At 40.7% G+C, this 72,089-nt stretch overlaps 1 protein-coding gene across 2 annotated transcripts; it reads right to left on the bottom strand.

Moving 5' to 3' along the window:
• Nucleotides 1–29,765: 29,765 nt before the first annotated feature.
• Nucleotides 29,766–43,662, bottom strand: ARRDC4 (arrestin domain containing 4). 2 transcript variants are annotated; one of them, XM_063089568.1, is made up of 8 exons: nt 43,210–43,662; nt 38,187–38,253; nt 37,802–37,949; nt 35,723–35,825; nt 34,465–34,721; nt 33,769–33,931; nt 33,051–33,205; nt 29,766–32,654 (listed from the first exon to the last, which is right to left on the bottom strand). In XM_063089568.1, exons 1-8 carry the CDS (start codon nt 43,514–43,516, stop codon nt 32,598–32,600), a joined length of 1,257 nt encoding a protein of 418 aa, XP_062945638.1. In that variant the 5' UTR covers nt 43,517–43,662; the 3' UTR covers nt 29,766–32,597. The 2 variants fall into 2 exon arrangements, with proteins under 2 accessions (XP_062945638.1, XP_062945637.1); XM_063089567.1 differs by having other exon boundaries at nt 35,723–35,867.
• Nucleotides 43,663–72,089: the final 28,427 nt, after the last annotated feature.

The following is a 72,089-nucleotide window of genomic DNA, read 5'->3' on the forward strand; positions in this document are numbered from 1 at the left end:
CCCGCGGCGGGAGCGTCGCTGCGCTCCCAACGCCACACTCTGCCGAGTGCGCCACGGGCTCGGCCGTAACGGTGGCCCATTCTAGAGGGAATTTTTCCCCACTATTATCTTTGTACATAGTTTTTTTTCCCCCATATTGTTTGAATTATTTTAAAGATATGTATTAGTTTAAATACAGACGAATAATTTTTCTTTAGAATTTTTGTAAAGAGTTGGAAGAAATAGTCCACGATATAAGCTGTGAGGTGGAAATGTAGATGGCTTTGCTTCTTTGAATTTTCTATATTTTAAATTTTTATTTTTTTAAATACTGAAGAAAATAAGTGATTTAATTCAAAGTGAGACTGACTCTCTTTCAGGAAGCAAGCTAAATAGCCATTTCTCTATGGGTTTAATGTACCTTTTGATTTCCGTATTGGTGGTATTTGATCCCTTGCCTGTAAATTTCTTCCAAAGTTCATTGTTTTTCATTCCTGTTTTTTCTCAAAGTGCATTGTGACCCGCCAACAAGAGGAAGGCTGTTTTAAAGAGAGTGGAATGCAGATAATTACAGTGAAACAAAATGGTAAGGAAAATATGCCTATGGGAAAAATGGTGTTATTTTTAAATAATTGTATTTGGAAGAAATGATGTTGGGTCTTTATAAACTTCATTATGGAATTTTGCACAACACTCAGCCATCAACTCTCTCTGTCTCTTCTAATCCTACTGAGAAAAATCGTAAGGTACTTTTCTTACATATTTATATAAAGAACTTATTTATATAAATACATTTTTTATCACCACATACAAATGGCTGGATGGATTCTCACTACTTTTGGAGAGCATTTGGGGCATATATGTACTTAAAATATAGGCTATTTAGTGAGCCAGAAATTACATTAGGAGGCGTGGGAATTATTTCAGAGTAGCTGAAACTGAAGAAAATAATTTATTAAATTTGGAGGCTGAGTTTTGAGACAATCTAACTTAAAATACAGCCTTTGGAACATAAAATTTCTTTTGGGTTTTTTAATGAGCCCCTCAACAGGGCAGGCAGTCATCTCCCAGGCTGGCTGACACTAAAGCACAGCAAGAAGCCTACATGACTGCTGAGCTTGGCCAGGTTGACCCAGGATGAAGGGAACGCCCAGTGGTTTCATATACATGCCTGGATTGGAAGTCACAGAGGCAAACCCTATGGAGAGCAGGCACTGATTGGTGACCCAGCTGTGTGGTGGCTGGCTCATCACTTTGGTGATTCACCTAAGCAATGATTGACCTGCATGCACTGGGAAGGCTGGCCAGAAACAGTGATAGTAACACCTAATGTATTGGGGGGTCAACATCGGGGTGCCATCCCCTGTGCTATGCCATTTACAGGCCTGGACCCCTCCAATACTGACAATTGACCAGTGAGGTCAATTTAATTATCTGGTTATACCAATGAGAAAGTAGAGGATTTGAATAATGGAGCCCTTTGCCAAGGTGGCACCTGGTGAATTGCAGAGGCAGCTGGAAAACCCAGGCCTAGCTGAGGACTTAAAAGTTCCTTAACTCATCTATAACTCAGTTTCCTTGTCTATAAAATGTGAGAAATAATAGTATCATTGCTGTAGGGCTGTGATGAGGGTTAAAGAGTTGATAAATAGAAACCCCTAGATGATGCCTGGCATATCCATGAGCCCAGAAAATGTTAGCGACTCTTACCGTGATGGTGATATCTCATGGAACCTTGTATACACAACTCCTCATACACTCTGCACAGCAATGAGAAGAGAAAGGATGCATAAAACTAAGCAAATTCAATTGATTTTTCAAATTCTATGCTGATTTTAAAAATTATGTAAGATCCCAAATCCAAGATTCCATGACAGGAAAACACCTGACACTTCCTGACATGCCTCTAATACCAACGTCCAAACAATAGATGGCGCAGCTCTGTGAAGGACTGTGGGCAGCAAGCAGGAAATGGCAACTTTGCCACGATGACATGAGACTTCCTCAAGGACTGGAAATGGTAGCATGCTTGGTGACTGATTTAATCCCTGGGACAGCTCACTTCTCTAAAGTAGTCAAGGGCTGTTTGTTGGTCTTCTGTTGAATGTCACTAAGGAATTAAATGACAAAGAGGAACATTCCCACTAAGCAGGGAGGTTTAGGCCGTGTATATATGGCACCGACTGATTGATCTACACTGATGAGTCAATAACCTTTTGGTTCATGTAGATGATTTATGTGACTGTTGTCGTTGTTTTGCCTGCATGAAAGAAGAGTGCTTCAGATAAATGCTATAGCCTCCTCCTTGTGTTGGTGTCCTCATTTTTTTACCAAATTGACCAAACTCTGGAGTTTTTCTTGTATCCCATTGAGCTGACTAACATGACTGTGGACACATCCCTTTTTACACATTCATTTCTCACTGGAATCCATTTGGGGAAGAAAAAAAAAGCTGGCCTCCTTTTGACTAAGTGGTAAGGATAGAGACTGAAAGATCAGGTCAATATTCCTGGGGAGGCAGGAAAAGTTATAGGGGATTCCAGAGTATTTTCAGGAACATAAAGAAAAACCAGTTGAAAAGAAGGGCTCTGAGTAATGCCACCACGGCAGTTCCTGAGACATCTCATGACTTTTCACTCTAAGCATCAGGGCCAGTGCGCAGGCATCTAAAAACGAGAGGAGGGTGGACATATGGAGAAAGAGAAGAGAAAAATTCCTAGTCTAGTTTTACCAGAAGGATGCTTCAGGCAACTGAAAATCACCCCACTGAGGAGTTCTTTGATTTCTTCTTATTTACAGAGATGTTGGTATGTCTGTGAAACCTGGTTAATCCTCTCCCTAGGGTTAATCCCAGACTGTACCCTGGGTTTACAATGAGCTTTCCTCCTACTTGTGCTGAATGTGGACGATACCTCTTGGCTAATTAGCAGCAAGCCTTATAAGTGAACCATTGTCTCCCACACTTTAGTTGAGCCAAGGTTTATGGGTGAGTAATGGAGGCGTCTGGATTCTGTACAATTACAGGTTATTGAATGTCATATATCATGCCACTTGGAAAGTTTCTTCCCCAGGGCAATGGGGACACAAACTCACTTGATCCCTTGTTCTAGAAATATCCAGAAGCTTGCATCAATTCCTGCAGTCTAAAGCCCCTTGTGTCCAGGTGAGCCTGATTAGATTTTTTACCTTTGTCACTCAAAATGTTCCCATAGTACTCTTGTTAGTCTCCTTACCTGTCATGATTCAGTCTCAGCAGTATCCTAAATTGTGAATCTGACCACACCTCCCTCTGCTCTGACTTGTCTGTCAATCTCCCCAGCCCTGTACTTCTCCACCACATGTGCTGTGTTCTCCTAAGACCAAGCCACTTGCAGTCCTCCACACGACATGCTCCTCCAGGTTTCCATGCCTTTATATACAATCCTGCCTCTGCCTGGGATGCTCCTCTCACCTGTTGTCACCAGGCAGGTTCTTACTCATCTTTCAGGTGGGAATTCAGGTGTGATACATTCCAGGAAGCTTTTCTTAAATTCCTGGGATAATCCCAGGCACTCTGGTCATTAGCACTGATCTCCAGATTATGTACCCATCTTCTGGATGAAACTGTGAAATCCTCTTGCGCAGGGACCGTGACTAATTCATTTCTGAGTAACCAGCATCTAACACAGTGCCTGGCACTTAGTAGACACTCACTGAATGTTTGTTGGGCTGACGTGGTTTCTGATTCTCCTGGCAATACAACCCACTCAGATCCTTGTCAACAAGTCTGTCCCTTCAGCTTGCACAGCCCTGGACCTTACAATGGGGTCGAGTGGGGCAGGGCCTGGAACTGAGTCTTGAGATGATTGACAACTCCTTCCTGGAGCATGGCACCAGCCCGACTAAGGGAGAGAAATCTCTTGCCCTGTGAGAGGCAAGCGAAATATTTGAACTTTATTTCTTCTGACCACCTGGTCATTGACAGATGGGTTTCTGCTGCTTCATTCACATGCTCTGTGGTCTCCTGTGTGTCTGGCCATCCAGGGCACTTGATGGGAGCTGCTGCTGCACACACCCAGCTCAGGACACATGGGGCCTTTCAGAAGCTCCGCCACAGTAAACAGCCTCCCAGTGTGGGCTGTGGCTCATCTCTCAGAGGCTGTGCCTGAGGGAGGGAGGTTGATAGGGGCCCTGTGTCCCTCTGGCTCTTCCCCAGCCCCCCTTTCTCCTTCTGCCCTGTGCTTCCCAGCTGGTGAAAAGTGAGGGGATGGCTGAGCATCAGGAGCTGCCCAGAGCAGTGGGTGTGCAGAGCTCGTTAGGAAGGGCACAGAGGATGGCTTCTGGGTTTCTGGGTTTCTGGGATGGTTCTGGCCCTCCTGACTCCCACACATAAGAGTGCACATGCACGCATGTACACATGCCACAGATCACACACACACACGCACCACACGTACTATACACACCACACACGCCATACACGCACACACCACACACACCCTACAGCACACACACACCACACACAGCACACACACACCAAATGCCACACCACATGCACCCTATACCACACGCCCTACACCACACACCATGCATACCCTACATCACACCCACACCAGACACCACACCACACCACACACATCCTATATCACACACACACACACACACACACACACACACACACACACATACACTTTTTAAAGTTTTTGGCAAATCCACTCCTATGTGGTGGGTGTGTCTTTGGGGACAAACGACGGGGGTATTAATACTCTCCCACGACTAGTCCTGTACACTGAAGAATTATTTTCATCTTCTCTGGCTCCTTCGCTGTAGGAATGAAATGCAGACTGTCATAGGTCAAGGAGAACAGGGCATGAGATTAATTCCTCATTAATCTCTTGTGCCAGGAGGTATATGTGGTTATAAAATCTCAAAGTTTCTTTTGTCTTTGAGTAAAAGATAAAAGCAGGGGTGGAGGAGGAAGGTGGGCAGGAGCAATGGACGTTTTCAGCAGAAGGAAAGCCAGATTTATCATTTTGTTGAGTTCCAGAAGCAGAGTCCAATTGATGTTCTTATGCTCTGAAATAGGGGAGTTGGTTGGAATAAACTACTATATCCCTGGTTTGGATCATGTGTTCTAAGACTTTTTTCAGCTCATGCTGGGTATTCCAGGGAAAAGCTAAAGGAAAGTGCTCCTTTGTTTTTCCTGCATTCAGGTAGAGGACTGGACCCCGCACAACTTTCAAAATCCACAGCCTGGGACATGAGTGAAACTTTGGAACTGGGTCCAGCCAGGCCAACACCTGGCTCAGAGGCCCTCACTCTGTGCATGGTTTGTCTGTAGACCGTGGTCACTATGTGATTTTCCTTTCAAAACAAGAGTGCAAATTGGAGTCAACCTGGAAAATGCTCATGGGCTCTTCCATTTGTGCCTCCATGGAGGAAGAACTTCATTTTTATCACCCAAACGTTCTGTTTAGAATAGCCAGTGTATTAGTTTGTAGGACTACTGTAACAAAGTGCCACAAATTGAGTGGCCTAATCAACAGAAGTGTGTAGTACTGTTTCACAGTTCTGGAGGCTGGAGGTCCTAGATTCAGGGCCAGCAGGGCTGGTTTCTCCTGAGGCCGCTCTCCTTGGCTGGCAGACGCCTTCTTCTCTTTTCCCTGTGTCCTCACATGGTCTTCCCTCTGTGTGTCTGTGTCTAAATCACCTTTTCCTGTAAGGACACAAGTCATACTGATGTAGGGCCTACCTTGATGATCTCATTCTAACTTTACCTCTTTAAAGGCCATACTGCCAAATATGGTGTACTGGAAGTTGGGACTTCAACCTAAGAATTTGGGGGAACAGGGACATAACTCAGCCTGTAACAGGTTGTACTTAAATTCTTCCTCTTACCATTTTGTTAAAGACTTTGTTTTTATCAAAAGAAAAGAGGCTTTAAATTAGAGAGCATTCTTTGCCATAAAATACCAAGAAGGCTCTTCCTGTTTAAATTACTCTTTCCTAAGGGAATTTCCCAGATTCCTCCATTGGGGTTTCATTAACAGCAATGAGTCTGCGTCTTTACCTTTCACACTGTGGTCCTGGGCTGAGTGTAATCGTGCTGTCTCATTGAGCTCAACAAAAAAAGGCGAAAGATTTACGTGATCTGAAGAGAAACCAGAGTATCATTGAGCTCAACAAAGACAGAGCAGTTGCCTATTAAATTCTATTATACTCCATAGAGTGAACTGGTTAGATGGAAATCAGTGGTGGATTATTTGGGGGATGGTAGATATTGGTCTTTAAGTTGCAGGCAAATTGTGTGTGTTATGGGACTGATGTGATCACCAAATCTCCCAACCTGTTCCAGCATATGGACCTGGATGCCTTCCCAGCAGATTGAATGGGAAATTTCCCATTAATCCGGCCCTGCTGCCAGTGCTCAGAGCACTTTGGGGATTCCCGGAAAGCCCTGCTGCAGAATAAGTTAAACGCCAGCAAATGCTTAGACTTTAGCTTTTAGAGACTGCCAGTCATTGTGCAGAGCCAAATCGGGTGAATCATGAGAGATCAAACTGAGTAATACTGCAGTGGTCACAAAGGAGGTTCTACTGAGAGAGTCACCGCGTTTGTTTTCATGAATAGTTTAGGATCTGCCTCTGAAGATAATTCCAAGAGCCGGTTTGCAAAACTGTTTTGCGAACAGTGTCAATGGGCCCACAGTAATTGTTTAACCTCTGAAGGTCATAGCACTACTGTATTTACGTGGCATTCATTTTGTAAAAATCAGCTTTAATTCTTTCTCCTCTTAGCAAATAAAGAGCAACAAACATTTTTTTCAAGTACCTGCTCTGGGCCCAGAAATATGTTCAGCACTTGTGAAGTAAAGAAAAGATAGCAGTCCTAGCCCCAAAGCAATGGATTCAAAAACAGACACATATGTACACAGCACAAGCAATCTTCTCATTGAAGTATACCTTGTCTGGAGCTGAGAGGGGTGAGGCAGCTTATAGTCCCCTTTTCATCCTCTGGAGTGGAGACAAGGCCAGACAGAGGTGGCAGAGAAGAGAGTTTGCTATTTGACTAAATCAACTGTTTGCCCAACTATGACAGCAGCCATTCTACAGATAGATATTTTTACTTTTAGCTCCTGTATGACTAAGAGGAACTAAGCTTGAGTGTATTCTGATGTCATGTGAGAGAGAAGGCACCAACACTGCAGGTGCCAGTTTTCCAGCCAGAGTGTAGAGAAGAGGTGGGTCATCCACAGGCTCCAGTCTTGGAGAAAGAAGACTCCAGTGAAGACTTACAGGTCCACTTATGCAGACTCTGAGCCAGGCAGCCCCATTCTGGACTCCCTTTTCCCACCTGCTGGCCTTTCAATCTGTTACATGTCCAGGAATTCGTGACAATAAGGACAATGGCCCTAGGTTTGATCTCAGAGAAGGTCCTCTGTGGACCTCTTGGAGGTTGTGACCAGGACCCAGAGGGACCTGCTGTGTGGCGGAGCCTGGTGGAACACCTCTTGGTCCTTGAAATACATGATCTCACATAACATACACATCTGCTCTGTTCCATGTCTTTTCCTAGGCTCATAATGTGGAGTTAGAAAAGCAAAGGGGCTGCAATAGGAAGGTTGGAAACAACCTGAATGTCCAACAGCAGGGTGCTGGTTAAATTCATTATTGCACATTCGTAGTCCGGACTATTATGCTGCCATAAAAATTATGTTGATGAAGAACCTTCCAGCTTCCTGCATAGTGATTGAAAAAGGCCGGTCACATGACTGAGATCACTTGAGGATCTCAATGATGTTTAAATACATAAGCAAATTAAACACATCTCAATGACGTTTCAATGAACAAAATACAAAAATATCAATTTATCTCTGAGTGTGAGGTTGTTGATTTTTTCCCTATTTTTCTGTACTTTCTGAATTTTTATATAAACAATGAAAGTTGTTTAGTTATTTAAAAAGTAACAGGTCCACCAAGCCAAGCATCAGAGGATTCTCTGGCCTTGTGGACAATGTCTGAGGATTTGGTCTCCCAGGGCAAAGATCTGCATTTTTCCTCCTGCCCTCCTCTCGCTCCTTGGCTAAACCTAAAACCAGAGGAAGAGCCACAAGCCAAAACAAACCCACAGCAAAACTGAAAGCATCTGGGCCCCTTCAAGTGCTATTCCCAGCCCTTCCTGTAGAGGGTTCTGGCTGTTGAAGAACTCGTTCAGCCAGTGAATAGTTATTGAGCAAATGCTATGCTTCGGGCAGAACTCTGGGCATGGCCAACATCCCTGCCCTCTTTTCCACCTTTTCTTCTCTTGGTTAAATAGCCTCTGTGTTCTCTTTGGGGTTCACTCTCCCATTGAATACATGTCAGGAGAGAAAGAAGGCAGGAGCTAAAACTAATGTGAGCAGAGCCTCTGCTATCATCTTACAGCATTCCCGTAATAATCATGTGACGATTTTATGAAAGAGGAAACAAACTCAGAACGGTTAGGTATTTACTTAAGGTCACACAGCAATTTAAGAGGCAGAGCATGGCCAAGCTCATGCTTTTCTTATGACACTAACCTCCCCACTTTAGAGGTACATAAAAAGTCAAGTTCTTTTATTTCAGGTAGTTGTACTCCACTAACTTTAGTAAGACATGCAGACTTAGGAACTCACCGGAATATTAAGATCCGTCAGATTTAAGGAGGATTGTTGCCATTCTTGGTTCAAACAATTTTGTAACTTCCACAGAGGACAAAACGGCACTAAGAAATTCCTACACTTTATTTTCTTTCACTCTTTATCTTTCATTAAGACCTCACCAGCCAGTCATACTCTATGACACGGGAGGGATCATCTTCACAGAAATGCCATAAGCTGATCTGAGATACAGGAACACAGGGCTCTGTTTATGTCCAGGGGCACAGCTGTGGACTGATGGTCTCCAGGCGTCTCTCCGGGCTCCTCTCTTTCCCTCCCCATTTCCCACAGCCCTCCGCCAAGCTCTTTGCCATCTCAAAACTTTGCACCTGCTCTTCTGGCTGGGAATACTTTCCTGGTGACCCTCTGGTGGCTGGCCTCTCATCATCATTTCCATTTTAGCTCACATGCTGTCCTTTTATAATAGGCCTTCCTTTGTGCTTGTCTAAAGAGGATCACCCCCAATCAGCCACCCTCCTTCCCTCCGCCTGTGTATTTTCTTCGTATTATCAACCACTACTTGCAATTGCCTCACTTATTTATGTGTTTACTGTTTGTCTTTCCCCCAAGAGTTCTTAAGCTCCGTGGTTGGTTTGGTCCCTGCAGCAACTAGAACAATACCTGGCACATACAAGGTACTCAATAAATATTTTTGAATGAGAAACTGGGCTCCAGAGGACATGAGAATAACTCTGTTCCAAGACATTCAGCCTCTTGCCAGAAATGGCAGGGTTGGTGCAGTGTACTGGGAGATAAGGAAATTAAAATGCCATTGTCAGATAGTTTGAAAACAGGTCACCTTTGAAGTAGCTAGCAATCCCTGTTCATTTCTTTCACACTTTGTCTCCCATCCCATCTGGGTTCTGAATCTGAGAGGCTTCTCTCAACCACCTTGACCACAGGATCAACTTTCTCCATGAACATAAAGACAAAATCATTGTGGCACTGACAGATTTTTAAAAAAATTCGAATTCGTGGCTCATGTAAACGTTGTCCTATGTCCCACCATTGAGTTTTGTTTCTTCATTTTTCTTGTGAAAGAATTAACCCCTTCCCAATGGGAAGTCTGCCCTGGTTTCCTGACTCCACACCAAGCTGATCACCTTTCACATTGAAACAAGAATTGATTTAAGTCAGAGGGTGACCCAATTACAATGTTGGTACTGTGTTCCACGGAGAAAACCAAAGCTGAAATCCAGTAACCAGTGATAGGAAGATCTAGAGATAGAAACTGACCTGAATTCTGAAAAACAACCAGAGAAAAGGAAGTTTGAGAACAAGGTGGCATTATTCCAAAACCTGCTTATTGTGTGAATTCCTAGAAGACATGTGGTACCCCGAAACAGCCTGAGGCAGCACACCCAAACAATTTTTTGTGCTACAGACATCTACAAAGGCAGAAAAGCAAACACAGCAGCTTGTGAACAGAGGACAGAGTCCAGTCTTGGTGAGCCAAGATTTTTCTGTTTTGCTCTTGCTGTTATCATTCCTGTTGACTTGTTAATCTCTATAAGAGATCAAAAGTTTAATAAATTCCTTTTATTCTAAATCTTGTTTCTAAGCAACAATAGCAACAGAAGTATATTTGACCACCTACCATCTGAAAACCCTGCTCAGGCTGTGGAAATGCAGTAGTGAAAAAGCCAGACATCACTCTTGTCCCATGGAGACACTATCGCCATACAAGGACAGAGGACTTGCAAGCCCTGAGGTCTATAGCTGAGGTTCCTCTCTGCAGGACTGCTGTACTCCAGGTCACCCTGCAGTATGTGAGAGGGAGCAAGGCATGTAAAGATGCTAATGCTCACATTATCTCAGCGAAGGATCTCTCCAGAGAAATCTCCCTCCTCACCTGCCCCCCCACAATAATGTTGTCATGAAGCTCTTTGATCTGAAATATTGTATTAAAATCCCACTAAACAACGTCTCCGAATGAAAAGTTAAGACCTGTAAGCATTCTCTAGACTCAAACATTACTGAAACATCCTGTTATGATTTTCTATGCCTTTCCTACCAGAAGTCTATGTGAGAACTTTTAAAGAGTTCACTTCTTAGATTTATAAGACTAAGAACATTTTTAAAATGCAAGGATTAGAGAGCCATATAAGTTATTCCTGGACAGTTCCCATTGCTGGCAATGAAGTTTTTAGGTTCCAAAGAGATGTTTATTTGGATACTAAAGAGACAGTGTGAACCAGGAGTAGAGAAAATGGTGTAGTGGAGGAAGCTGAGGTGAGGCAGGAGGAGATCTGCATTTAATCCTGGTGAGTCACCTGTGTGATCCCAAACATCGCCACCTTCCAGATCCTCCACTTCATCTTGTCTAAAGGGAGAGTTGTTATCCGGAGGTCCTCTAAGATCACCCCTAGAACTCGAATTTTATGAGCTTATGAAGAGCAAAAATGTCTCACATACACTACAGCGGTCCCCTCTTACCTGCGGGGCCTGCATTCCAAGCCCTCCAGTGGAGGCCAGAAACTGCGGATAGTACTGAACCCTGTGTATACTATGTCTTTTCTATATATACCTATCTATGATAAAGTTCAATTTATATGTTAGGCATAGGATGAAATGGAGAACAATAACTAATAATGAAATAGAACAATTCTAACAACATGCCAGCATTGCTACTCTTGCACTTTAGGGCCATTATGAATTAAAAACAAGCACTGCCCTACCGCGACAGTCCCTCTGATAACTGAGACAGCTACTGAATCACTAACAGGTGGGTAGCTATGCAGTGAGAACATTCTGGACAAAGGAGTGATTTATGTCCCAGGAGGGACAGCACAGGACAGTGCAGGACAGCATGGGATTGCATCATGCTACTCAGAACGGTGTGCAATCTCAAACTTATGAATTGTTTATTTCAGACATTTTCCGTTTACTATTTTCTGACCACAGATGACCACAGGTAAGTGAAACCGTGGAAAGGGAAACCATGGAAAGGCGGGAGGTCTTAGTTGCTTCTACCTCATTGTATCATTCTGAAGGTAGTGAGATTCTTCCTGTGAAAGTCATTTTCAGATGATTACAGATGTGAAGGACGATGGATACCTTGGTGTATTTTTGGGTTGTGTGAACAGATTTCCCTCCTTCCAGATTCCATGATCTTCCTTAGCAGCCTTACAGGCATGTGTGTGCTTTTTTAAAAACTTGATTAATTGAAATTATCTCCTACTTTTATTCCTAAAATGAGACATACTCTGTTTTTCTCCATTTCTCGAGGTTGTGAAGTTGGGAATTCTTAAGTCAGCTGTGGCTCTTGGATGTTGCTAAACCAAAGCTTTGAGTGTTCCTCTAAACCAAAAGTTTGCTTCACGGCTGTGCAATGAGGATTTTTGAAATCTTCATCAATACAAAAGCAGGCATGCGAGCCTCAGGACTATTGACAAAAGGCTTTGTAAACACCTTCTGAGCAATTTGCCTCTCTGTTGCTACAGTGGGAACAGACGTGTGAGAGCTCCACGGGGGAGCTTAGGTTTCCTGACAGGTTCTGAATGGCCTCCCACGTTTTATCTCAGTTCCTGCTGGAGCCAACAGTGGGCATTAAGCACGTCCTTCTGTTTATAAGCAGCTCAAGGTCAGGTGGGCCGGGACTAACTGGCTCTGCCTTGTGTGAATAAATACCTACATGTGGGTAAAGCTGGCTGTGGGCCAACTGAGCTGCTACTCTCCAGAGCTGCTGACCTCTTGACCAACCTCCCTGCTCCCTGAACTCTCATCTGAGTTCTCCTTTCCCTTCCCACTCCCTGTTCCATTCCCAGTCCCCCATGCCCATCTCCCACCCTGTCTTCCCTGATGACCCATCCAGGCCCCTCACCCTCTTGACCAGCACACTATGAACACTTTCAGTGTCTCCTGCTTCCAAGGATTCCTCCAAACTAAGATGCCCAATTCAATGGCTAGAGTTCTTTCTGCTTTCTGCGATGGCAGAAGAGATTTGAAGCAGAGGTTCTCAGAACTTCTGGACTTGGCAGAGACTTGCTCCCTTGGTAGGTCTGAATCAGAAGACTCAGGCAGAGTCTGGGGATCTCTACTTTTAACATGTATCCCAGGAAGTTCTTCTGATCAAACAAGTTGGAGAAATAGCCAGCATCCCTGTTGGGGTAGTAACAGTTGTGAAATGTGTAATGTTTTACTTCTTCATGTATATGAGGATACTTCAAAAAGTTTGTGGAAAGATTCATATTTTTTTTAACTCTATTTTTCCAGGAACTTTTTGAAGTACCCTCATATTTGCATTTTCTCATAACAGACTCCTGATACTGCTGGATGATTGGCTGTATGGATGATTTGACCGCATGGAGTGGCCCCAATGGAGTCATAAGAAATGCTGTGCACATAAAGTTGAGAAAGGGCCCTGGATGCTGATACACCCCAGACTTAACCAGGTCTTGTGATATGTGCTCTTGGAGCCAGGAGGATGAGTTTCACTGGTGGCAATTCAGTTGCCTTAAAAGATAGAAAGGGAGAGATTGGTGGTCAAGGGTCTCATCTCTGGTTTATATAAAATGACTATCTGGAACACATCAACACAATTAAGCTTCATGAGGGAAAACCTCTGCATTCTTATTACTCTGTCTGGCAGGCAGTTAGCTCTCAACAAAACAAACTGAATGAATGAGTAAATAGAGGAATGAACAGTGCATTTGGTGGTGGTGACTGAGTCATGCTCCCTCCTCTTTTTACATATTTGTGTCTTTCTACATGTGGGATGGAGGAAAGACCTTAGTTGATCACAGGAGTTGTATATAAACTTTGGCTCCATATTCACTCTCTGTGGGGCATTCAATATCTGTGAGACATTCATTGTCTGTGGGGCATTCCCTACCTGTGGAACATTCACTCCCTGTGGGCATTCACTGTCTGTGGGGAATTCAATATCTGTTAGGCATTCAGTATCTGTGGTGCATTGACTCTGTTGTATATTTACTATCTGTGGGCATTCACTGCTGTGGGACGTTCACTACCTGTTGGGCATTCACTATCTGTGGGCTTCTTGAGCTGCATCTATGAAGGGGTGAGATCTCTTTAGGTCACTCTGTGAGCACCACTTGAGATAATAGACTCAAAGGGTTATATCACCTCCCAGAAGATGAAGAGATGTGAAGGATTATTGCATATCTCCTCTACTTAATCTGCCCACTTTTCTACCCCATGTGACACTAATAACACTTCTCAGTTTCATATTCCATTCATCTTTTTCTTTTTTAAAAAGTATTTTATTTATTTATTTATTGAAACATAATTACTTATACATATTAGTGGGGGTACACAGTAGACTATCAGCATTTGTGTACAGTAAGTGTTGATCAAATCAGGATAGTTGGCATATTCATCATTACAAAATGTACTCATTATTAGTGTCCATTAACCAACTTCTCCCTAACCCCACTCTCCATCCCTTTCTCCCTCTCTAATAACCACAGTTCTGTTCTCTCCTTCTCATATTCCAATTCTTATAGGAGGAAGACAGCCTGAAGGTCTGTAAGACACTCATGCTTCTTTTTTTGAATGTATGCACGTTCAGTTTATCTCAACTCTAAAGAACTAATGTAAACTCGAACACGAGCAGTAGAAAAATGCTGTATGGGAGGAAGGTGCTCAATGAACTTGGGCAAATTCCTTAATTTCTAGGCCTTGGTTTCCTCCTCTATAAAATGGGTAAATCGGTTTTCATCATCTGCTAGTTCCCTCATAGGCCAGCTTGGAAGCCCCTGCAGGAGGTAAAGGGCAGTTCTGTTCAATGCACTGAGAACATTTGGGAAGTGACTCAATGCATAAGGATGGAAAATGAAGGGTACGGCCCTTTACCTTTTTCCACAGTGCAAATATGGAAAGGTAAACAGTCATGAGAAAGAAAGGAGTTTTAAAAGAAAGCAACAGTGGCCCTATCTGCCTTCCTTCGGTTAAAGTGACCTTCCTTGGGGCGCTTACCCACGTGGTGCATATATTTTTATTCTTTCCCTCCTTCATTTACATACGTGTTCAACAAGTATTTATTTAGAAATTACAGAGTTCTCCTGGCTCTCTCGTCTGTGCAATCGTGTATCCAGGCTTCTTCCTTTCTTGTTGCTAAACTTTCATCTTCTCAAGCAAAAGAACAGTTGCTCTGGTTTTTCAGTCTAGCTTCTCACAAGGTCAGTCTGTTAAAACTCTCACTCAGGCATGACTGCTCTGACCAATAGCCAACCTTTGCTCTCCAGAAGGCTTAATGAACAGCTCCCTGTGTGCACCAAGTGAAGTCCACACAACTTAGGCTTTCGTCGAGCCCTTTGCCATCTGACCCACCTGCCTCTTTCCAGCTGCACCTTCTCAGAAGGTGAAACCCAAATGGTCAATAAACATATAAAAAATTGTTCAATCTCACTAGCAATTATTAAAATGAAAAATAAAATAACAGTGGAACATTTCATAAAATTGAAAACTTTGAAAGTACTAAGTATTGGTGAGGATGTAGGAAATAAAGAGTCTCAAAAACTGCATGCTTCAAATTGGTCATAGTATATTTCTACAATTAAATACAAAAATGCAGTGAGAACAGTGAACCTGATTTACCTGTAGCAATGTGGATAAATCCAGAAAATGTAACAGAGAATGACAAAAGCTACTTGCAGAGGTATAGAATAGTATGACAGTATTTTTGTATAGTATCAACACACACATACGTACAACTATACCCTATATTGTTTCTGGACAGGGAGACATAATAAGACTGTAGAAACATGGACAAGATGAAGTCATGTAACATTGGTGCCATGGTCTCCTCTGGGAAAGAAGGAGGGAGAAACGGATCCAGAGACCTGCAGCAGGATCTTTGAGTTTATTTGAAAGGTTTTATTTCTGTATTTAGAAACATCTTTATTTGGAACCAGATTGAGCCAAATATGGATGGTAAAAAACTGGGTGGTGGATATGAGTGTTTTTGTTTTATTCTTATTTTCTAAGTTAGAAATACTTGATAGTTTTAAAATAAAAAAAAGAAAAAAAATGCAAAATCCATGACTGGGTGTCTCAGTCTGCTTTGTGTTGCTATAACAGAACACCACAGGCTGGGTAATTTATAAAGGAAATAAATTTATTTCTTATAGTTCTGGAGGCTGGGAAGTTCAAGGTTGAGGGGCTGCATCTGGTGAGGCCTTCTTGCTGCGTCATCCCATGGTGGAAGGTGAAAGGGCAAGAACACATGCGAGAGAGAACAAGTGAGCAAGAGTAAGCCAAACTTGCTTTCATAACAAGCCCATGCTCACGATACACTAACCCATTCCCATGACAATGACATTAATCTCCTCTTATTAGATCCCACCTCTCAACACTGTTGCATTGGGATTAAGTTTCCAACACATGAACTTTGGGGAACACATTCAAACCATAGCATTGGAGGGTGCAATGAATTGATCTATGTGCAGACATTTATTTCCAGAATATTCTAGCAAGAAGCTCAAAAGGAATGGGGTAGGGCCCTTGTTGACATATACAGAATCATACCTAAAGTGATATCTAAACTTGAAAATCCAGATACATTATTAAAAATGATATTTAAAAAGCTCCAATTTTGGCTGCAGAAAAGCTTCCTCCTGTAAGGTGACTATTGTCCTGTTTTTTCTTCTTTCTTACCCCAAACTAATAACATATAACCTGCTGATAATGCCTTGTCCTTCAGTGCTGAGTGCTGGAAGCCTTTTATAAAAATATAAAAAAACCCCAGTTCTTACCAAGGTTTCCACCCTCACCTTCACTCCTGAGCATACTGCTTTGGTTAGTTGGTAGAAAGTCTGTCACCTATGTAGTGACCACACCAGACACCCCAGCACTGCTGCAGAGAAGAGAGGGTTAGTTCTGAGAGTTGTTGGGTAGTGGGGTAGATCAGAGATGGACAGAGGAGGAGTCTAGATGTTAAATCTCCCTGAGATGAAATTTAACTTATCTCATCGTTAAAGTAACTGTATGACATAAGTTTTCCACATTCATCTAACATTTATTAAACATTTCCTATGGATTTATGCTCTAGAAGATCTAGGTTTTACAGATGTTACCCCAGTTATTTTTCTAAACAACCATTGAGATTGTATTATTGTGTCTATTTTTAAGACAAGGAAGTCGAGGCTTAGAGAATTTTAGTGACGTGCCTGAGGTTGTATAATGTGGGCAGCCAGGACTTACAGACAAGTCTCTTATTTTGTCTAGTGTTGCCTCTTAGATAATTCTCCAACTGGATCTGTTTTTCTCTGTTGAAGAACAAATCCTTATCTTTTTTCCAGGAAATATTCTTCAGTTGCCTGTAAACACATATATTTTAAGAACAACAGTGCACTTATCCTACAATGTCCCATCAGATAACATCAATGGACTCAAATAAAACCCCTTTTGATCCCTTAACCGACCTCTGCAAGTAGAGTAGGCAATTGGCCCTAAGTCAGAGTCAGAGCTTTATGTCACTCACAATAAACGTTTTATTGAGGGTCTAGCTGGAGAGAACCATTATAGGATTACCTTTATTTGAGAATAGTAAGTTTGTGTTTCTTTAAAATATGTGGCAGGTTATTCTGGGGTACAAAATGGTTTGTAATATTTCCCAAGAGATCTATAAAATACTTATTTTTAATGTTTTCTTTTATTATCTTTTTATCCAAAAAATACTGGTTGGACCCACAGGAAACAGGTTGAGGGACTAAAGAAAATGGCTGCTGTTTCTTACATTGCTTAAGGATTTCTTGCTCAGATGGCTGAGACCGACAGGACTAAGTAGAAAGGGTGTTAAGAATGGTAGCCACACCCAATGACAGATACGGTGGACTATAAGGAGATCATCTGGGGTTCCAAGTTGTTGGAAACTACCTGAAAACCCTCCACTAACTCCCTTTACAAGCCTTTGTATGAAAGTTCCTACTTGATCATTTTTTAAAATGAAAAATCCAAGAACAGACCTGAGGGAATAACAAGGGTTGAGAATGTTGAAGATATTTCCTAGAATGGCATTCTGCTTCTCAACAACAGTTCAGTATTCTCCTCCATAGATCTGGTGTCTCACATTGCTTTTTGTGCTGTAAAAGCCAAATGAGAAGCTTTTAAATTATTTCTGTGGCCTAGAAAAGAGAAATATTATCCACAGTAACAAAATCATCAAGTTTTATTATGTACAAGTTAGTGCTATATATTTCAGAGTTTTGCTTCAGAGGATATCATTTAGAGAAATGGGACAGCTTTTCATTGGCTTGGAAGTTTCTATTGTCAAAACATATTACCAGGAAAGTACAATACATTGTAAAATTATAAGGAACAGCAATTCAGCCCTATTTTGACTATATTTATAAAAAACAAATTAATAGCAAATGAATAAAACTTTTAAACCATTATCCGAGTAATAATACTAAACAAAACAACTAATAAAACAGCCGCATTCAAACAGCTGTTTAAGAAAACCCAATGATATTTCATCCATTGTCAAAGTTGGCATTTCAGCAGAATAAAGACCAAAGTAAATATTTATTGATTCATGGGATGATACTGAAAATTCCTCTTTTATAAGTAGAATAAGCAAATAAACCATGATTTATAAAAACCCTGGCTAACTAAATCAGCTAATGGGCCTATTCAAAAAATTCTTATCATGGAAACTGTGAACTGACAATTATAATTGAAAATTACCAGTTTCTCTATGAATTTAATATACATATAGTTAACCACCTGCTTGACTGTTATATAGAGTCATTTAAACGTGGAAATGGGTGTACAAATGTTTGAAGGCTTTTGAACCAAATGCATTAATTGCCAGTCTGTGTTAATGGAAACACACAGAATGGATGCTTGCCTCTCTCTGTAATAAATATAAAAATTCCCTGGGCTTCCAAGTCTTTATACAAAGCACACATGGAGGCTTTTTATAGGAAAAGCTCATTTGAGAGACTGAGCCCTTCAACCCCAACCAAATAGGTGAAAAGGAGACAGGAACAAGTTACATGAGCCAGATTTATTACAAATGCTACATTCCTAACACTGTTCAGTCCATGCAGGGGCCTGAAAGCTTCCTAGCTTAGCCCAGATGGCTGTGGAATGGGCAGTGAGTGGCAAGGCGAAGTTCACAGCAAGCCCGGGGTCATATCAGTACCTAGTTCCTTCCTGTCAATGCCTGGGCAGGAGACCCTGTGCTTTCCCTTAATGGCCTGGGGACCCCTTTATGACTTCCCTAGACCTGCCCTTGCTAGGCAGAGACCCACAGCTAAGATGTTCTTCCTCCTCATCAAAATATGTCAGTCCTCTATCCCCTGCCTGCAGGCTCTGGGTGTTTCAGATAGCAACATAATCATAGCCTGGTGTGCTCTGCCCAATCTTTTGTTTAACAGGAGCCATTGGCTGTCTGGGGCAGGTGGCCTTTCTGAGGCCTGGGTGTTAGGCCCCACCTGCAGTCACTCCTGATTTTCCGTGACTCTCTGGCTATCAGGTTGCAGAGGAGGGAGCCTCCACTTGACTCTGAGCAGGGGCTCAGTGATGTGTGTAGATGTCTGGGTACAGTTGGGACCTTCTGGGGGCTGGGGAGACTCATTCTAAAATAAGAGGGTGCCAGGGAAGACAGGTCTGGCCCAATCCCAGAGCTTTAGTCTTCAGAGGAGGGTCAAGATTCTGAGGAGTATGGGTCACCTGCTTTTTTTGCAGCAGCCTGCTCCCCAAATTGCACACTTCAGCCTTGTGAAGAGGGAAATCTGCAAATGGAAAGGCAAAAACAGCAGTTTCTCTAAATACAAGGCAATGAGTTGAGGCCCAAGATGCTGTTTTGGGGGGGGCCTCTAAGAAATAAATTACAAAATGAAAAAAGTTGTCCATGTCACAAAAAATCAACCCAAGGCTGGGTTTGTGAAGACTTCAGGGCATTAGAGGTGTGCTAGGGGTAGTGCAAATTGACTTACTCATGGGGCCTTCTGGGAAATGCTGAAGCTGAGATGTTTTCAAGACAAAGCTGGGGTAAGAGTCAGCGACATGAGGAGATTATTTTTAATGGCACCTGATTCACCTCCACAGCCTGAAGGTGCCTGGAACACCCAGGTATATAAGTATTACAGGTCATACGTTTGGAAATTTTCTTCGAAGCTAGCGTCAAGCCCCCGAGGACACCCTGTTCCCTGCTGCTTCTCACCTCTGTGTTCATCACCCTTGCTTCTCCTGGCTCCTCAGTGCCACCACAGCCTGGCACTCAGCTGTACTCTCCAGGCTGGTTTCTGAATGAACTCTGAGTATTCTCAAAGTATCAGCTCCAATCTCAAAGGATAAAGACTTTTCACCAGTGAAGATAAAAGAAGACTCTGTCTACAGGCTCTGAGGACAATTCCAAGGGAAGAATTCCAGATGTCCTTCAGTCCTTCAAGCAAAGTGTGTCACTGCACTCTGCAGTTATTCCTGTGACATATGTGCACACAACCTTAACCTGGTTATTACCTAAGATGGGGATTACACAGTGAGAAGAGCCAGTTCTCATTAGACCCAGGTCATTGTTGGAAGAGCTGCAAGAGGAACAAAAGGACCCAGCAACTCTTGGGAAATTGGCTCCTCATTTCTTTGTAGGCCAGAGAGAGAGAGAAGGCAAAAAGAGAAGACAGCCTGAGAAAGTATGTCTGTAGTCTCTGGCCATGTATGTTTGTGCACAGAGCTCATGTCCTAGGAGAAAATGGCACACACAAGTGTGACCTGCAGTCCACAGCCAGGCCTTGGTCCCTGACAGACCTTGTGGGGTGCCCCATGGAAGGCTGAGGTCTCCTTGGCAGAATGGGGAAGGAGAGGCCACTGGAATGGTGGGAGGTGGAGACTGAACCAGCCATAGGGCTGGACTCTGTGGGGGTCACAGTCCAAATGCCAGAGGTGCCTGAGCATTTTGGCCCAATCCATGTGTCCTAGTTTGTTTCTGGGAAGACACTCCACATGGGAGTGGCAACAGGAGGAATTGGTGCTGGAAGCTCAGAGGCAGGAGATGGTGACTATGTGAGGGACTATAGCCGGTGTCTGTGGGTGCAGGAAGCAGGGTTGTCCCTGATGGGAGGGGTGGGAGGGATGATCAACTGTGCAGGTTCTCATGAAATTGAGGGGATCTTGGGATGTGAGACTTTTGGCTCTAACACCAGGGAAGTTCTGGGTAAACCAAGATAAGCTGGTCTCCACGGACAAGGATAGGAAATTGCTGGGCAGAGCAGTAGGGCCTTGGCTGCTTAAGAAGAGAGGCTCCAGCTTTGGAATTGTTCAGGTCTTAAGGTATAAACTTCCTTCACAAAAATCAGGTGCAAAGAACAAAACTACACACACCCCTACCAAAAAAGGCAATTTCTTCTTAGCTTATCTGATGTATGGAACCCTCGCTTTAGCTGCTGACAGTCATTTCTGAGTTATTCCTTGGTATAAGGAATTTCTTGTACCTTTCTTGCCCTGGGGTTCCTGGTGCTGGAATTGAGGTTCTGGGTCTCAGCTAAGTTGGCTGCTTCTAGTATGTGTCCAGTCCTACATGTGGATCAGACTTGGGGCAATAAGACCTATCCCAGCTCCCACCAGCAGCCGCCACAGGGTCTGTGGAGGTACTACTTGTCCTGGAACCAGTCAGGATAAGGCTGGAAGTTCAAAGACCCACTATTTCTGTCTAACATGTGGGTTACCTGGCTCCCACCAACTCAATTCTACCTGGTGAGACTTTTGTATTGTGTTCAGTAGCAAGTCTGAAACCATCCAAAACCATCCTGTTCAGTGTAGATGCTGTTTAAAACATCTTCCCCTTGGCAGAGGGAATTATTTTTGGTTTGTTCTTGGGAGGACAATTCTGGAGCTGTTGTTTTAAAAAGGCTTCAAGTACAATAAGATTAATTTTCTTAAAGACACTGCATTTATCTGATGTGATCCTGCAACTCTCTTAGAGGAACAGCTGTTAGTGTTTGCAGCCATACATGTTTAAGATAAGTTATCTTTTGACATCGTGACCAAGGTTTTTCATTATGTCAGATAAGATAAAAGTAGGTATTTGCTGCTATGGTTTCCCCTGGTGCCCAGCATTCTGTACTTATGTAACAGGGCCAGATGGTTGAATTAAGGATGAAATAACACACATTGAGATTTGCCTTTAAAACCACCTCTGTAGATGTAGGTTCTTTTAAGAGATTTACCAGAAATCTTTGGCTTTATCCTCTCATAAAGAAGACAAAGGAAATTAGAGACGTTAGCTTAATACCACACTTCTCCCATGTGTATGCATATACACATTTCCACGTACTTCTTAAACTTGTTTTAATTTAGGCAGGAGAAAACAATTATGAAAGTGTTTAGGTTCTTAACCTTAGCTCTCTTGGAACTATTAAAACGGTTCTGTAGTAAAGCTCTCAAACAGTGGATACTGAGTGCATTTTCTTATATTTACAACCACGTGCTCCTAGACCTGTTTAGTTATGCCATGGACTATTATGGTTCCATATAAGGGTGTTGCTTTTTGCTTCCTGTACTGTGGAGATTTAGGGTGTGTATGAAATCGGGAATTGTTCTGTAGTGGGATGAATTGATATTAATAATGTGCCCTCTCTTGAGTCCCAGGTTTATTAACAATGCAATTTCTGTTGAGTTATCTAGCCTATGGAGTGAAGACTCCAGCCAAGAAAGAGTGTATCTGTGTGTGTGTGTACACATGTGCATGTGTGTGCACATTCATGTGTGCTGTATTTTGAAGTAAGCTAATTAACTATGGATTATAAACCTTTATACTTTATTGAATCGACTCAATGAACCAGTTCAGGCAAGTCCAGTAGAGTGATAGATAATACAAATAAGCTATCATGTATAGACACATATCATGTGGACGATTAGAGAGATTCCGGCATCTAATATTAAAAGGCAAAATAAAAGAAAAAAAATGGAAACCTTTATGTGATGGCAAATTGAGTTCATAGACGTAAAGAACATAGTAAATATTACATATGTAAGTTGTTATTCATATCATTATTACTATTTTGATCTGGAATGCCTTATGCCCTTTAGTCATTAAATGACTATTATACCGTGCAGTAATCTTTTTTTTTTTTTTTAAAGAAAAAGATAAATTTCTGCCATCAACTGCCCTCAGCTTACTCATTTAATAATATTTTTCTGATATCTCTCTACTGGTCTTGTACTACCTTGGGGCAGACTGGTAAAAAGCTGGAGTAAAATTGCTTCTTCAGCAAATTTCTGTGGAAGCAAGAAACCATTGTCTGTTTCTTTCTTTTGCAACAGAGCTTACATTCTTTCCTGAAATAGACCCAGGTCTGGAGGTAAAGGGTGTAAATGTGACAAGAGATAATGGTGTCTTGTGTGCGTATGTGCATGTGTGTGTCTGTATGTGCATGTGGGTGTGCGGTGATTGCAGGTATGAGGGAAGCACCGTGTCTTCACTTGTTCCCAGTGGGAGGTGCTGCCTATATGTAGCATGTCTCTTTCTGTCCAGGTAAGACATCTTGGTGCCTTGAAAATTTGGACAGGGATGAAATCTCCATCAGCAAACACAGAAATAGCTCCACCAAAGAAAGTTTTTATGGGAATTCAGTTACAGTGACACTGGGGACGTTGGCACAGTCCATGCTTTTTATCTGCCCCCATCTCATCACTTGTGTATTTCTATTTTGCTGCTTCTTCCTATCCCTGGGAAATTCATGTTTCGTTTTAGGTAAAAGCTCCGTAGGTTCTATAAAATAAGACTTCTCCTGTATAGAAAAATTTAATAGTCTTAACAAGTAAGCCCATGTTTTATAATATTGTTTCATTAGGAATAAGTACAGGGCTGGCTGGTTAGCTCAGTTGGTTAGAGCATAGCCTCATAACACCAAGGTCAATGTTCAGATCGCCTTACAGGCCAACAGCCAAAAAAAAAAAGATTAAGTACATATTTTGCAGTTAAAAACTTTTCTCCTTTTCTCAGCTTCCAGGTAGATTTTCCACCTCATCAGATATTAAGAAGGACTGTAAAGGAAGAGTGTTAAAGAAGAGACAGAGAGAAAAAAAAAAGAACCCACAAAATTTAATACACCAACACACAAGGCAAATGTAGATTCTTTTCTTTCCTGGGTAATTTGTGTTAAAATTTATCAGATTCAGAAGCTATGATAAATAGCCCAATATAGTTTTCTCCTTGATCTATAATTTGAGCACAGGTGAATCTCACTCATTTAATATTTATAGGCAAAATACTTCAGGAACTTTGACAAGCTAAAATTGAGCCCCTAAAAGTTTGTGTAAATCTGCATTTATGCATTTCCTACATGAAAGATAGTACTCAAACTCAAAACCAAAATATTTACAAAGGTATCATGTGCATATAAATGTTACACTGTTCTTTGCAAAGTGCAAAATGAAATTTTAAGTAGTAGATAATTTCCGTTTCTTTAAAGATGTCTCAGCTGAAATACAAAGAAGCAAACTTGATGTGCATAGCAATTTGTGTGGATCTTAATGGTGTTTTGCCAAGTGAAAAAAGCCAATCTCAAAAGGTCCATGCTGGATGATTCCATTTGTAGAGCTAGAGCTAAGTTCTGAAGCTCACAGACCCCTCGAGCCCATTCACAAACCCTTTACATGCAGGTCTATGATCTAGGTAACCAGCAAAAAGTCCTTGGAGCCTTGGTTGAAGTAGGAATAGTCTTTATTCAGCATACACAACACTATGAGCTAGGCGGTACAAAGCAGAAACTCAAAAACTCAACTGCTGGGCCAGCCCCTTGGCTCACTCAGGAGAGTGCTGCACTGGTAGCGCCGCGGCTGCAGGTTCGGATCCTATATAGGGATGGCCGGTGTGCTCACTGGCTGAGTGTGGTGCAGACCACACCGTGCTGAGGGTTGCGATCCCCTTACTGTTCAAAAAACAAACAAACAAACAAACAAACAAAAAACTGCTAAGGGCAAAGTCCAAAGAAAAAACAGAAACTGAGCAGCTGCCAGCAGAGTAAACATGCTCTATTTTTAGACTTGAGCTCTGTGGCCAGCCCTGCTTCCCAAACTCAAGAACACACAAAAGCAATTAACTAGAAAGATACATGGGTGTACATGCGCATTAACTCCACCTACACACAACTTGTTTACAAGAAATGTTGAGGGAGCCTGACTAAATTATCCTATTTTCCCCACAATCCACCCCTTCAGAGTCCCTCACTGTACAATCTATGTTTTAAAAATCTTCCACAATGTTCCCTTAGTGAGGATAAATGACACATTTATTTATACAACCTATTGTCTGTTCAATATGCCTTAAGGCTTGTCCTTAAGGCTTGTGCTGTTGTTCTGTCCTTTAGCCGTACATGTCCAGTTAGTAGTCATCATTGGTGTGATTTTCCATGGGAATCTTGTAGTCATACTGATGTGAAGTTCACTGCTTATTCAGTAGATGATCATGCCAACGTATGTATGTACCCAGTTGACTCTGGTGCGGTGCCTGCAGCCAGAACACTATGGGCGAAAAGACAGAAGAGTTATTGGTACCAATAGGGCAAGTTCTCGCCCCTCTGGTGAGATACATGTCAGTTTGCCATCCTGAGAAAGGATGGTTGCAGGAATAGGTATCTTACCTGACTTATGATACCATACTTTATCTGCTAAAACTGTTGGATCTGTAGGTTCTACATGTAACAGTATAGGGGAACTCATAATTGGCCATAATGATAATACAAATGTGCCCTTTAGAATAGAGCACTTATCTGTTCCAGGCCATGTCACTTTTACTGGAGGAAGCCAGGTACTTGTCACCCAAGTTGAAACTTACAGGCCTTTCTCTAATCATTTCTCCCAAGGCCCTATTAAGCCAACCCAGTGTATATGGGGAGCTTTTATTCTCCAAGGTCATTCCCATTGTACTGTCTGTCCCTGTTTCAAACAGGTTGGGGCTGGTAAGAAAATATTTCCATTCTTACCATATTCTGGCTTCAAAAGCTCATCTTTAGTAGTGCCTTGCAGTTGTATAGATGCTGCAGCCCTATGCAACAGCTCTTCCAATGGAGAGTGCCCGCCCTTGTGGGGTCTCTCATTTAGAATCCTGACTGTTGGCCATAACCACCGTGTCCACCCCTTCAGGGATGGGGGTTGGGCAGACAGCCCTAGTCCCTTTTTTAAAAGACCATTGTACTGCTCAATCATTCCCGCTGCCCGGGGATGACATGGCACGTGTAACTTCCACTGAATGGACAACTGGGAGGCCCACCTCTGAACCCCATGTCCAGTAAAGTGGGTTCCATTATCACTCTCTATGACTATAGGCTGGCCATACATGGCAGTAAGGCTATTCAATGCCTTCACAGTGTTTACCTGGTCTGGAGCCTTACAAGGCCATACAAACCAAAGACCCATAGCCATATCAACAGCTGTGAAGACATATCTGAAATTCTCTGACCTTGGCAGTGATCTGACAAGATCCACCTGCCACCGTGTAAGGGGCACTCTCACATGAGTTATCTGCCCATCAGGGGCACCCGTCTGCTCATCAGGAGCACATCTTCCCATCAGGGGCATTTTTTCTCAGGTTTATGTGGCATCCGGCGAGCCATCAACCACCCAGTTTTTTAGCCAGCATGCTGCATTCTCCAATGTAGCCACCCAGCTACATCAGCTGCTGGAGATCTCTCCAGTCATCTTACCTTAGCCAGCGCATCAGCTTCGTCATTGCCCGTTCAACATGAGGCTTCTGGTCCTCGCCTGTCCCCAAAAGATGAGTACGTTGGCCTGCTCCCTATTCTAAATTGAACAGTTCATCTGCCTCCTCAGGAGCAACCAAAACGTCCTTTCAATCCACTGAACATACCTTGCTACCTGTTTCTGGATGTTTAGTGAAGAAACGCTGTTAAGGGCACAATTGCTGTCACAAGGCAAACAAAACTGCTTTTGGCTGCTGGTCGATTTTCTTTTTATCAACCCCTGCTGCAAGCAAGTCAAGCCACATCTGCTTACGGTTAGTATTACTTGGTCCCTTTGTGATAAAATCCCAAGTATTTCTTGGGGGTTTGGTCTTAGCCACCTTTCGGACCCCTTTTGCTTGTCTGCTATCCTTTACCTCACCCAAGCTGGCTATCATGGTCGTTACCTCATGTATAGGACCACCAATGTACGGGGCCTTACTGGCCATCAGTGACCCAAAGGACATTGGCAGGGCATCCTGCAGCACTATGTCTCTCATGCTGCCTATAAAATTTTCATCATCTGGGCCACGAATGTTCACATTAAACATGGACTGCTGCATCCCCAGCTCTCTAATTATTTGAGCTAACTCAGCATATGTTTGCCATTTGCTAACAATCTTGGGCAGTTCTCCAGCATTTGCCCCCACGGTTCAGGCAGCTGCATTCACCCATTCCATTAAGGAGTGATTACCTGGCCCTTGTGCATACTTGTGGCTATTCTGCAGCCGCTGCCTCAGGGATGGGTGTATGGCGATGGAGGTCAATTTTTCCATCTCTTCACCAGAGCATATCACACTATCCACCCCTAGGTCCCATAACCACAACAGCCAAGCAGCCGGGGGGCTCCACCAGTTTCTGCCTAAACTGTCTCTCCAAGTCAACTAACTCAACCTGGTTATATGGGACATAGATGGTAAATTGGGTCACCTGTAGATTGCCCACTGGTTGTCCACCTGGTCCCATAGGCTGCTCGCATTTCACTTTCTGATGCACAGCAAATTGTGCCTGGGGACGCACGGTCTCCCCCAACTCTGGGTTTGTTGTCATCCCTGGTGTGAGAGGCAGGAGTGGCCAGTCGCTGCATATCATCCTCCAGGACATCTAACTGCACTTCCAACAAATCTGCTTTCCGCTTCAAATCTTGGTCAGTTTGTGGCAGAGTGAGCAGCAGCCAGGCTCCGGTCAGCAGAAAAGTGGCCACTGGGCACCACATGCCTAAGGAGAGCCACACGTCCTCCCCCCACAAGAGGTTTTCCGCTGTAGTGTCTAGTCTATGCTGCCTTACATTACAGCGAGCAGCGAGCAGATCCCATTCAACAGGAAACTGGCCACGGGGCACAACATGTTCAAAAATAGCCACATTTCCTCCTTCTCCAAGGGCTTCTTGGCTCCTATACCTGCTCAGAATCTTGCTAAGACTACACCAATTGTGGCGTAATCCTGCCGACAAAGCCAATTGTAAAGCTAGAGCTAGGGCCTGAAGCTCACAGACCCCCTCGAGCCTGTTCACAAACCCTTCACATGCAGGTCTATGAGCTAGGTAACCAGAGAAAAGGTCCTTGGAGCCTTGGTTGAAGTAGGAATAGTCTTTATTCAGCACACACAACACTATGAGCTAGGTGGTACAAAGCAGAAACTCAAAAACTCAACTGCTAGGGGCAAAGTCCAAAGAAAAAACAGAAACTGAGCAGCTGCCAGCGGAGTAAACATGCTCTATTTTTAGACTTGAGCTCTGCCACAGGCCAGTCTGCTTCACAAACTGAAGAACACACAAAAGCAATTAACTACTAAGATACATGGGTGTACATACACAATAACTCCACCCACGCACGACTTGTTTACAAGAAATGTGGAGGGAGCCTGACTAAATTATCCTATTTTCCCCACACCGTTTACCTAACATTCTGAAAAGGACCAAATTATAGAGATGGAAAACAGATGTGTGTGTGTGTGTGTGTGTGTGTGTGTGTGTGTGTGTGTGTGTGTGTGTGTGTGTGTGTGTGTGTGTGTGTGTGTGTGTGTGTGTGTGTGTGTGTGTGTGTGTGTGTGTGTGTGTGGAGGGTTTGTTAGGGACAGACAGAAGTAGTTTCTCTGTGGTGATGGAGCAGTTCCACATATTTATTGTTATGTGATAAAATGGCATAGAGCTATACACAAAAACATACACAAGAAAAAGGAGTGCATGCAAAAACTAGTGAAATCCAAGTGAGGTCTGAACTCTGCTAAATTGTCTGTATTGTGTTGGTCTCCTGGTTTTGCTAATGTACTACAATTATGTAATGTCACCACTGGGGGAGACCAGATGATGGGTACTTGGAACTTTACTCTCCCATAATTGCAATTTCCTGTAAATTTATAATTACTTCAAAATATAAAGGTAGAAACATAGATTTCTGTTTAAGAAAAAACTGCAATTACTAATTAAACATACTTAGGAAGCAAGTTAGTAAAAGATTGGTGTTTTTTCAGGAAGTGAGGCTCTTAAACAAACACTGAAGACTCTTGATTTAGCGTGTTTAGCATCCAGGTCTGCAACTCTTAAACTGTGTAATTGAAAGCAATGACTGTTTCCATCACTTCTATTAACGTCTAGAATCAGGAAATTTCAGAGCGAGCAGGGACCTCATACAGAGAATGCAGGCCAAGCTCTCAGGTTACAATGCTCTGGGTTTTGGTATCCTCATTTACAATGTGAGGGCTTTGTCCTGGTTTCTTTGTAGTGTCCTCCTTAGTTTTAAATTTTATAATCTACAACTCTCCAATATAAACTGCAGAAATATTAATAGTGATCTTATAAATTTTGCCTATTTGTGTGAGACAAGTATTTCAATTTATGTTTATTACAAATATGGATTCAGAAATGACCTATTTATTTTGGAATACCGTCTTACATATTAAAAATAATTGGAGAGTGAACTAATTGGGCTAATTTTTACCGCTTAGCTAAGGTTATAATTGTCCACGACAGAGGGTCTGGGCAGTTCTTTTGAGATGACTGACCATCACGCACTCCTTGTACAAAACACATTGCTTGAGTATTTATGTAGAAAACGGAGGTTTACTTCTGCCAGTGTTTCACAGCAGGAGTTCCTTGACTGCCCAGCATACCTGCTAAGTCAATCCAGGTGATATTCTGGCCAAGCAATCACTGAAACTCAGGAGGCTTTAAAGAGTGGCCATTATCATTTGAGAATAAATGAAGATATGCTTTCTCAACAACCAATATAGCTTAAGCTTCCTTACTCATCTCAACTATTTCTCTTCATAGAATGCTAAAAATTGAGTATTTTTGGAAACTGAGCCCACTACAAAAACAAACTCAGAATCCTTAGGGCCGTGCCTTGTCTCTTGATAGTGTGCATAGACAAAAGCAATGATCTTTACAGGAGAAACACTTTGTTTTTTGGTATTGATTTCCCTTAAGTCTATAATAACTTAAATTACAGTCAAAACAAAAACAAAACAAGCAACTCACAGTATTAGTGTAATCATTTTATTAACAAAAGGAACCCATGGGGTTCAAACAGGAGTACAAAATACAATCTTTATTTTTTTTCCCCCTGTGGGTTAAATTGTTACATTTTTAATAGTAAAAATAAAAAAAAGTTTTCATAACTTATCAAAAACGCAACTCTCCTACCTATTGAGTTTCTCACTGTGCAAAACAAAAACAAAAACTAAAGTTTTGCCCAAGGAAGGATTTGTGTGCCAAAAGATGCACAGTTCCAATTTCAAAATGTTTGCATCAAAAAGAAAATTCTAAGGCCACAGTTTTCTTGTTTTTTTTTTTTTCTTGCAAACTAAACAAGAGCAAGAGGGGAATAAAAAAGCAAATAACAGCAGCTAAATTTTTAGCTTCATTCCCAAGTATTCTCTGTTCCAATGTAGAATTTTCTATATTCATAAATTATCTTGATTATAGAAAGGTATGCAGTTTCAACCTACTGCCTAAGGTCAGATATACCAATATCAATTCAGTAAGGCAAATCATATCTTTTAGCTATTCTCTTAAGAGATACAAGGTTAGCTTTGCTTCAATTTTGCAGGGGTACCTCATGATTTCTCTAATAAACATGATTAAATAACCATAGTGAAGTAGCTACTTTTCTATATGGAACCAAATAAAAAAAAACGTTTCTCTCCATCCATAGAATTTGAGTTTGTCTCTCTCACTTTATTTTGGTATCATGCATGGAGATGGACAATGTCTTGACACAGCATGTAAACTATAACTTAGAAGTCCACAAATAGTTGAAGATGATCTCTTCTATAGTAAAAATAAAACGGTGTGGACAGCACTTAAATACACATACCTGTTTAAAGATACAAAAACCAAAGCAAAATAAAAAATCACTAAAAACCAAAGCAAGGAGTAAAGTTTTGTGACAATTACAGTACAATTACTGGTATAACAGTTTTGCATTATGATTTTAAGCAGTGGCATACAAGAAGAAGTGTACATGATGCTTACATGATTACAGAGTAGAAAGGTATGTCCAGAAGGGTGAAAAGCATACATTTACCTAGTGTTTGTAGAAAAATCCCTGATCCAATGGCCAACTAATTTTTAAATACAAAATTTAACCTTAGAAGAATTTTTCTATTTCTAGCTGAACATAGGGATCGAAAGATAAATTAATCATCCTGTGGAATGAAGTACAGGATTCTGCAGGGGAAGCACCAGGGTTCTAGATTGAACCCTTAGGACATGGAGAAAACCAAAGTTCTAGGTTGCTCTGAAATCTCTATCAAGGGAATCCCTATCTCCCCTGCCACTAGTGTCCAGAAATGCTCTCAGCTCAGGAAAACGACAGACTGAAGGAGAAACAAGTGAACGTGTGACCATGAATGGGGGTAGGGGACAGTAAAAACCCTGCTCAGACTTTTAGCAGCAACACAATCCTGTTGGTCTGAATATCCTGAGGTTAAATGATAATAAAATATTGCACCAAAACAATAAAGAAAATCACAGTTTAAACAGAATTACTAAAGAACCAGAATAACAATGTATAATGCAGAGACTGCTACGAGTGGACTTGTGTCTCTTGACAGAAATTAAATTTATGTCTTTTTAAAAAATGGTGTTCCTACTCTCTTTTGATCTTGCATTTATTTTGAGAAATAACCTTAGGTATACATACAAGGGTACTTCAAAAATTTCAAGGACAGATTTGTATTATCTTTTAATTCTATTTTTCTGTGAACTTTTTGAAGTAAATATTCGTATTTACTTCTATTTAATGCTAACCTTATGGATTTTCCCTTGTCCAGTTTCAGAGTTAGTGATACGTGAGAATGAGACTGCTACTGTAAAGAGCAGAAACTCCAAAGACAATCAATTAGGCCTAGAGTTTTAAAAACATTATCTGATAATCCCACTAGAGGTAGGTTAAGAAAAGGCTTTTTTTTTGGACTGTACAGTTATCAAGGCATCCTGAAGATATAACCCCCTTCTTTTTCTAACATGGTCCTAGGTAAATAAGATATGACGAAAATCAAACATATATCCTGTCAAAGTACTTGAAGGGGGTAAGAAGTAAAGCCTTCAACAAAATGTGTTTTCATACTGAATATCATCTTTCCCCTTTAAACTGACAAGCTTTTCAAGAAACCCCTTCTTGCTTTCATAATACTGTAGAGCCAAGTTATAAACTACAGTTTAACCTACTATTGAAAGAGTGAAAACTGTATTATTTCACTAGGACCTTCTATGACCAAGATCTCAAGAAAGGATGCTTTCGAAGACTTCAGTTCTTGAATATGATACTATGGTAAGAAATCATGAAGACCCTGAAACCTGCAGGTTTCACTTAGTATTCAGAGTAAGCCATTTTCCTATTCACGCCTTACACACCCATGTGCTGCTACATGCTCCAAGTCAAGTCTTCTCCCAATGAGTCCATATTGCCTTAAGTATAAGGTACTTATGTTCCACTTTGAGAAACCTTTTTAAAGGTATGCTCGCATAGCGTTTCCACTATTTACAAATCCCTCCTCTCAGGTCAACGCAGGCACCCCTTCACTTACTCATCCCACCCTCATCAGGACTTCGGTTACATTCTGTGACTTTTCACATCTTCATCTCATTTTTTAAAGTGACATACAGCCACCATATAAACTTGTGCAATGAATCCATTGGCCCACTAGAATGTTCCTGTATTCTTTAGTTTCTATTGCCTTCAGTCTTGATGTTCATTTATGTTCTTACATTAACCTTAAGTTATCCTCAAGTTATCCTCTCCCATAAAAAGACAGAAGGAAAGAACCAACATTCTAATTTGGTGATCAACACAGTGATTTCTGAAATATGTTCAGAGGATGAAAGAAACAGGCTGTGTCTCTTCTACATCACTAGGATGTGGATCAACCTGTAAAAAAAACAAAAAGGAAGACTAAGATTACTTATGTGGCCCTCTTTAAAATGATTCTCTTATTTGTTTCTAATTATTTATGGATATAAACCAAGTTGGTCAGACTTTATTATTAGTAAGTCCCAGTAGGTTGCTTAGGTTCTCTGTATTCCATGGCCACATAAAATGCCTTAAAGGCAATCTATGACACTGTACATGTATACCATAGATCACAAAGAAAATATTGGAATATGTGGCAAATGGATCAGTGATAATTTATCACCACTGTCAAAACAAATTTATGTTTCCCCTAGTAACTATGAGTCAGCAACAGCTATTTTAATGAATGAAGGAGAGCAAATGATTATTTGCAAACAGCATAATAAAAGTCCAATTTTCTTTTGCTTTGTTTACCTCTGAGTAAAGAGGTGGAGGTTGAAACCGGAATTCTTGAATGCAGGCAAACATAGGACAGTATGCTTCTCTCTCACAGTCAGGGGGTTGAGGATAAGGAGGAATGTGTCTAGAGAATTCTTCCTCTGATACTACATCTGCATAATTTGGTGGTGCTGAAATAGAAATGGAGTTGGAGCTAAGAAACCTATGCAAAAATTAATTAATCTCTTCTAACTCTTAACAAAAACAAGAAATGTAGCTAAACTTGAATATAAAAATATGGTGTTTTCCCTCTAATAATCAAGTTTTTGTGCCAATTACAGCAAAATAATTTATTAAACTATTACTAATATTGATTATATTCTACTTTTGTGAGATGTGTGTTATGGTCAAGGTAAACAAATATCACTGAAATGTGGCTATAGAAAATACCTAACATTCTGTACTTTTATTTGGACTATTTTTCATTGTTTTACAACTGCAAAGTGAAATCAAGAAATGTACATTTTTTTCCTGAATCTGCCATCAGCAGCTATGTGTGGTGGGTAAGTTAAACTTTCAAGGTCTCTTCCAGGAATAATGTTTTATGAATTTTTAATAAGAAGAAAAACAATAAGAAATAATAAGTTGTAGTAGAAGTAGTAATTAACATTTGAGCACTTACTATCTTACAGGTCCTGTTCCTAGGTATTTCCTATACAAAACGTGATTATGAAAGAACTTCAAAATATTTTACCTTCAGGATGTTCTGGTAGCGTCAGTGTCAACCAGCTCATATCCATACTGAACTGGCTGGCAATGCTGGCATTTCTGCTGCCAAAACCATGATACGGAATTGTACCAATCACTAACGGCAGCTCAAGCATCAATTTTTTAGCACCAGGAATGTGAATGTACACCTAATATGCCAAAAAAAAAAAAAAAAAAAGGGAAAGAAAAAGGCACAAATATAAGTTAAACCTCATAATAGATAGCTCGATTACTTTCTTTTTTCATAGAAACAAATATCTTTGTCACCTGCCACAACCCCCCATTACAACTGTGAATTGTCCTGACTAAATAAAATGGGAACAAACAAAATGAAGAATACATAATATATAATAAAGGCTTTGTGACAGGGAGCTGTGATATTAACATACTTTATTGTACGTTGGCATGGTTTATATAATAATTATAGAAAACTAAATATGTCTTCAATATAACAAGTGCCCCTTAATGAGCCTCAATTATTTTACATTATTTTATTAAATCCCTTGGGGGAGATAGTTTTTGGTGAAAAGCAAAGGCCAGTCTTCATATATTCCACAACTGGTGGTAATCCTGACATAAAATAACATTGTCCTAGGTATTAACTGTACATATTCATAGTAACATGGCACCAGGTATTTGCTCCATTCTACATATTTTTAATTTTATAAAGAGTTCTGCTTACAGCTAAGGAATAGTCCACTCTGATAATGCAGCAATCCAGGATGGACGGAGTAACAGGTGGAATTTTTAGAGTTTTCCCATTCCATGTGTCGGTCCTTCCAGAAGCGATATGGTTTCCTCGCACGTTGGCAACCATGTGACGGACTGTCTTTGTTTTCCCACTAGCTAAGTATGTCTGAGTTTGGAAAATAGCAGCTTTGGGAACAATCAGACGAGAGGAACAATTCTCTATTTCTGCATAGATTGGAATAGCTTCTCCTAAAAGGAAAACAAAAACAGGGTGGATTCAGAGAGTTTCCAAAAAGTTCTCACCACAATTGAATATAGCCATTACTAATTTAAGGTGAAATGTTCCAACATTACTTTAACACACTGAGAAACCCTGATGTAAAACTTATATTGTAAATCTGAGTCAGAGAAATAAAAATTCACTGCAGGTTGTGGTAAATATTATTTTCTAATTATTGGATTATTCACTTTTCTAATTTAACAATATTACATCAGCAATTCTAAAGACATATAAATTACCACTATCTATATAAGTCAAGATCAGACATACAAATTAATGATTCAGTTCTAAATATAAAGATCACTAACAAACTCATTAGTGCCTATCAAATTAAAATCTGCCTAATAAGAGAACAAAGCCTTTGATTTTAAGGAATTAATAATGTTAAGGCATAAATAAAATGACGGATGGGGTAGGCTGGTTTTACATTATGCATACACAGCACACCATTCCATAGCACGTTCATTTCCAACAAGCCAGACCCTGGAGTGGGGGCCTAATCCAGTGCTGGAATTGAACCCGTCACAAATGGTAGTTCTATTATCAATATGACTGTCAAACGTGTTACTGTTTTATGTCCTAGTCCCACATATTAGTGTATATCAAAAAAGCATGAAATCAGAATGCCTAGCAGTATTTTCACACTACAATGGTTCTCTTCTGAGCAACAGAACTGTGGACATTTTTTTGCAACATTAAAATAAGATGCTGGCATTTTCCCACTCTTCCAGTTTTACTCTTTGTTACTAAAGTAATGGGATTGAAGTCAGAAATACTAGACTTAGTGAAACATATTTATCTATTTGAAAATATTTAAATATCAATGATTTAAATTAAAAACAAAATTTTATTATTCATATTTAAAATACAATATACTTCTTACATTACAAAACAATCTACTTAAAATCATTCAAAATTAGCTAATAAAATGAAGTAATCTTTCATTTGGACTTTCAAACATTTTGCTTACCATTACAGTATCCTTTTCTATCAATTTTGGCACTCAGCGAGACTGGACCAGAAGTGAAAAACCAACAGCCAACCATTTTCTCTTGAGTTTTCAATACAGGGGTCTTGAAAATTTCAAATAATAAAATGACCTTAATTATGCCACGCTAGAGAAATCATAGAACTTAAAATTATGTCTTTCTTCATAGAATATTAGTAAAGATTTTCCTACCAAAAAACAAATTGGCCTTTCTTGTCTTCATGTGACATATTAGGCAAAATATGTATTGAAACACAAAGTATTTAAAACTCATTCCCTGTTTAGGAAAAGTAAGGCAAATTTTCAGATTCAAATTGGCATGACACCATCCTATTTTACCCTGAAGACATTATATTTCTAGGAAATCATATGTCATCCCCTATGAAAGCAATAAAAATCTGTATTACTATCTATAAACATGACAGAACTTTTTTTTTTAAGACTATCTATAGATCATGTGAAAGAAGAAATGATAAAAAAATCAATAATCAGAATATTATATTTGTTTTGGCATTTAAAACTCATATGTTGAATAATCAAACAGCTTCTTTTTTTCTTACTTCAAAATGCATTATTAGGCAGAAGTTTCAAGTGTTCTTAACTTGGAATGATTTTGGGGTTTTGTGTAACAGAGCAACAACATACCCAGTGTTAACAGATCTGAAAAGGTTATTAAACACACCACCCCACTACAGTATTCTATTCTATTCTGCAGTATCAATAGAAAAGACACAAAATCTAAAATGCTCAGTTTACAAGTTGCATTCACCAAAAGCTTACTGTAAAACCTAAGTCACCTGCAATATTTTTTTCCTATTTATAGAAAGAGTAGTAAAAGATAAATTGTATCTGTTTTTTGGCAAAAACAAAATCCCTTTAAATTATTTGTCATAATGGTCATAAAGATTTTAGAAATATTTAACTTCCCAATTCTAAGAAGTTCTTAAAAATACAAGACACTTACCATCATCAATTTTCAAAAAGGGTTTTAAGCAGGTGTTAAAGTCATAGCTAAAAGCCAGGTCAGGTGGGTGCTGGGTATTTTATGATTTTGCCCACAAGAGACCACGCAACCATGGTACATTAGTTATCTTTTCACAGACAAAAGATGAACGTTAAGCTAAATTCTATTGCTTTTTCATGTGAAAATAAAAGTTAAAGCAACTTTTAATTGCTGGCTTTTTCCTCGCCTTTAAAAACACTGGCTAGAAAAAGAAACCTCCAATACTAAAAATACATCTTTGTCCCATCAGAATCATGAGGGAAAGTTTAAATTATCTCAGTATTTTCTGTGAAGTAAAAAAATCATTCATTCATATTTAAATGAAGAACCATTAGGTCCTACCAGCTATCATGAAAGTACAAGGTATAATTTTATATTATTTTGATAATATGGGTTTAGATAAAAGAATCTAGCTCATTAGCTTCCATCTTGCCTATTCTGTTGTTACTTATAGCCCGATCTTTCTTATCAGTCTACAGTATTTCTGGTGATTATTAGAAGTTCAATGCTTTAATGTGGCCAAATCTGTCATAAGGAAATGATAAGTGAAAGGATCTCAGCGGCAGCTGCGTGCACTTACTTAATGTTAGAAAATGACATGCAAAATGGAAGGATACATAGTATAATGGCCTGAGATTCAATAACAGGCTGAGCATGATTAATACTCTTCCATAATTACGGTTCCTCAACCTGCTATTATTGAAGAGTTTAGAATATCACAGTCCTGTGAATGTGGCTGCTCTGGTAAAAGTAACTCCTCTCTGTGTGTGCATTATTGTTATTAAGGCTTATTAATGCATTTCAAGCCTGTGTAACTTTTTGGCAAAAGAAGCCCTGAACAGCAGGGACATAATCAATAGTATTAACACATACAATTTGTAATTTGCCTAACCTAGAATCATATATTTATAGTGAATGCCTATGGGTTACAAGATTTTATTTTGTAAGCCATCAGAAAGTGACAGGACAGGCTACCACTAAACTGGCTAAATACAGATGCTATTATTGAAAGGAAGGAGGAAAGGAGGGCAGGAGGAAGAGAAAAAGGAAGAACTTACTAACAATGCTGGTGTGTTGACATCGACATGACTAACAACCTGGAGTTCCCGTTTTACACTCTGATCGGGTACATTGGGTCGTTCCAGAACTGCCCTCACACAGTACTGAATATTTCCATATTTCCCGGTAAATGAGGTTACTAAAGGTCTGAAACAAACCAAAGACATTAATTTACGAGTTTACTTTTCAGGTAAAACCAGGAAAAGCATGGCTTAATATGTTGGGTTAGGTTGGGAGGAAAAAAAAAGCAAGCAGGGTAAGTCTACTTAGGGGCTCTTCAGGATAAACATGTGTACTGGAGAGTCAGAAGATACCTTGTACCCACACAATTGGATGGACATATTGCAGGGAAAGATAATTGCAAAATTATATAGTTTCACTTACTCAGATGGAAGTTGAAAGCGAAATGGAAATTCATGTTTTCCAGGCTGTAATAAAATGATGACTTCACCTACAAAAGAGATTACATTTTAACTTAGGTTAGTATTACATCAAGAGTTTTCATAACCTAAATCATATTTTGTAAAGGAAGTGTTCCTAGCTATAAAATGCAGTATACTCCAAAGTTCATTAAACAGATTTAGAGAATTAAATTTGAATCAGTTTTTACCAAGCAACAAATACATACATACACATACACACACACACAGACACACACACACACAGACCCCTTCTATACTCAAACAGACCAATTACACAAATAATTACCATAAAGTACTAGAGTCCAGGGCTCCAATACACACACAATTGTTTACCACACTATACTAACATGAGATACCAATATTACACTGGAACTAAAACGAATTTAGCAAAAGATAGATTTATCTTGGGTATACCACAAAAATCATACTATGCATTATGCATTATCTAGGAAAAGATGGAAAAGGAAGTGAAAAAGTTTTAATTATTATTAATAGTGGGTATAATATAAAACACTCAAACCAACAAGGCAAGTTACTAAGCAACAGTGATATATTTTAACGATTAATAGGGTTTCTTGCTGGCTAACGTGGGATATAGAGAGGGCTTCACGAAGTTCGTCCATGGCACCTTCCCCTGCTTTGGGTCACCAGCTCCACTGTTTTCAAGCTGAGGCTTACCCTCAATTGTGAGGCAGCCAAAATGCAGGGTGTGGATGGACTGTGTAAGGCCAGAGGCACCCCTGGAACCTCTGAAAAATGTACATAAACAATCTGTTTGCTTCAGATCCAAAGAAAGACTCTGTGGTTTTCAATGTTAGTTGAGTGGCTCTCTTGAGATACTTATAAGCTTTCCTTTCATTTGATGCTCAGATTTAAGACTAAATTATCTCATTGTAGATGAGATAAAAAAGATGAAGGGCAGTATAGACAGAGAACTTTGAGATTTGCCTGGTCACCTGACACTAAAATGAAGATTTCTACGTTATCTATTTGTATTAATATGCTTAGGATCTGTTTCCCCTTTCTTTTGACCTACTTCTCCCTTTTTGAAAGGCAGTGTGTACACTATGCTTGTCCCACCACTGTACCTTGGAAGTAGATAACTTGTTTGATTTCACAGATGGGACTTTGGACTTTTGAGCTGAAACAAGTTAAGGCTTTGGGGATGGAATGAATGTATGTATTCACATGTGAGAAGGACATAAACTTTGGAGGCCAGGGTAGAATGCTATAGGTCAAATGTATCCCCCAGAAGTTCATGTATTGCAAACTTAATTGCTACTGTAACAATGTTACAAAGGTGGGAAAGCCAATTATGATATTTGAAAGGTGGGGCCTTTGAGAGGTGACTGGATCTTAGGACTCTGCCCTAGTGAATGGGTAAATCCATTCATGGAGTAATGAGTTATCAGGGATGTGAACTGGTGTCATTGTGAGGAGCACAGGAGTGATCTTTCAATTCTTGCTATGTGATACCCAGAGACACCAAGGGACCCTGTAGAGAATTCCTACCCAGAAGGCCCTCACCAGATATACCTCGTGGACTGTGGACTTTCCAGCCTCCAAAACTGTAAGAAATAATCACTTCTTTATAAATTACCCAGTTTCAGGTATTCTGTTATAAGCAAGAGAAACAGACTAATATATCATGCATTTAAAAAAAAAATAAAAAAAAATCACTTCTTTATAAATTACCCAGTTTCAGGTATTCTGTTACAAGCAAGAGAAACAGACTAATATATCACGCATTTAAAAAAAAAATTAAAGGGCAGAAATCACAAGTGAAATGGGATTTTTTTCACTTAAATAGTAGTTTCATGACCTCCTCATTCAGTTAATGTTTCAACCTTGTACTTTTAGACCCAATTTTCAATGTGTAATATATTGGGGGGGAGGGTAACTATCTGCCACTTCAGTCTATTTGAACAGAAACATTCCACAGGTGAGCAACTTGGAGGCAAAGTAAATAATAAGGAGGCACAGGGACATGAGATCATGTTAAATGATAGTAATAGAGTGAGTCCAAGGGTTTCAGGTAAGCTCAGGAGCTGCGCTATAAGCCTCAGCAGTGTTACAACAGAGTTACAGCACTGGAAGCCAGGGCAGCATCTTGACTTGATAGCTATCAAGTGAAAGGTTCCAGGCAATCCCAATGCTCCTGACAGAGCTGGGCTAAAGTTCTAATTTGTAATCATTAGAATACTTAGATTAGTACTTACAAATGTTTAAAAAATGTTGATTTTATTTGAGTTAAATTTTGTAGTGCTTAGATGTCAGGCACTGTGGATATAAAGATGAATAACTTAAATCTTCAAACAGACCAGTGGGAGGAAAGGAGACTAGATACTTGTACACAAGTAACAAGCATAGGGTGCTAGAACTCAGAGCAACCAACCATGCAAGAATGTGGGGTGGACCTGGCATCCTGAGGACCTGAGGGTTGGAATGGAGATGAGTGAAAAGGGGTTCAGATGAAAGGAACAGCATGATGAAGAGCATAACAGGCATGTGAGGAGCACAGAGCTGCCCAGGATACTGAAGGAGAATAAGAGGGAGAGATGAAGTTCCCCCTTCACAGAGAAAACAAATCAACATAGAAACTATCATTTAAAATGAGACTTTTAATTATCTCAAAATATAAACAGGAAAAAAAAAATCGAGAAAACTGATAAACATGGGTTATAATATTTGGAATCAAATCTTTGTTTTCTTTTCCTCTTTTTTATTGTTTTTAAATAAAAAGTTTTACAAGCTGAAGCATTTGCCCATTTCTCCTTCTGTCCTCATGGCTCATTACTTTTGTCTTGTACACTGAGGACTACAATGTCACAGGGAGATGTTTCATTCCATAATGGTATTATATTCTAAGCTCCTAATTAAAGGCTTTCATGAGCCACCAGAATCTAGAAGACCATTACAGAGGCAGAGACTGGGGCTCAGGAAGGGTGAAGACTTGCCTAAGGTCATACTGCTGGCGAATGACTGTACTGAAACCAACATTTTGGTTCCATCCTTTTCTCTTTCTACAACAATTCCTCAATAAAAATATACAGGAAATCAATAATAATGATTGCAAGTAGTTGGGCTAGATTAACGATGCAAAAGAATTATCTGGGGACATTTAAAAAAATAGATCCTATGGCCATGTTTCCCAGAAATCTCTTAAGGTGATTGAAACACAGCCAGGTTTGGGAATTAAATGGCCCTGAGAACCTATAACTACATCAACTTGCTAACTTCTTCTAAACTATAGATATTAGGGGTGATTTTTTTCCTTTAACTAAAAAGGACTATGATTTCAAGTAAAATATAATTGTTGCCAATATTTGTTATGATACATTCTAAAACAAGTTGAAGATTTTCAAACTGTCTACGTTTAGACATTCCATTCCATTAGAATGAAAAAAACAAGACCTGATTTGTGAATCAAAAAAATTGTTTTTCAGGCCGAGCCTGTGGCACACTCGGGAGGGTGCGGCGCTCGCGGAAACGCTCCTGCCGCAGGTTCGGATCCTATATAGGAATGGCCGGTGCACTCACTGGCTGGGTGCCGGTCACGAAAAAGACAAAAAAAAAAAAATTGTTTTTCATTGCTAATCCAAGGTTCAGCTGCTTTTAATTTTACATTTATTTACTCAGTAATTATGCGCCCATAGGTACAGGGAGTCCAAAGTCCTAGACAAAAACCAATTGCTTCTTTGTTCCATGGCCTTTTATTCCAGTCGGCCATCTTGAAAATCTGTGATGTCTGTTGCCACTGGAAACCATATTGATGAAAGGGCATGAAGGCGGGTAAGAACTGGCACCTAACACACTGCTCTTGTTAATCCAAAAGAGAACTATGGTTCTAAATATGGTTTTCCTCACTATTACTCTGGGATCACTCAGATTATCACATACCTTGAAGACTTAACAGAGGACAGGCTGCTTCTCCATAGCAGGATAAGACAAAACCACACACTCTATTTTGTGTAAGACACAGCAAGGATTAAGCATATAGATATAATGCATTTTACTCATCTGGGGGAGGGTGGGTAACATAATCTTACTTGATAGATAAAAGCTGAGGCAGAAAGGTAAAAGTTTAATAGTCTTTCACTGATTGAAAGGAGACTAAGACTCACTGTTTTCATGATTAAGGGAATCAATTTTTGTACCTAATATGAACAGAACACTCATGTAGTGGGTCCCCAAACGGGCACTTCTGGAAAAGTCTACACTATTAACTTGACTTCACAAGAGTGAACAGGAGGAAGGGTAATCCAGAAATGCCCTGATGGCATTGTCTCTAAAGGCCTTTTGGGTGTGGGAAAGAGGGCGAGGGGGCAGGGAGAGGATGCAAAGCAAACAAAAAGAAGCAGTCCCAGGTAGAGGCAGAACTTTCAATAAGTTGCCTCACTCCCCAGGTGATGGAACCAAGTATGAGACACTCGAGTCCAGATACACTTCCTGTGAAGTCCTACCCCTCAACAACTTCCCTCTTCCCAAGATGGAGTTTCTGCTAATTCATCATGAACCAAGAACAAGCGCCTAGGTCCAGGATGGGAAGCAGTGGAGGCCCACAAAACACTGGGCACCGCAGGATGGAACCTCATAGACACGGGTTCCGCACTCTGTTCCACGGGCCAGAGGAACTGGACCTATATCCCCAGATTCCCCACTGTCCAATCCCAGGTTGGGTTCCCATGGCAACGGGGACACCAAGTGCCTGTCATGCCGGGCGAGCGGGGGCGGGGCGCCAGGTAGAGCTGCGCGCTCCCCGCGCACGGTCTCCCCGCAGCTGCGAGGTAGGGGCGCTGGCATTGTTACCCGCCACTCATCTGGCCTACTCTGAGGGCGCGGCCGCCCTCTAGGAGGACCCCATCTCCGGAAGCCCGCCCTGGGCCCGCCTGCCAGGTGGGTATCCCGCCGGCGCGGCCCCTTCGGTCACCTTCCCCGGCCCCCCGTGGCCCGGCGGGGAAACCCATGCGTCCACCCGCGCTCACCGGCCGGGGGCTCGCACAGGCTCAGGCGCACGTTCAGGTACTCCACCTCCGAGGCGGCAGCCGGAGCCGCGGTGATGGCCGAGGCGCGGGAGCCGGTGCCCGGGCCCCAGGCGGCGGTGGCGCGACCCTGGGCCTCCAGGCGCAGACCGCGCAGGGCCACTGGCTTGACCGCCTCCAGCAGCACGTGCCCGACCACCGTCTCGCCGCTCGAGTAGCAGCCCTTGCGCTCGTCGTCAAACAGCAGACCCAGGCTCTTCACGCGGCCGTCGGTACCCACGGCCGCCGCGGCCCCCGCCTCGCCGCCCATCCCGCCGGGCGACGCGGCCCCGCCAGGGAGGCCGGCAGAGGTCCGGAGCAGGGGTCGTGAACACTGCGGCGCCGCTGTCACGGGCACCCGCCGCACGCCGAGGACCCCCTGGGCAGCTGTGCGGTGTCCGGTGGAGAACCAGCTGTCCGTGGAGCCTGTCGCTTTAACAGACCCAGCTGGAACTGGAAAGGGGCCGGGACAGCCTACCTCTGGCGCTCGCCCATAGGCCGGCTGTGAGCCCTGCTTCTTGCCGATTGGTTGTACGTGGCTACTGAGTCATTTCATTGGCGCCTCCTCACACAGGCCGGCGCAGGAGGGCAGTGCGTGATCAGAGAGTGGTAGCCAATCGAGAGACGCTGCCGTGCACGTGCACACACTGTTTATTGGTTGAGGCAAGGCACAGTCCTGGGGCACGGGCCAATAGTGAGACGATGCGCCCATGTGGACAGACGGTGGGAAAGAATATCTGTCAGGGAGGGGAAAGAACCGGGTATCCCAGGCACGCGGCGTATAAGCCGTTCCTATGGTTACGAACAGGGCGGGGTTCTTAGCAGCGTGATGACTGTGCAGGAGTCGTGGGGTTCTCCCTAGAAAATGAAGTTTTGGTTACAGTTGGTTTGTGTTTATGATTACATCTGCCATTCTGGAAAGGAAATAGATGCCCTGGAAAATGGAACTCAGCAGTGTTTTCTTGTGAGACTTGGGGGCTGACCGCGTCGGAACTTAAATGGACATGGACTTTACTAATCTCCAGGTTCCTGAGCCCCGACTCTCCCAGGTTTCAGAATTTCTAGCCTAGGTAAGAGCCGCAGACAAGTAAAATGAAGGCTGTGATTCTAAACTTGGTACAGCCCCTAAGGAGTTCAGTTCTCAGGCTCCGCAGCCTCTCTAAGCTGGAATGGCTTGAAGGCTCCTGCTCTAAGGGGGATCATGAATCAGGTAATGAACGGGTGGCGCCTAAGTTTCAGCCCCACCCGGAGGGATTTCCTGACCTCAGTATCACAGTCTACGAAAATTTCCAGTTGCCTGGATGACTCGTTCCCCACGCCCACAGCTCCTCTCATCTGTCCTCTGTTTCATTTTCATCTTTAATTCTTCATTCCTTCTGTGTTCTAAATTTCTTTTACCACCTGATATAGCTGTCGCTATCTGGCCATCATTTTTTCTAACCTTTTAAGTTTTCCCCTTATCAAAATTTAAAGTTTGTAAGCTGTTACAGTGGATTGATTAATCTCAAATTGAGATTAAAAATTTTTCCTGATGTAGCTTTATTTTTTCTTAAAGGATCCCACAGTAAAGGTTATTCTACTGCCCTCTTTGAGTTTAGATTACTAATGTGGAACTTTAATAAGACTTTACAAGAAAAGTACACAAATCCAGCTATGCTGTTACTATCTGACCGTTTTGTCTCGAATTGCCCCCAACATGTTCTTACTGTCTGCTTTCTTTATAACAAGACCTTACATGTTTATTTGCATGTTGTCCACCCCCCCACTTGAAACACAGAACTTTTCTCATTTATTTTTTTACCTCTAGCACCTAACATAGTGCTAAGCATACAATAAGAACTCAATAAATGTTTGTTGACAGATTGAATGATGAATTCTAATCCATGTAGTATTATTGGTTCTGCAATAAGTGAATAGCATTCTGCCTTTTACTCTGCCTCTTACTTTCATTGTCTCCAGATGGTCTTCTCCAGCCCTCTCCTCTCCAAATTAAGCAGCTGGAAAAGGGGGAAAAGGACAATGGCCCTAAAAGAGTGATGAAAGGACAGAACTGCAGACATGACATTCTGTGCTGAGAAAGACCAGACTCTCTGCTCATTTGTCAGTTAATAATACTTCTAACTACAGATAGCAGACTTTGTGGCCAATAGTGGCTTAAACAATAAGTATGTTTCTTGTTTACTTGACGAGAAGTTCAGTAGTAGGCACTTTTAGGATTGCTTCATCATACTCCTTTTATCTTTCTCCTCTGCCATACTCAGCTCCTTTCCTGGTAGCAGTAATAACCACAGCTCTAGGTATCTGTTCCTCACACAACAGAGTTCAAAACATAAAGCAGTGAAGTGTCTGCAGCCAACAAAAAGGGGAGGGAGATTTTCTCTTTCCTCTTACGAGAGAGAAAGTATATTTCCTAGATGCCCCCAAAAGACTTCTTACAAGTCATTGGCCAAAACTGAGTCACGTGTGCCCCTGAAGGTCAATAACTGGCAAAAAGAAATGAGATTTTACAATTCACTTAGACCAGTGATTCTTATCTGGAGGCTGAGCAAAATCAAAGCTCTGTTAACAAGAAAGAAGTCTGAGTGGCTGTTGAGTAGTTAATGCATAGAGCTGCTTGAGTGGGTCTGGACAAGTTTGCTATACAGCAGAGCTGCCTCAGCCAGACATTAAAAAGGATACTTAAACAAACAAAAACTATTCTATAACTAGAGAGAAAGGTAATTTTTACATGGTAACTCATCTCATTCACAGACAAAATTCCATTTTTATTGCGCATACCTTATAATGGACATTCAAGTTCAGCTAACACTAATATTGCAACATGTAACATTTTTTAAAAATCCAGTCTGACAATCTCTGTCTTTAATTGGTGTGTTTAGATCATTTACATACCATGTGATCTTTGATAAGGTTGGTACTATGATCTAAATGTTTCTGTTCCCCCAAATTCATATGTTTAAATCCTTACCCAAGGTGACGGTATTAAGAGATGGGGACCTTTGTGAGGTGTTTTCATCAGGAGGGCAGCACCTTCATGAATGGGATTAATGCCCTTATAAAAGATGCCCAAGAGAAAGCTCTCACTCTTTTTACTGTATGAGGACACAGAAGGCACCATTTATGAGGAAGCAGTCCAAATCTTCTGGCACCTTGACGTTGGACTTTCTAGTCTCCGGACCTATGAGAAATAAATATTTGTTGTTTATAAGCCACACAGTTTATGGTATTTTGTTATAGCAGCCTGCATGGACTAAGAAAGTTGATTTTATGTGTAGCATTTTATTATTTGCTTTGATTGTGCTTTCATTAGTGTGTGTGTGTGTGTTTCTGTTCTCCCATTCCTGCCTTCATTTCAATTATTTGATCATCTTTTAGTAATCTATTTAAATTTATCTATTTTAAAAATATATACATTATATATATATGTATATATTTGTAGCAATTGCTTTAGCAATTACTACTCCCCCCTTATGTTATAGTTGTCATGTGTATTTCATCCACATACATTGAAAACTCCACCAATGTTTACATTTTTGTTTTTGATAATTATACATATTTGCAAGAACTCAAGAGAAAAACAGTCTATTGTAATTACCCAGATATTTATCATTTCTGTTGCTCTTTCTTTATTCCTGAAGTTCCAGATTCCCTCAAGTTACATTTCTGTTTGAAGAACTTCCTTTAGCATTTGTTTTAGAGAAGCCCTCCTGGCAATGAATTCTCTTAGTTTTCCTTCATCTGAGAATGTTTTTATTTTGCCATATTGCTGATGGAAATTTTTAACTGAGTATGGAATTCTGGGTTGGCAGTTCTTTCAGCACTTTATGGATGTTATTTCATTGTTTTCTGAGAACCTTGGTGTCTGATAAAAAATTGGCAGTCTTGCAAGTTGTTGTTCCCCTGTGTATAATGGGTCATTTTTTTCTGTCTCTTCTCAAGATTTTTTTTTTTTCATCTTTAGTTTTCAGCAGTTTGTAATTTAGGTGGGTTTAGTTTTCTCTGAGTTTGTTCTCTTTAGGGTTTTCTGAGGTTCTTACAGATGTAAATTTATGTCTTTACCAAGTTTTTGTTTTCTGCCATTAGGTCTTCAAATTTTATTTTCTGCACCAAAATTTTTCTCCCCTCTTTTTTGAACCCCAAAACCAAAATGTTAGATCTTTTGATAATGAACCATGGGTCCTTGGACTGATTTTTTAAATCCCTTTTCTCTCTGTTGTAAAGACTGGATGAATTCTACTGATCTATTTTCAACTTCACTGACTCTTTCCTATCATCTTAATTGTGATAATGAGATAACCCAGAGAATTTTTTATTTCAGATACTATATTTTTCAGTTGTAAGTTAGTAATTTTTAGTAATTCCTACTCTTTGCCAAGAACATCTATCTTTACATTTATTTTAAGAGTTTCGACCTTTATCTCATTGATCGTGACTATAATAGTTGTTTTAAGGTCTTTGAAAAAATTTCAATATCTGAGTTATCTGATTGTCTTTTCCCTTGAAATTTGGTGACATCGGTTTTTTTTTTTTTTTTTTTTTTTTTGTATGTTGAGTAACTTTAAATTATATCCTGGACAATTTGAATATTATGTTGTGAGACTGTGGGTTCTGTTAAATTCCTATGGAGAATGTCAACTCTTTTTATTTTGACAGGCAGTGATGTTCAGACTGCAAGCTCTGTCTCACTTTCTGTGGGCAGCAGCTCCCATGTCAATTCCGTTTTCAACATCTTTGTTCTCCTGCTATGGGTTTCTTCCACACATGAGCAGCCCGTAAGGAGCCTGGGATCCGTGTCAGTTTATACGCGGACTTAAGGGATTCCCTTCTTCGTTTCTTCTCTCTCCATTTTTTTCTCATTCCCTGTGGCTCCCCAAGACCCCTTTCTCTAATCCTCTGAATAGAAATTTGGTGTTTCTTTAGGAGTTTTAGCCACACATACTGCTGAATAGTGTTGTGTGATGGGGCAAAGCAGTGGGGGGAAAGAAGGAAAACTATAACAGGGCTTCTGCGACACTCCAGACCATAGGGTCTTCTTTTCCCATTTTCTCTAACCAGAATGGCAAATTTTTCTTTGAGTTTTAGATGCCTTTGCCATCCTCAGAGCATAATAAATACATAAAATGGGGGAAGGGCCAAAGAGAAGAATTCCAAGTAATTTAGGAAAATTTTCCTCTCACACAACTTGAGTGTGTGCTAGGCTTAGTGACTTGCTTCCAACCCAGCGAGCACTATTTTGGCCAGGTGATAAAGGTTAACATCACCAGTGATAAGCTGAGTTAACAGCGTGTACCTCAGATATGTTATAAAAAAGACACCTTATCTTACCCTTTTCATATTCTTTCCTGAAACCTATTACTGCAGTCTGACCTTGAGAAAAACATCAGGCAAACCCAGTTTGAAGGACATTTTACAAAATATCCAACAGGTCCTCCTCAAAACTCTAAAGGCCATGAAAATCTAGGCAAGACTGAGAACCTGTCATAGATCAGAGAAGACAAGGAGACATGATGACTAAGTGTAGTATGGTATTCTGCATTGGATCCTGCAATAGAAAAAGAACATTGTGGAAAACCCAGTAAATCCAAATACAGTCTGTAGTTTATTAAATAGTAATGTACCAATACTAGTTTCTTAGTTTTCACATATGGACCATGGTAATGTCAGATGTTAACAATGAGGGAGGCTGGCTGAGGGGGCACAGGGTATCTCTGTACTTCTTGGCAACTTTTCTGTAGCTATAAAATTATTCCCAAGTAAACTTTTATTAAATAAAAAACAGGATTTCCCCAAAACTCTTGCTTGCAGAGACCCCTTTTCCTGGTTTTCTGGCTAAAAGACTTCTCTCTGAGTTTTTGCTACTTGTGCCCTCTGGTAGTTCCACACTGGGACTATCCTTGGTTCAAAGTCAAGAGATAAAAGAAAAAAACCTTCCACAAACTCACTCATTACACTTTGCTCTTTGATTTTTGGCCTCCCTCTCCAAACTACCTGCTATCATCAGTATTAGAATAAATTGCTTTTATTATTATTATTTTCAGAGTCTTGGTTGTGATCTTTGGATAGTCTGTAAGTTCTGCTCCATGTTGCCCAGTACCAGAAGTCCTAATTTATCTTTCCTCATCCTTCAGATCTTATTAATCAATTATTAACTAATTAAATTGCTGCATAAGTACCAACACTCATTCATTATCTTTTTGTACGTGCACACATTCATCTTGTTGTTGCCTAGACATTTTTATCTTGTAAATTTAATTTGTGTTTGTACATACTGCTATCTTAATTGGGAAACTGCACCTGTATGAGTGCTGATGTTTGAAATTTGCTTAAGGCCTAATTCCTGTTTTACAATTTTGTAATTGGAAATAAAGTTTACAAAGCAAATGTCTCTAGAAAGAAGGAGAAGAACCTAACCTTTGCTAAACACCCACACCCACTGAATTCCCTTTCAACACCAGCACCCTTCTCCCCTGGTGTAAAGCAATACCCACTGTTCCTGGCTTAGTACTGTGTATGTATTTGCAAACACATTGTGTGCATTTAGGAACACATAGACATATTTTTGTATGTTCTATTAAAGTACATCTTATATAGTTTTGTATGTTTGTCTTATATACTTGTATGCTAGGGGTCTTCAAAAAATTCATGGAAAGATTTGTATTATCTTTGAATTATGTTTTTCCAAGAATTGAAACTCACAAAATCAATTATTAGTTGAAACTCAGAAAAACCCTGTGAAGGGGCATGTCGGGTTAAAGGTTCATGTTTGCAGACAAGGAGCCCAAGGTTCAGAAAGATGGACCATGTACCTTGTTTCATGTCCCACAGCCAGTAAGTGGTAGGGCCCAGGTCAAACCCAAGACTTCCTGCCCTCTTTTTTACTTCACTTCAAGGTAAAAGAGGAAAGAAAACGGAAGGAACGGAAGGAGGATAGAAGAAAAAGGAGGAATGGAAAAATAGGAACTTATTTTAGTAAGTTGAAAGAATAGATGTTAACCAGTTCCCGTGCGGGTTCCTTTACCATCATGGTCATATGCACTGACATTCTGCTCTCTGGGTTAGTAACACGCTACTGTAAATATTTAGCACTGTACTGGAGTGCCCTGTGTATACATATGCCTACATTTACCCTCCATTTTCTTCCTAAACTGATTTGTGACAGGTGAGGAGGAAATAACTGTAATGAGCTTTTTCGCTTGAACAAAAGTTTGAAAGAAGAAGGTAACTAAGAACAGGGAAACAAAGTAAAACAAAGCAAAAGACACTGGAGACTTGTTTGCTTTCCCAATTTGATGGAGAGACAGGGGTTAATAGAAGGACACAGGATTCTTTTGCTAAAGATAGCTTATTTTGTTGAGTAGCAGAAAAGGTCCTGTCTTCTTACCTCACAGTTTACACATATATAATGTATTGTAATTACAGCAGAATGGGCAGAGTGAGGAAACGGTTTCCACGAATGAACTAATAGTAGATTACACTGCCATTACTAAAACTGAATGAGCATACATGAAATGAAGACATGGAAGATAAGTAACAATTAAGGGCCCTAAATAAATATAATTAGATCTATATTGAATGAAGAATCAATGGGAAAAGCTCGTCTGTGACCAAACATTTGTTCTACCTGATTGACCTTTAATATCCCTTCCCCCCACATTGGTCTGCTGCAGTTGAAATTGCCACGCAATAAATTGAATCTATTATAGATTTCATAAAACATCTCCTTGCAAATATTTGGTGGTGTATTAGTCCGTTTTTGAATTGCTATAACAGAATACCTGAAACTGGATAATTTATAAACAACTTGGCTCACAATTCTGGGACAGCTGCATCTGGCGCAGGCCTCAGGCTGCTTCTACTCATGGCAGAAAGTGGCAGGCAGCTGGCGGGTACAAGCAGATGACATGGTGAGAGGAAGCAAGTGACAGAGAGACGAGGTGCCAGGGTCTTTTAAACACCCAGCTCTCATGGGAACTAATAGAGAACTCACTCACTACCCCAGGGAGAGCATTAATCTATTCATGAAGGATCCACCCCCGTGACTGAAACAGCTCCCAACACTGCCACGTTGGGGATAAGGTTTCCCAGCGTGAATTTTGGGAGGACAACACATACAAACTGCATCATTCTGCCCTTGGCCCCCCCAAACCTCACGTCACTCTCACATACAAAATACAATCATTCCATCCCAACAGTCCCAAAAGTTTTAACTTGTCCAGCACCAACTTAAAAGTCCAAAGCCCAAAGTCTCATCTGAGACCAAACTGAGAACCTATAAAAATCAAAAACAAATTTATCTGCTTCCAAGATACAATGGTGGAACAAGCGTGGTGCAAATATTCCCATTCCAAAAGGGAGGAAATAGGCCAGAAGAAAGAAGAAACAGACTCCAAAAAAGTCTGAAACCCAGCAGGGCAGACATTAAATCCTAAAGCTCCAAAATAATCTTCTTTAATTCCAAGTCCTGCATCCTGAGAACAACGGGGCATCTGGGCTCCCAAAGCCTTGGGCAGCCCCGCCCCCACAGCTCTGCTGGGTATAGCCCAGTGGGCTGCGATGGTACCTGTGGCTTTTCCAGGCCAATGCTTCACATTGTCAGTGGCCCTGCAGTTCTGGGGTTCTGGTGGCAGCCCTGCTGCCTTGGCTCTACTAGACATTCCCTGGTGGGGGCTCTGACTCCACATTTCTGCTTAGCACTGCTCTAGTAGATGGCCTCTGTGGAGGCTGTACCCCTACAGCAGGTCTCTGCCTGGGCCCCCAGAATTTTCCATACATCCTCTGAAATCTGGGTGGAGGTTGCCACGCCTCCACTGCTCTCATGTTCTGCTGACCTGCAGACTCAACACGATGTGGAAGCCACCAAGGTTTCCGTGGCTTGTGCGCTCTAGAACTGCAGCAAGAACCAAACTTGGGGCTGCTTGAAGCAGGGCTGCTCCAGCCAGAGTGGTTAGGATGCAGGGAGCAGGTTGCCGACGGCAGCTGTGCACTGGGTCTGTCCTCCTGAACAACTCAGTCCTTTTAGGCCTCTGGGACTGTAATGGGAGGGGTGCCCTTCCAGACTTCTGAAAGGCCTTCAAGACCTTTCTCCCACTGTCTTGACTATTAGCATCTGGATGCCTCATAGTCACACTACTGTCTTTAGCAACCAGTCTATCTGCTGTACCCTTGCATTTTTCTCTTGAAAGGGCTCTCTCATTCTCTACCACATGGCCAGGCTACAATTTTTCCAAATCTTTACACTCTGCTTCTCTTTTAAATTCTGGCTTTATGTCATGCCTTTTCTGCCATATCTCAGCATAGGCTGTTCTAAGTGGCCATGCAGCTGTCTGAATGCTTTGCTGCTTAGAAATTTCTTCTGCCAAACATTCTGGTTCACAACTCTTAAGTGTCACCTTCCACAAAGTCCTAGAGCATGGACACAATGAAGCCAAGTTCCTTGCTATGGTGTAGCAAGGGTGATCTTTTGTCCAATTCCTGATAAGTTCCTCATTTCTGTCTGAGACTTCATCATCTGCATGGCCTTTACTGTCCACATTTCTATCAGTATTCTGTTCACAACCATTTAACCTATCTCTAAAATGTTCCAAACTTTCCTCAACTTTTTGTCTTCTTCTGAGTCTTCCATACTCCAACTTTTGCCCATCACCCAGTTCCAAAGCCACTTCCACATTTTCAGGTATTTGTATATCAACACCCCATTTCTGGTACCAATTTTCTGTATTGGTCCACTTTTCTGTTGCTATAACAGAATGCCTGAAACTGGGTAATTTATGAAGAAAAGAGGTTTATATGGCTCACAATTCTGGGACACCTGCATCTTGTGTGGACTGCTTCTACTAATGGCAGAAAGTGGCAGGCAGCTGGAAGGTACAAGCAGATCACACAGCAAGAGGAAGTGAGAGAGAGAGAGAGAGAGAGAGAGAGAGAGAGAGAGAGGAAGTGCCAGGGTCTTTTAAACAACCAGCTCTCATGGGAACTAATAGAGCAAGAACTCATTCACTACCCTCAACCCGCAAGGAGAGCATTAATCCATTCATGAGAGATCTGCTCCCGTGACTCAAACAGCTCTCAATGCTGTCACTTTGGGGATCAGATTTCCACATGAGTTTGGAGGGACAACACATCCAAACTCTATGAGGTGGCTTACGAAGAATTGTAATCGAATTAAATAATAAAATGATCATGAAAATGATGGATATTATAACAGCTTAAAATAATCACTTTATAAACTTAGGTCCAGAGAATGCCTGTGTTTTCCAGTGGACTTATGGCAAAGAGCATGTCATTGTGGGTGAGTTCTATGCTCATGTTTGGCTGCATTTAGACCCTTCCACCACCAGCAACCTTTTCCTCTGGTATGAAGCAATACCTGCTGTTCCCGGCTTGTGTTTGCAAACACATCATGTGCATTTAGGAGCACATAGACATATTTTTGTATGTTACGTTAGAGTACATCTTATATGGTTTTATATACTTGTATACTAGGGGTCTTCAAAAAGTTCTTGGAAAGATTCGTATTATCTTTAATTCTATTTTTTACAAACTTTTGAAGTATCCTTATACACACACATGCACAAACACACACACACACTGAAAAATCACATTCTACTTGTGAATTCTGCAACTTGTTTTTCTTCACTTCGAAGTATGTGGAGCTCTTTTTTAAATCAATACATAAAAGTCTGCCTCAGTTTTTATGAGTAACACAGGATTCCATTGTGTGACTGCACCATTGTATAATCTTAGCCTCACTAATATGCATTTAGGTTACTTTAGATTTGGAGCTATTAATAACTATAATGCTGAACCCCTTTGTGTGAGTCTCTTTGTGTACATGTGTAATTATTTCCCTTAGGATAGGAACACAAGAATGTAATTGCTGCGTCAAAAGATAAGTAATTTTTAACTTGAATAGGTATTACCAAATTGCCCTCTAAAAAGATTATATCCTCACTAACACTGTGTGAGACCATTTTTAAATTTACCAACGTTGGCTATAACCAGCCTGAAAATTTTGCCAATCAAATGGGTGAAAAATGGTATTTCACTGTAGTTTGAATTTATGTTTTTATGAATGTATGTTTTATGAATAAGTGAAGTTGAGCATATTTTCATATGGCATGTTTCTTCTTTGAAATGGCAATTCATCTTTCTTGTTATTTTTTCTAATTAGTTATTTTTCCTTTTTCTTATTGATATGTAGATATTTTTATGTATTCTGGGTATTGAAATTTAGTTTTACAGACTGCAAATATTTTCTCTCCTCTTGTGCATTTTTTGTCTTACAAATGCTTTTAATTTAAATTGAATTAAATTAAATATAAATTCATTCAATATAGTCTTATTTATCAATCATTTGTGTTATGGCATCATTTTTTAAAATCATAAGACCTTCCCTTCTCCAAGATTATAAAGCCTTTACCTGTATTTCTTCTAATACTTTTTTGATACTGTTTTACCTTAAGTTCTTTAATAGTCTGAGCATCCTGTGAAGAAAAATATTTAATTATTCCCCCAAAAGAACTCTAATTCCAAAATAACTTATTGAATAATTCTCCTTTATCCACTGGATGGAATGTTTATTTTTTTATTACATAATAAATTGATATAGATCCATTATTTTCTCTTGTACTGATCTATTGTCTATGCCTGCACCAAAACATTTTGTTTATTACCGTTTTCCTGCAGTATGTTTTGATAACTAGTAGGGCAAGGATAACCTCATTTCTATTCTATGAACATTTTATTTTGGCTATTTTTATAGGTTTTTATCTTACAGAGAGTTTTAGGGCTAACTTGTCAGGTTTTCTTTAAAAAAATGGTTGCTTGATTGGAATAGCATTGGGAGACTATTGAATTCATCCATTACATGTGAAAAATGAGCATTTTTACTATTGAGTTTTCCCATCCAGGAATTTATGTGATCTTCAATAAAATTTTATCTTTTTTCTTCATATAAGTGTCTTGCACATTTCTGGTTAGGCTTGTTTTATAACTATTTTGCACTATTTTGAACTAAATGGAATTTTTTTCTATGACATTTTTGGATTGGTTATCACTAGTGAAGGAAAACTGTAGCTTTTTATATATGGATCCTGTACGTCAGCACTTGGTGGGCTCCGTCTGCTAGAATAAAGGGCTTGGACAAAAAGCTTCCTAAGGTCTTTTCCAAGGGTCAAGTAGATCAGAGGCAAAAGGAGAAAATAAAGCATAAAGGCACTAAAATGATAAATCTACTCACATTTTCTAAATTTTAACTTCCCTGTGTCATTTGAACGACTTGGGTTTACAAGGGAACAGTATCAGTCTAGACAGAGAAGTTTTCCAGCTTCCCATGTCACATGCCTGGATGTGGGACTGTTGGCCTTTAGCATCAGCTACAGGGCTACACACTGTTGAATGGGGCTTATTGTGTGAAGTTCAGAGGGCTGTGAAGAGCAGGTCTCTGTTGCTTGTGAAGGCCACAGGGGCAGTGAAAAGAGCAGGGATTTGGTTCCCAGGTCCAAACCTTACTTCTAGCATGTGTTATGTAAAAGTGAGAAAGGGACTAACCTCTCTAGGCTTCAGACATTACTGCCTTCCTTGTTGTGTATCTGTCAGGTCAAATGGAATATTGCATGGAAGGTGCCTGCTATACCATAAGGGCTCAGTAAGTGAAAGTCTTTGTTCTTGCTGGTAAGATGGTGTTGGTGGAGAGGGACTTTGTGTCTGATGGCCTGGTTTGGAGTCCTGGCTCTGCCACTTCCTGATGGCAGGACCTGGGACAAGCTACTTGGATTGTTTAAGCCTCAGCGTTCTCTAAGTCTGGCTGGTAAATGTAACTGGTAATCTTGTCATTTCTGGCAGTCTTCCTTTTTTCTGTGGGTAAGAAAAAGTGTTCTCAGTGAGACGTAGGGAAGAAATGTATTTTATTAACTCACATTAAAATCACATTCTGTAATTACAATATTTAAAGGGAGCTTCAAATATCATTTGTGTCCTGTGAAAAATTTTAGGATTTTGAGTTACTGACTTTGTGTTTTAAGGATGTTCTCAGCTAGGCCATTTTCAATAAAGATATGTAATAAGGATCCCAGGTAATCATCCAAGTTGTTCACTCAGAATTAAATGTCTAACTTCTCTTGTAGAACTGAGCATCACAGGACACTGCTTTTCAAAGACACAGTGAGACTCTGATGTAGTTTTGGTTTCTTGCCACATGTCTGGCTACTGCTAAGCTACAGCTAAGGCCTGGAATCCTCACAGCGCCAGTTGTTTACCTCTTAACCCTGTTCGTGACGCTAATTATAAAGCTGGGAGACCATGCTAGTTGTCGTGGCTCTTTTACCTGCCAGTAATCCTGCACCAACTGGGCTGATGGTTGAGCTAGGGATGGGTCTGGAGCTCCCAGACCCCTCAAACCCATTCACAGACGGGGTCACAAACCCTTCACATGCCAGGTGGGGTCACCAGACCCCTCCACACCAGGCTGGGTCACCAGACCCCTTCACACAGGTCTATAAGCTAGGCAGCCAGCCACATGGTCCTTGGAAGTCACAGGTCTGGAAAAGCATGGCGTGTGAAGGGTTTGTGACCCAGTCTGTGAATGGGCTTGGGGGGTCTGGGAGCTCCAGACCCAGTCCTAGCTCAATCATTAGCCCAGTCATTGCAGGATTACTGGCAGGTAAAAGAGCCGTGGCAACTAGCATGGTCGCCTACATTTACAATTGGCATCACGAACAGAATTAAGATCTAGATAATTGGCGCTGTGAGGATTCCAGGACTTAGCTGTAGCTTAGCAGTAGCCAGACAAATTGGCATAGTTGGGCAGGAATACGCCTCATTTGGCGTAGCCTGCAACAGGACTCTGAGCAGATACAAGAGCCAAAAGCCCTTGGAAGAAGGAGGAAATGTGGCTATTTGTGAGTATGCTGTGCCCTATGGCCACCTTTCTGTTGACAGGGACCTGGTTGCTGTACACTGTACTGCAAGGCAGCATAGACCAGTTACTACAGCAGAAAACTCCTTGGGAGGGGGAAGAAATGTGGCTGTCCTTGAGCGTGTGGTGCCCAGTGGCCACTTTTCTGCTGACCAGAGCCTGGCTTTTTCTCATTCTGCTGCAAACTGATCAAGAGCTGAAGCAGAAAGCAGAGTTGTTGGAGGATGATGTGCAGCTACTGGCAGATTTGAGGCAGAAAGCAGAGTCATTGGAAGCACAGATAGACGTCTTGAAGGATGATGTGCAGCGACAGGCCACTCCTGTCCCTCACACCAGGGAAGACGACCAACCCAATGTTGAGTTGGGGGAAACCGTGCATCTCCAAGCACGACCTGTTGTGCACGAGAAATTGAGGCATGAGCAGCCTATGAGACCAGATGGACAACCGGTGGGAGACAGTTCAGGCAGAAACATGGGGAGACCCTGGCTGCTTGGCTGTTGTGGTTATGTGACCTAAGGGTGGATAGTGTAATGCGCTCTGGTGAGGAGGTAGAGAAATTGGCCTCCATCACCACGCACCCGTCCCTGAGGCAACGGCTGCAGAATAGCCACAGGTACACACAAGGGCGAGGTAATCACTGCTTGATGGACTGGGTGAATGCAGCTGCCCAAACCATGTGGGCAAATTCTGGAAAACTGCCCAAGACTGTTAGCAAATGGCAAACATATACTGAGCTGGTCCAAATCATTCAAGTGCTGGGGATGTGGCAGTCCATGTTTAATGTGAACACTCATTGCCCAGATGATGAAAACTTTACAGGCAGCATGAGAGACAAAGTGCTGCAAAATGCCTCGCCACCGTCCTTTGGGTCACTGATGGCCGTACTAGCCCCATACATTGGTCATCTTATACATGAGGTAACAACCATGATAGCCAGCTTGGGTGAAGTAGAGGACAGGAGAAAAGCATAAGGGGTCCGAAAGGTGGCTAAGACCAAACCCCCACGAAATACTTAGGGTTTTATCCCAAAGGGACCAAGCAGATGTGGCTTGACTTGCTTGCAGCAGGCGTTGAGAAAAAGAAAATTGACCAGTAGCCAAACGCAGTTCTGTTTCCTTTGTGGCAGCAATTGCGCCCTGAACAGCGTTTCACCAAACATCAGGAAATAGGTAGCAAGGTATGCTCAGTGGATTTAAAGGACTTTTTGGTTGCTCCTGAGGGGGTGGATGAACTTTTCCATTCTGATTAGCAGGCCAAGGTACTCGTCTTTTGGGGGCAGGCGAGGACTGGAGGCCTCATGTTGAATTGGCAATACATTGGTCAAGGACAAATGTGCAGCGTGTTTTGGGATTGGTGGATACAGGTGCAGAATGTAGCCAGACACCACAAGTGACAGTATCATGGATTACTTAGGGAAACAATGTAGACATCTCATTTGTATTGGGTCCAATATTCCTGTGCTCTTACTATCAGAATAGAAATAATCTTTTTCATTTATTCATTGAATTTAGGCTAGCATGAGAGAGAGGCATTTAAATTATCAATAAAGAGGATTAATTATCACAGTTTGTATCTGAGCCAGAAGTTTTTAAAAATCAGACACAGTGGGTTGTGGTGTAAGATCTAACATTTTAAAGAAGGAAACTGAAACTGACAGCCATAGACTTAATTTGATTTTAACTTGTATAGGATCAGAAATACATATTTTGCTCAGTTCAATAGTTACCCTATTGCCGTTAGGCAGTTAAGCACGTAGACTTTAGATAAACAAATATGGGAACTTGCAACAGGGTAAAGATTAGCTTAAAGAATGTTATATTTATCTGAAAAAATATAGGCAGTTAAGTATAAAATGATAGTAACTTAAACAGTAGTCAAAATGATTCAGAGTCACCAGATGCTTGCCTTTGCTTATGCTTTAAAGATAAAAGTATTGACACACAGATGTAAGTTGATTTTTTGCAGATTTTGAGGTTGGAGTGACCCAAATGCAGTCACGTAAATCATCCAGCACCCAGACAAGATGAAGCCAAGAAACAAAGTAGATCAAGATTAGGGAAGATGCTGAGGCTTGAACAAGAGCCAGCCAATCAGAGACGTCCATGGCTCTAGCCCCTCACCCTTAATTTTTGTCTCAAAAAACCCATGATTGAAAGCCAGCGAGGAGATTGGGTTTTTTCAGTATTAGCTGTCTCTGCTATAATCACTTGGCCTTGTAATTAAACGCCTATTTCCCTGCTGCAACCTGGTATGTATCTATCTTGGCTTAGCTGCGCACGGGTGGGCAAGTTTGGATCAGTAAAAATGCCTTAATGCTGAGACACTTTTTTTCCTCAAAGGATCATATCCAGATAGGTTCTGCAACCAAGAAGTTGAACATTCTAGAAGAGAAGCCAGATGCTAACCGTTCACCAAGATGTGGCAAACATTCATTCTATCCTTAAAAAAAAAAACAATAAGAGTTTTTTGTGAAGAAGTCATTAGAAGTAATGAACTGTTTTCCAAGTTGAGCTTTAAGATTGCCAAGTAAATAATTCATCACATTTGTTGCCAATATTACCTACAAGCTTTACATTTATTGCTCAGTGGTTTTTAAAGAAGTAACTTACTTTAAGGTTGACTGGAAAAACCCATCTCCTCTTAAAATGCATGTGGAAATGATGTGCACATACACATCAGAGGTAGAGTTATTGGTGGGCATCTTTGTGATACTGACCCCTGTTTACTAAACATCAAGTGACTCACCTGGAGCTTCACAATGACAGGTGGGGAAAGGCACTGTGAATGAGGTCAGAGGCATTTCCCCATGCTGCTTGTGAAAGACCTTGGGGGGCGGAGGTCATTATTCACAGATTATATTGACAGGTGTTGGTTAAACTTGGGTTTTATTAGTATATTTTCAGGTTTCATGATTATGACCTAAACAAGATTGAGCCTGAGTGAAAAAGACGCAAAAGGAAGACCTGCTTTCCCCCCATCTTACATTTCCCAGGCTTGAGCTCACCCACTTCCCAAACAGAGGAGGCCCTGAGCAGGACAAGGCAGAGGAACGCCCGGTGGTGATTATCACTCAGCCCAGATCTACTTCAGGGCAAAAGCACTGGGGAGCACCGGGATAGCCCCGGGCTGTACTTTAAAATCACCAGGTGAGCTTTAAAAATATGCAGATGCTTAGGTTTTCCAGGTAATTCCAGTGCACATCCACGGTGTGTACCGTAGTTCTGAACGCTCATTGTCTGAAAGCTGAGTTTGTTTTCATTGCTCCCAACCAATAGGAAACAGCCTGGCAATTGTTATTTATTTAGAAACAATGGTAGGGTTAGGGTTTAAAGCTGTAGTTTCGAAGAAGAAACAGAAGTGAATGAAAGGTGCCAGGTGTGAGTTTTTAACCTGAGGTCCATTAGATCAATGGGTTCCATAAATTCTTGAAATTGTATGGCAAGTTTTGAGGATATGTGGGGCTCTATATTTGAGGGTTAGAATGAGCAGGAGAGGTTTATCCCTTTCAGAGGATTAACAGATGAAGCCACAGACAGCAAATCTTTTAGGAACCACTGATTGAACACCCATGAAATTCACTTCATGAAATTCATGCCCGTGCGAAGGCACACACAGTTTCCAAGAAAGAAAATCTGCAGATTAGGGAGGAATGGTCCTGAGTGCTTTCCCAAACCTTCACTTTTCTCCTCTCATTCCTGTACTCTTTACCTGCTCTGGCCACCAATTCCTGGTTCCCAGGGAACTACAGCAACTCCTACCTATAATTCTGACCTAGAGAAAGTCTCCTTTACTTGCTACACCTTGGCACAGCTGAGTGAATTTGGTCTCAAAACCACAAATGATGAAGTGAAACTAGTAATGAAGACAAGCAAACAATAAAGGAAATAATGACAAAGTATGTCATGAGAGTCAGGGTCAGATAGAGAGTCTTCTCACTGTGCTCATGCTCCAAATTCCTGTTCCACTTCCCAGATATCTTCACTGGTTTTTTCTCCTTCCAACCTTTCATCTCCACTTTGCCAAGATATCCTTAGTTCAGGCTACATGGGAACATTCTCATGAACCAAATGACTGGCAGACCACTAAGTGATTTATCATTTCTGAAATGGGGCACATGCTTTGTGCCTTCTGCACCCCTCAGCTTCAGTTCCTTTGCAAACAGGGGGTGTCAAATCAGTTTGTACATACATGTTAAATCTTACTCTGGATACAGGCATCCTAACAGAACTTCTTCAGCTGAAATGTGCATATGAATCCCACAGGCATCTTGTTAAAATGCAGACTCTGTTACCCTCTGAACTGCTCTGAGCATTCTGATGACAATGAGTGAGAGCAGCAGTGCTGGGATCCTTTGGCTATGTCTACCATGGGGTTGGGGAAGGGAAGCGTCAGGTCTCTGACATACCAGGTGATGGCTCCAGGATTTAGGTTATCAATCCTGTTCCCTCCTGGAGCACTTGGTGGTTGTAACAGATGTGCCATCACCGTGGGCTCCATGTTTTCCTCTTTCTTTGTCCATTTTATTCCATCCTTTAGTTCAGGAAGGGAGATGGTATTACTCCTACAAACAAGGAACAGCTCACGCTACTGCACTGCCTTCACTCCACTAGAGAGCCAGTCTTGGCAGCTGGTGCAAGCTCACTCCCTTCTGCTGATTGAATGGGTCTGGAGAGTTCCTGCTGCCCAAGCCAGTGCAGTGTGCACAGAGCTCTGGGTGTTCCATCAGTCTGCAGCCCTTCTGGCTGTGTTGTTTCTTGCCTCACTCCAGGCATCTGCTCCAGTTCTCTACTAAAACTGGAGCCCGGCCCTGAAACTTAGACAGGTTCTTGCCTTTCTTCTTCTGAGGTCTGACTCTGCCTCTGATATTCCTGGCCCAACCCAGACGGAGTGTGGAGGTGAGATGCTGACAGTGTCCAGTGTTGGTCTCAGATGCTGAACCCCAGTGTCTTTCTCCACCTTCTCAGACTGTTGCCCTTGGGGACCAGTAATAGCTCTGATGCTGCGACTTAATGAGTCAAATGTTCCTGGTCTTGCTGTTTCAGCGCCAGAGGCTGTTGGCATGTTAAATTATTAGAAGTAGGAATATTAGTAATTATAACAACAAAAGCAGTAACCATTAGCATTCTAGTAATTCCTATGTTCCAAGCTCTGGACTAGGTGGATTACATATATTGTTACATTAATTCTCAGAAGAATCCTATGAGGTAGTTTCTATTTTTGACACAGTTTTCCTGATGGGCAAACCAAAGCCCAGAAGGACTAATTGACTTACTTAAGATTGCACAGATTGTAAGAGTTGGAGCTACGATTGGAACTCCTAGTTTCTGGGTTAAAAGGTTCTGCCTTAACCACTGTGGCTCACTGTTGCTAATGCCAGGCTCTGGAGCCCATCCTGATTGACAACTGCTGGAACGCCAATGGAAAGAACCACTACTGGGTTTCTCTTAGAAGCTAGGTTAATGTGTTTGGAGGCATCTGATTGTGTAGCATTTGCATTCTCATGTCTGCACAAGCAAAGTTCTGAAAAGTTCATGGGCACTCCTCTTGCATTTAGATGACTGCTCACAGTTTAAATATCCAAGAAGGAAGCTGATGCCTTCTGTCCCCCCCCAATTGGTGTACACTAGTAAGGAAACATGACTAGCAGCAAGTGGGATTCATCAAGTACTTCATATCTGGTGTGATTGTAAAACTACTGCAGTAGGTGAGCAATTAGGGCACCTACCTCCCACCCTTGGACACTGAAGCTCCTGGTTCTTGGGCCTTCAGACTATGGGAATTATACAGGGTCATCCCCCAGTTCTCAGGCTTTGGCCTTGGACTAGGAGGTATGTCATTGTGCCCTAGTTCTTAGGCGTTGGCACTTGGACTGGATCATACCACCACCTTCTCTGATTCTCCAGCTTGCACACAGCAGATTGTGGGACTGCTTGGCCTCCATAATCACATTAGCCAATTTCCATAATAAATTCTCTCTCTACACACACACACACACACACACACACACACACACACACACACACACACACACACACACACACACACACACACACACACACACACACACACAGAGTTTTTGCCCATTTTGTACTGATACAACAGAATACCTGAGACTGGGTAATTTATTATGAACAGAAATTAATGGGCTCTTGGGTTTGGGGGCTGGGAAGTACAAGATCAAAGAGCCGGTATCTTGGAAGGACCTTCTTGCTGCATCATCCCATGGTGGAAGGGCAAAGGGATGGCAAGCGAGAGAGAGTAAACAGGAGCTAAACTCCCCCTCTTATAACAAACCCAGTCCTGTGGTAGTGAACCTGCTTCTGTGATAATGGCATTAATTCATTCACTCTGCCATCATGGCCTAATCACCTTTTATTAGGCTCCCACCTCCCAACACTATTGCATTGGGGATTGTTTCCAACACATGCTTTTTGGAGGACACATTCAAAACATAACACATGCATATCCTTTTGGGTCTGTTTCTCTGGAGAATCCTGACTAATATACTTGCAAGCCATGAGAACAGGTCTGGACTAACATGATGGATGCTTAGTTCATTCATATGGAGCAGTGATGGGTTGTCCCATGGGAGGTCATTTTAACCAATGTAGCCATTATTCATTATTGTGCATCAGATTATCCCCCAAACTTAGTGGCTTAAAACAATAATCACTCTTTCCTACCTCACACAGTTTCTGAAGGTCAGGAATCCAGGTGCAGCTTAGCTGGGAGGTTCTGGCTTGGGATCTGTCATGAAGTTTCAGACAAGATGTTGACTGGGCTGTATCATATGAAGTGGCAGGATTCACTTTCAAGATGACTCCCTCATGTGGCTGGTCCACATGAAGAACTCTCTCTGCAGACTGCTGAAGTGTCCCAACAACATGATGCCTGACTGCCCGAGAGCAAGCAGTCCCAGAGAGCACGTTGAAAGTGGCAGCACCTCAGAAGTCCCATACCTTCACTCTGCCATATTCTATTTATTAGAAATGAGTTTCCTGCATGCAAGGGGAGGGGTTTAGGTTCCACTTTTTAAAAGAGAAATAGGAAAACATCTTTAAACACATTTAAAAAACTTTGCGAAGAGCCAGCCTCCAGTCAACCCTCTGTTGACTATAGATGCATAGATGAGCCCCAAGACCAGCCAGGCCAGCTCACATCAGCAGAACTTTCTAGTCAACCTGCAGAACTATCAGCTAAATAATTGTCTTAAGCCATTAGGTTTTGGCATGGTGTGTTATATGAAAATAGTTCACTGGGACACCCACGGAGACAGTGCAATGACGGAAGGGTGGTTCTCTGAAGGAGAGTCAGGATGCTGCCTGACACAAACAGAGGTCCACCAAAATACCTGTCTTCACGGAGCTAGCAGTTTTGTGAGGGATTGGGACAGGTAATTGTAACATAGCAAATTAAGCAAGGTAGAAGAGGCATTTTCAAGGCCCAGAGTGTTCACAGATTGTAAGTTCCCAGAGCACAGAGGTCATGTTTGTCTTGAATAGCCCTCCAATGTAAGGCACAGTTGACCAATTACTGATTGAATGAGAAAATGGTCAACACTGGAGGATGTTAGCTCTGTTTCTTCTAAGGTTTGCCACCTAAGCTTGGTTTTATTTTTATTTAAAAAATATTTTTCCTCATGCCTCTTTTTTTAATTTTTGTTTTGTGGATTTTTTTGTGTGTATGTGTGAAAAGAACACAGCATGATATCGAATTTTGAAGTGCATAATGCTGTATCATTAACTATAAGCACTATGCTGGACAACAGATCTCTACAACTCATTCATCTAGTGTGACTAAAATTTTATACCCATTGAGGAACAACTGAGCTGGGTTTTAAAAGCTCAACAGGAGTTTCTGAAGCACTCAATGGCATTTCATACATAGGGCTTTGAGCATGCAGAGCCTTGAATGTATTAAAAAGCACAGCATACTTAGAAACTGAAAGTAGTTTGGAATTCTCAGAACCTGAAGTCTATGGAAACACTGGTGAAAAACCAGACTAAGGAAAAAGGCCAACCATCAAATGCTTTTCATGTAGGGTGATCATTCACCTTAGTTTTTCCAGGACAGTCCTAGTTAATGCATGTTGTCCTAGTGCAATTATTAATAGGGCCCCCTTTTATGATCAAAAGATCTGTTTAATCCTGTGCCATGATGAGAAGAACCAGTGCCCAGGGTTTATATAACAGCTAATTTTTTTTCTCTATAATAAAACAATGGAAAAAATGTAACATTTTTAAAGTAAAGAGTAAATCTGAGAGAAAAATAAGAATAAAGGAAATTAATTTTGGTGGGTGACTGGCAAGGCAAGACTTTTAAAAAAATTTTCTTAACCTATTTTCCACAAGATTATATATATATTTTTTTTAATTTTATTTTTTCGATATACATTGTGGTTGATTATTGTTGCCCCATTACTAAAACCTCCCTCCCTCCTCCCTCTCCTCCCTCCCCCGCAACAATGTCCTTTCTGTTTGCTTGTCGTATCAACTTCAAGTAATTGTAGTTGTGGGCCGAGCCCGTGGCGCACTCGGAAGAGTGCGGTGCTGGGAGCGAGGTGACGCTCCTGCTGCGGGTTCGGATCCTATATAAGAATGGCCGGTGCACTCACTGGCTGAGTGCTGGTCACGACAAAGACAAAAAAAAAAAAAAAGTAATTGTAGTTGTTATATCTTCTCCTCCCCCCATTTTTTTCTTTTGTGTGTGTGAATTTATATATTAATTTTTAGCTCTCACCAATAAGTGAGAACATGTGGTATTTCTCTTTCTGTGCCTGACTCGTTTCACTTAATATAATTCTCTCAAGGTCCATCCATGTTGTTGCAAATGGCAGTATTTCATTCGTTTTTATAGCTGAGTAGTATTCCATTGTGTAGATGTACCACATTTTCCATTTCCACTCATTCGATGATGGACATTTGGGCTGGTTCCAACTCTTGGCTATTGTAAAGAGTGCTGCAATGAACATTGAGGAACAGGTATACCTTTGACTTGATGATTTCCATTACGAGATTATATTTTAAATTTTCCTATGGCCTCCTGTTAGAAATGCAAACTTAATTTTTAATATAGACTGGAAATTTTCTTTTATTAAATGCATAAATTAAGAACTCTAATGATACTGCCATTACTTGAAAAAGTTGCTTAAAATAACTACGTTTTTTTCTGTGATCAGAGAGACTAGTCATGGAAGAAACTTCATTGTTTTTCTTTTTCTATATTTAGTTATGAAAGTAGCAATCCTAGTAATGACTCAAACTATACAGAGAGGTGTACAGTAAAAATTATTATTCATCACTTCCTGATTTTCAATCAACTACTCCAAGTTAGGTAATGGTTTTTATTTTTATTTTTATTTTCCTATATAAAGATGACCAGTAAGGGGATCTCAACCCTTGGCTTGGTGTTGTCAGCACCACGCTCAGCCAGTGAGCAAACCGGCCATCCCTATATAGGATCCGAACCCGTGGCCTTGGTGTTATCAGCACCACACTCTACCGAGTGAGCCACGGGCCGGCCTAGGTAATGGTTTTTCTTACCCACGTAGTTGTTAAGATATTTGTCTTAGTTTGTTTTGTGATGCTATAACAGAATACCGAAGACTGGGTAGTTTATCATGAATGGGAATTTATTGTCTCATAGTTCTGGAGACTGGAGATCAAGGTGCCAGCATCTGGTCTGGTGAGGGCCTTCTTGCTGCATCCTCACATGGTAGAAGACAGAAGCTCAAGAGAGCAAGAGAGTGAACCCACTCCTGTGAGCCATTTTTATACTGGCATTAATCTGCTCACAAGGGCTGAACACTCATGACCTAAACACCTCCCATTAGGCCCCACCTTCCAACAGTGTTGCACTCGGGATTAAGTTTCCAACACATTAATTCTGGGAGACACATTCAAACCACACCAGATATTGTCATATGTTTTATTTAAATGTTCTATAGTTTTATTTATAATTTTGTTTATTATATTTAGGAATTTATATATAGTTAATTTTTTGGATATAATGTGAGGTAGAAATCTACTTTTATGTTTATTAGGTCCTTTTAATCACTAATTTGAAATGCCTACATTTATTCTCACAAATATATGCTTAGTTTTGGAATTTCTCTTCTATTCCATTAATCTAACTATGTATTTCTGCACTTAGAAAACAGTGTTTCAGTTTCAGCCAAGATGGCAGAGTAGACAGTTCCTAGTGTCACTCTCTCCCACAAGGCCACCAACTTGCAACTATTAAAAAGCAACAACAGGAGATGTGAGATCTGTGCTGGAAAGGCAGGCACCACAGGATGCCAGCCCAGGTCAGTCCCCACTGCTTAGAGAGACTTAAGAGCCTCGGGGTGGTCCCCACTGCTTAGAAAGACTTAAGAGCCTCTGGGCTCACACCCCTGGAGACAGCTGCACTGGAAAAGACAGGCATCACGGGACCCCCAGCCCAGGCTAGCTCCTGTTGCTCAGAATTGGCAGTCCCTTCAGGATCCAAGCCAGACATCAAGGTGAAATGAGTAGACTATGATACCCCCTGCCACAATGACAAAACACCAAAGGAAAGATAACAGAAATACGAAAAATCAAGAAAGTACATACCACCAAAGGAAAATAATAACTCAAGTTCTAGATCCTGTAGAACAGGAAGTCTTTGAAATGACTGACAAGGAATTTAGAGCAACAATTCTAAGGAAACTATATGAGATACAAGAAAACTCAGACAACACAATGAAATGAGAAAAAATATATAGGATCTGAAAGAAGAAATGTACAAAGAAATCAATGCTTTGAAAAAGAATGTAGCAGAGCTTGTGCAGCTGAAGGATTCATTCAATGAAATAAAAAACACAACAGAGAGTCTAACCAGCAGGCTAGAAGAAGGAGAAGAGAGAATTTCTGACCTTGAAGATAGGCTGTTTGAATTAATGCAGGCAAACCAGAAAAAAGAAAAAAGAATTTAAAAAATTGAAGAAAATCTAAGAGAGATAACAGACAACCTTAAGCACTGAAATGTCCAAACCATGGGTATTCCAGAAGGGGATGAAAAAGGAAATGGCATTGAAAGCGTATTCATTGAAATAATAGCAGAAAACTTCCCAGGTATAGGGAAAGTCACAGATCTCCAGATTCAGGAGGCCCAAAGATCCCCTAACATTCACCCCCAAAAGGTTCTCTCCAAGACAGTTGATAGTCAAACTGGGAAAACTCAGAGACAAAGAGAGAATCTTAAAAACTGCAAGAGAGAAGTTGCTATTAACCTATAAGGGAGCCCCAATCAGAATAACATCAGACTTTTCATCAGAAACCCTAAAAGCCAGAAAAGAATGGGATGATATATTCAAAATACTAAAGTACAAAAATTGCCAGCCAAGAATACTTTACCCAGCAAGGCTATTCTTCCAAAATGAAAGTCAAATAGTATGTTTCTCAGACAAACAAAAACTGTAGGAGTTCACTACCACACGAGCAGCCTGACAAGAAATGCTCAAGGAAGTACTGGGTTTGATACCTCAAAAACTACCATCAGTACCATGGATACTCAAGAAAGAACAAAACCTACCAGCAAAACAAAAATGCTAACAATAAAGAAAAAACATAGTTTATCTACCACGCCAAGAAACCAACAAATACAGAAGACAAACAGAAAATTAGGAAAAAAGGAACAAAAGGTACTTAAGACATCTAAAGAAAAATCAATAAAATGCTAGGAGTAAATCAACACCTTTCATTAATACCTCTAAATGTAAAGGAATTAAATTCCCCACTCAAAAGACAAAGACTGACTGACTGGATTAAAATGATAGACCCAACAATATGCTGCCTTCAAGAGACTCACCTGACCTGTAAAGACACAAATAAACTAAGTGAAAGGATGGAAAAAGATATATCATGCAGGTAGAAATGAAAAATGAGCTTGAGTAGCTATTCTTATATCAGATAAAATAGACTTTAAAGCAAAAACCATAAAAAGAGATAAAGAAGGCCACTATATAATGATAAAAGGATCAAGAAGACATAACAATCATAAATATATATGTACCCAATGTTGGAGCAGCCAGATTTATAAAACAAACACTATAAAACCTAAAGAATAAGATAAACACTAACACCATAATAGTGGGGGACCTGAACACCCCACTCTCAACACTGAACAGATCATCTAGGCAAAAAATCAATAGAGATATATAAACAACACTCTAGACCAATTGGACTTGGCAGATATCTACAGAACATTCCACCTAATGAACTCAGAATATTCATTCTTCTCATCAGCACATGGAACATTCTCTAGGATAGACCACATGTTAGGTAACAAAGCAAGTCTCAACAAATTCAAAAAAGTTGGAATTATTCAATGTATTTTTTCTGACCACAATTGATTAAAATTAGAAATTGATAACAAATGAAACTCTGGAAACCATACAAACACATGGAAAATAAACAATATTCTACTTAATGACATATGTGTCCAAGAAGACATTAAACAAAAAATTTCTTGGAACTAATAAAAATAGTGACACATCATATCAAAACCTGTGGGATACAGCAAAAGCAGTACTAATGGGGAAATTTATTGCATTAAATGCTTACTTCAGAAGAATGGATTAAAAAATTAAATATATACCCTGAATCAATAAAACTCCTTGAAGAAAACATAGGGGAAACACTCTAGGAAGTAGAAGTGGGTACAGACTTCATGAATAGGACCCCAAAAGCACAGGCAACTAAAGGGAAAATAAAGAAATGGGATTATATCAAAGTAAAAGCTTCTGCACAGCAAAAGAAACAATCAACAGAGTGAAAAGACAACCAACAGAGTGGGAGAAAATATTTGCAAGATATACATCAGACAAAGGATTAATATCCAGAATATACAGGGAACTCAAACAACTTTAAAGCAAAAAACCAAATAAACCAATTAAAAAATGAGCAAAGGAGCTGAGTAGGCATTTCTCTAAAGAAGATAAATGAATGGCCAACAGACACATGAAAAAATGCTCAACATCACTCAGCATCTGGGAAATGTAAATCAAGACCACTTTGAGATACCATCTCACTCCAGTCAGGATGGCTAATATCCAAAGACTGAGAATGATAAGTGCTGGAGAGGTTGCGGAGAAAAAGGAACTCTCATCCACTGTTGGTGCAGCCTTTACAGAAAATGGTATGGAGGTTCCTCAACCAATTACTGATATATCTACCATATGACCCAGCTATTCCACTGCTGGGAATATACCCAGAGGAACGGAAATCATCATGCCAAAGGGATACCTATACTGCAATGTTTATGACAGCACTATTTACAATAGCCAAGAGTTGGAACCAGCCCAAATGTCCATCATCAGATGAGTGGATAAGGAAACTGTGGTATATCTACACAATGGAATACTACTTAGCTATAAAGAAGAATGAAATACTACCATTTGCAACAACATGGATGGACTTAGAGAAAACTATATTAAGTGAAACAAGTCAGGCACAGAAAAAGAAATACCACATGTTCTCACTTATTTGTGGGAGCTAAAAATAAAGAAATAAATAAACACACAAATAAACATAGGGTGTGGGGGAGAAAGACACAACAATCACAACAATTCTTTGAACTTTTTAAGAGAAGTGAACAGATATGATGTAGAGGGGGAGTGTAGCGGGGAAGAGGAATGGGTAAATTGTCATGAAAATCTACTACAATGTATATTGAGGAGTTAAAATAAAATTTAAAAAAACAAAGAAAAAAAACAGTGCTTCAATTCCTATGTCTTTGTATTGTGTTTTAATATTTGATAAGCCAAAGTCTCCCTTGTTCTTGTTTGTCAAAAATTCCTTGTTGGTTTTATTTGCATTTTTTTTCCTAATCATTTCAGAATCACATAGTCAATTTCCAGTGGTAAAGTAGGGTGACTATAGTTAACAATGTATTGTATATTTCAAATTAGCTAAAAGAGGATTTTGAATGCTGTCACCACAAAGAAACAAATAAATATTTGAGGTGTTAGATATGCTAAATACCCTGATTTGATTTTTGCACAATGTATACATGTTTTGAAATATCACACTGTACCCCATAAATATGTGCAATTATTATGTGTCATTTAAAAACAAAATAAAACTTAAAAATATAAAATTTCTGTTGGACACAAGGGATTTTTAGGGCAGTGAAACTATTCTGTATGATACTGTAATGGTGAATACATGACATTTTGCATTTGTGAAAACCAAACGAAAGCAACCAAACCAAGCAGAACAAAAACTCTGCAACACAAAGAGTTAGTTCTGATGTAAACTATGAGCTTCAGTTAATAATTAGTAATTGGCTCATAAATTGTAGTAAATGTCCTACACAATTGCAAGGTGTTAGTAACGAGACAGTGATGGTGGGGGGAGGGGAAGTGTATGGGAGCTCTATTTTCCACTCAGTTTTTCTGTACAATTAAAACTGCTCTAAAAAATGAAATCAATTCATTAAAAAAATCTTGTTGGGACTTTCGTTGGGGGATGCACTGATTAATTTACAGAGAATTGGTATGTAAAATATCAAGTCTTTGTATCGTGGAACATGGTGTATCTCCCTATTAATTCAAATCTTCTTTGATGTCCTTCATTAATATTTTATTGTTTTTTCCAGCTATGTCTTCTACATTTTTTAAAATTTATTCCTAGGTATATTATGACTTCGTTGCTATAATAAGTAGCATTTCTTTTATTTCTACTGTATTTTCTCATTGGTTATCACAACTATTTATAAAAGCTGTTTTTTCGTTTTAGTGTAATTTAAATTAGTATATTACTACATATATTATATTGTTAATTACTCCGTTAAATCTACATTGCTCCAAAATCAAGGTTTGTTTTAATAGTTATAATGAATTTCCTTTTTATGTTTATTTCTAGTCTTGCATTAAATAGAACATATGTAGGTAAATGTACTAAAGAC

This window comes from Cynocephalus volans, chromosome 3, assembly GCF_027409185.1.
Source record: "Cynocephalus volans isolate mCynVol1 chromosome 3, mCynVol1.pri, whole genome shotgun sequence".
In the NCBI taxonomy this organism is placed as follows: Eukaryota; Metazoa; Chordata; class Mammalia; order Dermoptera; family Cynocephalidae; genus Cynocephalus; species Cynocephalus volans.

What these genes read in the sequence shown, in the direction of transcription:
- ARRDC4 (XM_063089567.1), bottom strand. Translation starts at nt 43,516, where the DNA reads ATGGGCGGCGAGGCGGGGGCCGCGGCGGCCGTGGGTACCGACGGCCGC. An exon ending in CGCTTTCAACTTCCATCTGA is followed by an intron (nt 37,950 to 38,186) that starts GTAAGTGAAACT and finishes GGTTTGTTTCAG; the next exon opens with ACCTTTAGTAACCTCATTTA. An exon ending in TAGAAAAGGATACTGTAATG is followed by an intron (nt 34,722 to 35,722) that starts GTAAGCAAAATG and finishes TTTTCCTTTTAG; the next exon opens with GAGAAGCTATTCCAATCTAT.